This window comes from Dendropsophus ebraccatus, chromosome 2 (genome assembly GCF_027789765.1).
Source record: "Dendropsophus ebraccatus isolate aDenEbr1 chromosome 2, aDenEbr1.pat, whole genome shotgun sequence".
NCBI lineage: Eukaryota > Metazoa > Chordata > Amphibia > Anura > Hylidae > Dendropsophus > Dendropsophus ebraccatus.
Window position 1 is genome coordinate 156,021,464 of NC_091455.1, and position 72,089 is coordinate 156,093,552.

General features: G+C 46.0%; 1 protein-coding gene across 1 annotated transcript; it reads left to right on the forward strand.

The window, feature by feature from the left end:
- The first annotated feature begins 18,766 nt into the window (after positions 1–18,766).
- Positions 18,767–32,573, forward strand: LOC138784191 (uncharacterized). Its single transcript, XM_069959701.1, has 7 exons — positions 18,767–19,418; positions 28,645–28,716; positions 28,805–28,857; positions 30,607–30,750; positions 30,995–31,116; positions 31,348–31,494; positions 31,639–32,573. The coding sequence occupies exons 1-7, from the start codon at positions 18,767–18,769 to the stop codon at positions 32,525–32,527; spliced, it is 2,079 nt and encodes a 692-aa protein (XP_069815802.1). The 3' UTR covers positions 32,528–32,573.
- Positions 32,574–72,089: the final 39,516 nt, after the last annotated feature.

A 72,089-nucleotide genomic window follows, 5' to 3' on the forward strand; every position in this document is an offset into this window, starting at 1 on the left:
TGCACTGTATAGCTGGGATATGTAGTGCATCCTGCATAGAACTTACTTCACTGCTCATTGTATTGAGGTGACAAAGTGTGTACAGTTGTTGCCCATACCAGATAGCACCACCTAAACTCGTGTGTATAACACAGTATAGCTGGAAGTTGTAGCACCAATAGCACGGTCAAGCCCAGATTTAGCACAGATTGCACCGTCAAGCCCCCCCTAAACTAGTGTGTACTGCACTGTATAGCTGGGATATGTAGTGCATCCTGCATAGAACTTACTTCACTGCTCATTGTATTGGGGTGACAAAGTGTGTACAGTTGTTGCCCATACCAGATAGCACCACCTAAACTAGTGTGTATTGCACTATAGCTGGGAGTTGTAGTGCATCCTGCATAGAACTTACTTCACTGCTCATTGTATTGGGGTGACAGAAAGTTTGTACAGTTGTTGGCGATACCAGATAGCACCGTCAAGCCCCCCCCCCCCCCCCCCCCTAAACTAGTGTGTATTGCACTGTATAGCTGGGAGTTGTAGTGCATAGAACTTACTTCACTGCTCATTGTATTGGGGTGACAGAAAGTGTGTACAGTTGTTGCCCATACCAGATAGCACCACCTAAACTAGTGTGTACTGCACTGTATAGCTGGGAGTTATAGTGCATCCTTCATAGAACTTACTTCACTGCTCATTGTATTGGGGTGACAAAATGTGTACAGTTGTTGCCCATACCAGATAGCACCGTCAAGCCCCTCCCTAAATTATTGTGTACTGCACTGCATAGCTGGGATTTGTAGTGCATCCTACATAGAACTTACTTCACTGCTCATTGTATTGGGGTGACAGAAAGTGTGTACAGTTTTTTCCGATACCAGATAGCACCGTCAAGCCCCCCCGTAAACTAGTGTGTACTGCACTGTATAGCTGGGAGTTGTAGTGCATCCTGCATAGAACTTACTTCACTGCTCATTGTATTGGGGTGACAGAAAGTGTGTACAGTTGTTGCCCATACCAGATAGCACACATCAAGCCCCCCCTAAACTAGTGTGTACTGCACTATATAGCTGGGATATGTAGTGCATCCTGCATAGAACTTACTTCACTGCTCATTGTATTGGGGTGACAAAATGTGTACAGTTATTGTCTATACCAGATAGCACCGTCAAGCCCCCCCCTAAACTAGAGTGTACTGCACTATATAGCTGGGAGTTGTAGTGCATCCTGCATAGAACTTACTTCACTGCTCATTGTGTTGGGGTGACAGAAAGTGTGTACAGTTGTTGCCGATACCAGATAGCACCGTCAAGCCCCCCTCCCCCCCCCCCCCCCAAACTAGTGTGTACTGCACTGTATACCTGGGATTTGTAGTGCATCCTGCATAGAACTTACTTAACTGCTCATTGTATTGGGGTGACAAAATGTGTACAGTTGTTGCCCATACCAGATAGCACCGTCAAGCCCCCCCCCTAAACTAGTGTGTACTGCACTGTGTAGCTGGGATATGTACTGCATCCTGCATAGAACTTACTTCACTGCTCATTGTATTGGGGTGACAGAAAGTGTGTACAGTTGTTCCCATACCAGATAGCACCGTCAAGCCCCCCCTAAACTAGTGTGTACTGCACTGTATAGCTGGGAAATGTAGTGCATCCTGCTTAGAACTTACTTCACTGCTCATTGTATTGGGGTAACAATGTGTGTACAGTTGTTGCCCATACCAGATAGCACCGTCAAGCCCCCCCTAAACTAGTGTGTACTGCACTGTATAGCTAGGATTTGTAGTGCATCCTGCATAGAACTTATTTCACTGCTCATTGTATTGGGGTGACAATGTGTGTACAGTTGTTGCCTATACCAGATAGCACTGTCAAGCCCCCCCTAAACTAGTGTGTACTGCACCGTATAGCTGGGATTTGTAGTGCATCCTGCATAGAACTTACTTCACTGCTCATTGTATTGGGGTGACAGAAAGTGTGTACAGTTGTTGCCGAAACCAGATAGCACCGTCAAGCCCCCCCCCCCCCCCCCCCCCCAAACTAGTGTGTACTGCACTGTATAGCTGGGATTTGTAGTGCATCCTGCATAGAACTTACTTCACTGCTCATTGTATTGGGGTGACAAAATGTGTATAGTTGTTGCCCATACCAGATAGCACCGTCAAGCCCCCCCCCTAAACTAGTGTGTACTGCACTGTGTAGCTGGGATATGTACTGCATCCTGCATAGAACTTACTTCACTGCTCATTGTATTGGGGTGACAGAAAGTGTGTACAGTTGTTCCCATACCAGAGAGCACCGTCAAGCCCCCTCTAAACTAGTGTGTACTGCACTGTATAGCTGGGAAATGTAGTGCATCCTGCATAGAACTTACTTCACTGCTCATTGTATTGGGGTGATAAAATGTGTACAGTTGTTGCCCATACCAGATAGCACCGTCAAGCCCCCCCTAAACTAGTGTGTACTGCACTGTATAGCTAGGATTTGTAGTGCATCCTGCATAGAACTTATTTCCCTGCTCATTGTATTGGGGTGACAATGTTTGTACAGTTGTTGCCTATACCAGATAGCACTGTCAAGCCCCCCCTAAACTAGTGTGTACTGCACCGTATAGCTGGGATTTGTAGTGCATCCTGCATAGAACTTACTTCACTGCTCATTGTATTGGGGTGACAAAATGTGTACAGTTGTTGCCGATACCAGATAGCACTGTCAAGCCTCCCCTAAACTAGTATGTACTGCACTGTATAGCTGGGATATGTAGTGCATCCTGCATAGAACTTACTTCACTGCTCATTGTATTGGGGTGACAAAGTGTGTAGAGTTGTTGCCCATACCAGATAGCACCGTCAAGCCCCCCCTAAACTAGTGTGTACTGCACTGTATAGCTGGGATATGTAGTGCATCCTGCATAGAGCTTACTTCACTGCTCATTGTGTTGGGGTGACAAAGTGTGTAGAGTTGTTGCCCATACCAGATAGCACCGTCAAGCCCCCCTAAACTAGTGTGTACTGCACTGTATAGCTGGGATATGTAGTGCATCCTGCATAGAACTTACTTCACTGCTCATTGTATTGGCGTGACAAAGTGTGTACAGTTGTTGCCCATACCAGATAGCACCACCTAAACTAGTGTGTATTGCACTCTATAGCTGGGAGTTGTAGTGCATCCTGCATAGAACTTACTTCACTGCTCATTGTATTGGGGTGACAAAATGTGTACAGTTGTTGCCCATACCAGATAGCACCGTCAAGCCCCCCCTAAACTAGTGTGTACTGCACTGTATAGCTGGGATATGTAGTGCATCCTGCATAGAACTTACTTCACTGCTCATTGTATTGGGGTCACAGAAAGTGTGTAGAGTTGTTGCCCATACCAGATAGCACCGTCAAGCCCCCCCTAAACTAGTGTGTACTGCACTGTATAGCTGGGATTTGTAGTGCATCCTGCATAGAACTTACTTCTCTGCTCATTGTATTGGGGTGACAGAAAGTTTGTACAGTTGTTGCCCATACCAGATAGCACCGTCAAGCCCCCCCTAAACTAGTGTGTACTGCACTGTATAGCTGAGAAATGTAGTGCATCCTGCATAGAACTTACTTCACTGCTCATTGTATTGGGGTGACAAAATGTGTACAGTTGTTGTCTATACCAGATAGGAAGGGCACGGAGCGGGCGCAGTATAGCGGAGGCCCTGCATGACTGGGTTTAGCTGGGACTGGGAGGGGGTAATGAAAGGGTTAAGTGAGTGGTAGAGGAGAAGGTGTGAGGGGAAGGGGTCAAGCTAAGTTCAGGGATATTAGTAAAGAAGGGGATTGGTTGCAGTCCCTTACCAGAGGAGGAGCCCGGAGTTCTGAACAGGAAGAGGAGCACGTGATCTTCAGTTGCACGCCGGACCAGCTTCAGTGGAGAGAGGAGGCTGCGCTGTTCCATGGCTGACCAGGCGATTCTTCGTTACCTGAGGAGCATGGTGGAGGAGAGAGGGGCTGCGTGGCTGCAGGAGCGGGTTAGGCTTGCCATAGAGCCCCCGCTTTCCCCGCCGCTGATGGCATCGACGCCGGGCCCCTCGGCGGCTCAGTCCCTCCCCTGGCCCTAAAAGACGGCGGCGAGCAAGGAGCCCCTCCAGGGACCCTCCGGGCGGCTCTCGCGGGCGGGCTCTGGTGAGCGCGCCGGAAGGAATCCATCGGCTCGCGCGGGCCGGGGGTCTGGGTCTGGTGCCTCTTCTCTGCTCCCTGTGTCCTCTCCCGGTGGGGACGCTGCTCCCCGATCGACGAGGGCGTCCCGTCGCGCCGGGAGCCCCCAAGGGGACCCTCTGGAGGCTGCTGGTGGGCCTGCGGTGGCTACACGGGGTGGCCGGGCCAGGAGGAATCCCTCGGCGTGCTGGGACCGGGGTGAGGGGGAGGAGCTGTCTCTGCTAGCCTCTGCCTCTGCTCCCCCCTCACCCCCGGCTGCACGCAGGACCCGTGTGGCTGCATTGCCCGTCCTCCCCAGCGGCAGGGCAGCCCGGCGTTTGAGGGCTCACAGGAGTGAGCAGTGTCCTTCCCCTGCCGGGGTTGGGGCCGCTGCAGTGGCCGAAGCGGAACGTGGGGGGGCAGGAGCCCCGACATCTGTGACCGCCGGCACACGGGCGGGAGCCGGAACTCGTAGGCGACTCCGTGGAGTCGCGGCAACGGCTCCTCCTGATGACTACACGGGACCAGAGGCAGGAGAAGTTACTGGGGGCTGGCTAGTCTCAGGACGGTTGGTGGTGAGGTGACCGCCCGGCGCGCTTCCTTCTCGGGGTCCTCGGCATCTGCGGGTTCCGATTATGGATTGGGGGACGAAGGCCCGTCTCTTCGTGGATTCGGGTCTACGGCTGTTCCGGCTCCGGGCCAGAGGCAGCTAGGTGAGTCACAGCCTTCTATGTTGTCCGCTGCTGTGTCTTCTGTGGGGGGGGGGATATGCGGGCTGTCCTTCCTTCTACTATCTCTCATGCTGGTGTGTCAGTGTCGGATGCTTGGGTGGGGCAGTTGTTAGCGGGGGTCAGTACGTTCTTGGGTCGGTGGGGGGCAGGGCCGAGTGTGCCGCCTCCGGTTGGTGCATGGGTGGGACCGGCGGGGTCGGCGGCCTTGCAGGGGTCCCAGGGGTTAGTTGAGTCTCTGGCGCAGATGGGGGTGGCGGCGGGGGGCCCGGTGGGCGCCCCGTCGGCCCCCGCTCCGGTGCCGGCGGCCTCCGCTCCCCCGCTGGATTCCGTCCGTTTGGATGATGCAGCGAGGGGCGAGGTCTATGTGTGTTTTGATGGCCCCTTGGGGGCGCATTTAAAACAGGAAGTGAAGGAGAAGATCTGGAAGGACGAATACGTCGAGATTTTCTCCCTCCTTCCTTTGGAGAAATTTAATTTGGACAGGGTTAAAATCACGGAGTCTAAGAAGGAAGAGGAGGAACGGCGGCGGTATCGCCTCATTCCTCGTAACTTTGCCAATTGGTTGCAGGCTTTTGCCATATTGGCCAGCGTGATTGGGGAGAAGGCTCCTCAGAATTGTTCGGGCCTGTTTTGTTATTTGGATTCGGTGGGGGAAGCATATAGGGTGTATGGAGGGACGGCCTGGCTCCGGTATGATGAGCAGTTCCGTCAGCGGAAGGCGGTCCGTCCCTCCATACGCTGGGATCATAAGGACATCAGTCTGTGGATGCGCCTTATGGTTGCTGCTAGAGCGCCTCAGCAGCCGTTTCGGGGGGGGGGGGGGGGTCGGGGGTTCCGCTGATTCACAGGGGCCCTCGGCCTCACGGAGTCCCGGCTGCTGTTGGCAGTTTAACGAGGGGCAGTGCCGGTTTCCGGGCACCTGCCGCTTCAAACATGAATGTTCTCACTGCGGCGGTAACCACAGCGCAGCAAAGTGTTTCAAGAGGGCCAGAGGTGGTCAGCCCGACACTGCTGGTAAGAGGGGCGACACCGGTGAGGGTCGACGAGATGCTCCCCTATCTAAATAGGTATCCGGATGCGGAGGCGGCGCGGTTTTTGGAGGAGGGGTTTCGGTGGGGGTTTCGTATCCCGTTTGTGGCGGAGGCGCCGGTTTTTCGGCCGCGTAACCTGAAGTCGGCGAGGATGCACCCTGCCGTCGTGACGGACAAATTGCGTAAGGAAGTGGCATTGGGCCGGGTGGCCGCCCCTTTCGGGCTCCTCCTTGGCCTCACCTGAGGGTGTCCCCCTTGGGTGTGGTACCCAAGAAGGAGCCTAACAAATTTAGGTTGATTCACCACTTGTCTTACCCTGTGGGTTTGTCGGTAAACGACTGTATCGCCGACGAGTTGTGTTCGGTGTCGTATGTGTCCGTGGATAAGGCGGTGTCGTGGGTGCGTCGCCTCGGCCCAGGGGCCCTTATGGCCAAAACGGATATTGAGGCCGCATTTCGGTTATTGCCGGTTCATCCGGAGTGTTTTCACCTCTTGGGATGCATGTGGGACGGTTGTTTTTACGTGGACCGCTATCTCCCAATGGGTTGTTCGATTTCTTGTGCTTATTTTGAACGTTTCAGCACTTTTGTGGAATGGGTCGTGCGGGAGGAGGCGGGGGTCCGGTCGATTTTGCATTACTTGGACGATTTTTTGTGCATCGGCCCCCCGGGCTCCCGTTGTTGTGCGGTTTTGTTGAGTACTCTGGAGCAAGTGGCGAAGCGTTTTGGCATCCCGCTGGCCCCTGAGAAGACTGAAGGGCCTACTACCACGATCTGTTTTTTGGGGATCGAAATCGACTCTGTGGCTATGGAATGTAGGTAGCCACTCGACAAACTGGCGGACCTGCAGAATTCGGTGGGGGCGTTGGCGTCAGCGAATAAGGTTCGCTTGCGTCAATTGCAGTCCGTTCTGGGCAAACTGAACTTTGCCTGCCGGATTATCCCGATGGGTCGGATTTTTTCAAGGCGGCTGTCCTTGGCCACAGCTGGGGTTCGTAGCCCGTTGCATTTTGTTCGGTTAACGTGTGAGCTGAAGGAGGACCTGCATGTGTGGCTGCAATTTTTGGCGCGGTACAATGGGCGGTCTGTGTGGCAGGACGACTGGATGGGCAATAGTGCGCTGGATTTGTACACTGATGCGGCTGGTAGTGTGGGTTTTGGGGCGTACTTTCGTGGTCAGTGGATGGTGAGTGACTGGCCGCTTTCGTGGCAGGATGCTGGGTTTTTAAAGAATCTAGCATTGCTGGAGTTGTTTCCGATCATTGCGGCTGTGAAGGTTTGGGGGGAACAGCTGGCGAATAAACGGATCCGCTTGCATTGTGATAATCTGTCTGTGGTGAATGCTATCAATTCTTTGTCGGCGTCCTCTCCTCCGGTGGTGCGTTTGTTGCGGCGCTTGGTGTTGACTTGCTTGTCTTTGAACGCATGGGTGGTGGCGGAGCATGTGCCGGGAGTGTGTAATTCGATAGCTGATGCTCTTTCTCGGTTTCAGTGGGACAGGTTCCGGAGGTTGGCGCCGGAGGCGGAGCAACACGGGACCCCCTGTCCTCACGGTCTCTGGGAATTGGCGTTTCGGACAGCGTTAGATCTGGTGAGGAGGTCGGTGAGTTGTAGTACCTGGACTGCCTATAGTGCCGCTTGGAGGGATTGGTTGGGTCTTTGTGCAGAGGTGAGTTGTGATCCAGTTGCGGGTGATGTGTTGACGGCATTGTTGTTTTGGTTGGGTGATTCCTTTGCAAGGGGGGTCTCCAAGTCGAGAATGCGGGGTCGGTTGACGGGGTTGGCTTTTTGGTTTAAACTGTTTCAGGTGTATGACTGGACTAAGCATTTTTTAGTGCGACAGGCCCTGAAGGGGTATGGGTCTCGGGGGACTCCGCCGGATGGGAGGAGACCCGTGTCGTTCGCGCTGCTGCTGGATATTGTTGATAAATTGGGTGGTGTGTGTCGGGACGAGTATGAGCGCCGATTGTTTGTTGCAGCTTATGTGTTGGCGTTTTTCGGGGCGTTTCGGGTCAGTGAACTGGTGAGTGTTTCGTGCAAGGCAGGGGGCGGTTTGCAGTTCGGTGACGTGCATGTGGGGGAGGGGCAGGTGGTTTGTGTGTTGCGTAGTTCCAAGACGATGCGTGGGGGTAAGGGTGTGCGGATTGCTTTGCATAAGGTGGAGGGGTGTGTGGTTTGTCCGGTGGGGTGTTTGCTGAGTTTTTTAGAGGTCAGACCTGGGGTTGGCGGTTCGCTGCTGGTGCATGCGGATGGTAGATCTCTCTCTAGGTTTCAGTTTGTGGCGGTTTTCAGGAAGGTGTTGCAGTTTTTGCAGCTTCCGTTTGCTGAATTTAATTCACACTCCTTCTGTATTGGGGCCGCGACTGAGGCAGCGAGGTGGGATCTTCCGGAAGCAGTCATTAAGCGTATCGGGCGTTGGGAGTCTCGGAGGTACCGCCTGTACGTGAGGCCGCAGTTGCTGTGTGATTGATGACTTTCGGGGTTTTCCTGTGCTCTCTTTCTGTCTAGCCGTTTGGGGGGGGGGGGGCTGGCTGCTGCTTGGGTTACATTGTGTTTGGTTTCTGTTGTTTTGTTTTCCAGCTGCAGAGGCGTGTCTGGTTTGGATTGTAGGGCACTCCTATGTGCTCAGGGGGGCCAGGAGGGCAGGTGTTAGAGTCAACGGTCGGCAGTTGGGCTTCCCGAGAAGTGAGGCTCTAATTAAGTGGATTGGGGTCGGGGGCATGCTATGGAGCGGGCTGCTGCCTGAACTGCACTTCCACTCTAGACTGGATCGGGCTCCGGATGTGCTAGTAGTCCATGTTGGGGGGAATGACTTGGGAGTCCGGTCCTCAAGGGAGCTCATCCGTGACATCAAGTTTGATGTCCTTCGTTTATGGTCCTTGTTCCCTGGCATCATCTTGGTGTGGTCGGAAATTGTGGCCCGTTCACATTGGCGGCATGCTCGCTTGGTTGTCTGTATTAATAATGCCAGACGCAAGGTCAACCGGGCAGTGTCGCGTTTTGTTACCAGAAATGGGGGGATTGCGGTGCGTCACAGGGACCTTGAGGGCCCGGGCAGGGGGCAGGTGCTGGAGGACGGGGTTCACCTTAATGGGGTGAGCACTGACATTTGGTGTTTGGGCCTTCAGGACGGTATTGAGAGGGCATTGAGGGTGTGGCAGGGTTCGCATGCTTAAGGGGTCAAGCATGCTCTCCGTGGCATAGGGAGGTCTTGCAGGGCACTTAAAGTGGACCTGAAAATGGTGGACCCATCATAGGTATGGCTCTCCTTGTTTACAATTGTTACCTGGTGTTAGAAAAACGTGTGGAGTGGTGAGTTGTGGTGTTCCCTTTTGGGATAGGTCCCTGGGAACGGTGGAGTGAACTAGCAGTACCATTTGACTTATTGTCAGCTCCTGAGTCGGCGCGGCTAGGGGAAAATGTTAGTTTAGTTGGTACTGCTTTGCAGGCGCCCTGCCAGACCTCCCTACCTTTATTAGTCAGATAGTATTTCAGTTAATATTCGATAATATTTGATAATGTTTGATACTTGTTAATGGGTTATTTATTGTTCTGTTTAAGCACTTTAATAAAAGGAAGGCTGTTGTGGCCGTTTTTTTCCAACGCTAATCTGGTGTCGGTGAGAGTCTGTGTATTAAAGGTAAAAGGGGAAGATGGGTGGGGGCGCGTTGGGAGGATGGCCAGAGGAGGGGAGGAATTGGTTGGGGGGTAGCCAGAAGGAACTCAGCAATACCCTTAGTCAAGGAAGGGCACGGAGCGGGCGCAGTATAGTGGAGGCCCTGCATGACTGGGTTTAGCTGGGACTGGGAGGGGGTAATGAAAGGGTTAAGTGAGTGGTAGAGGAGAAGGTGTGAGGGGAAGGGGTCAAGCTAAGTTCAGGGATATTAGTAAAGAAGGGGATTGGTTGCAGTCCCTTACCAGAGGAGGAGCCCGGAGTTCTGAACAGGAAGAGGAGCACGTGATCTTCAATTGCACGCCGAACCAGCTTCAGCCCGCCCGCCCGCCCTTATGTAGCAAGCCAGATTTGCGATGGTGGGTTGGGTGTGGGTCTTTTTGTTCCTGATTGTCATGACAGCCTGGCATAGGGAGGTCTTGCAGGGCACTTAAAGTGGACCTGAAAATGGTGGACCCATCATAGGTATGGCTCTCCTTGTTTACAATTGTTACCTGGTGTTAGAAAAAAGTGTGGAGTGGTGAGTTGTGGTGTTCCCTTTTGGGATAGGTCCCTGGGAACGGTGGAGTGAACTAGCAGTACCATTTGACTTATTGTCAGCTCCTGAGTCGGCGCGGTGCGGCTAGGGGAAAATGTTAGTTTAGTTGGTACTGCTTTGCAGGAACCCTGCCAGACCTCCCTACCTTTATTAGTCAGATAGTATTTCAGTTAATATTTGATAATATTTGATAATGTTTGATACTTGTTAATGGGTTATTTATTGTTCTGTTTAAGCACTTTAATAAAAGGAAGGCTGTTGTGGCCGTTTTATTCCAACGCTAATCTGGTGTCGGTGAGAGTCTGTGTATTAAAGTTAAAAGGGGAAGATGGGTGGGGGCGCGTTGGGAGGATGGCCAGAGGAGGGGAGGAATTGGTTGGGGGGTAGCCAGAAGGAACTCAGCAATACCCTTAGTCAAGCACCGTCAAGCCCCCCCTAAACTAGTGTGTACTGCACTGTATAGTTGGGAGTTGTAGTGCATCCTGCATAGAACTTACTTCACTGCTCATTGTATTGGGGTGGCAGAAAGTGTGTACAGTTGTTGCCGATACCAGATAGCACCGTCAAGCCCCCCCTAAACTAGTGTGTACTGCACTGTGTAGCTGCGATTTGTAGTGCATCCTGCATAGAACTTACTTCACTGCTCATTGTCTTGGGGTGACAAAATGTGTACAGTTGTTGCCCATACCAGATAGCACCGTCAAGCCCCCCCTAAACTAGTGTGTACTGCACTGTATAGCTGCGATATGTAGTGCATCCTGCATAGAACTTACTTCTCTGCTCATTGTATTGGGGTGACAGAAAGTTTGTACAGTTGTTGCCCATATCAGATAGCACCGTCAAGCCCCCCCTAAACTAGTGTGTACTACACTGTATAGCTGAGAAATGTAGTGCATCCTGCATAGAACTTACTTCACTGCTCATTGTATTGGGGTGACAAAATGTGTACAGTTGTTGTCTATACCAGATAGCACCGTCAAGCCCCCCCTAAACTAGTGTGTACTGCACTGTATAGCTGGGAGTTGTAGTGCATCCTGCATAGAACTTACTTCACTGCTCATTGTATTGGGGTGACAGAAAGTGTGTACAGTTGTTGCCGATACCAGATAGCACCGTCAAGCCCCCCCTAAACTAGTGTGTACTGCACTGTTTAGCTGCGATTTGTAGTGCATCCTGCATAGAACTTACTTCACTGCTCATTGTCTTGGGGTGACAAAATGTGTACAGTTGTTGCCCATACCAGATAGCACCGTCAAGCCCCCCCTAAACTAGTGTGTACTGCACTGTATAGCTGGGAAATGTAGTGCATCCTGCATAGAACTTACTTCACTGCTCACTGTATTGGGGTGACAGAAAGTGTGTACAGTTGTTGCCGATACCAGATAGCACCGTCAAGCCCCCTAAACTAGTGTGTACTGCACTGTATAGCTGGGATTTGTAGTGCATCCTGCATAGAACTTACTTCACTGCTCATTGTATTGGGGTAACAAAATGTGTACAGTTGTTGCCCATACCAGATAGCACCGTCAAGCCCCCCCCCTAAACTAGTGGGCACTACACTGTATTGCTTCTGTATCACTTCTAATGGTTCTCTGTGTCCTCACTGCCATGCTTTGACGTCACACTACGCCTGCGGAGGATCGGGACTGGTTGCCGGGGGCCCACCGATCGCGCCCCCGCCAACCAGCCTGCTGTTTTATTTTATTGTTTTGGTCTAGCTGTGGCCGGGGCCTCACCACCCCTGGTCTAGAGGCATCAAGTGTACCCTTGATGGTGAGTGCTGACTGACAACTGGCCTAGCCAGTTAGCTCTCAGCACCCGGGTTCATGTCCACTACATATCCCAGCCCCTGGACTCACTCCAATTTTTGGGAGGCTCACTTGCTTCCTCACTGACTTGTAATGGTTATCTGTGTGTTCAAGGCCCTGCTGTGTCTGGCCTAATTTTTGGGAGGATCACTTGCTTTCTCACTGACTTGTAATGGTTCTCTGGGTGCTCAATGCCATGCTGCTTCTGCCCTAATTTTTGGGAGTCTCATATGCTTCCTCACTCACTTTTAAGGATTCTCTGGGTGCTCAATAACATGCTAGGTCTGGTATAATTTTTGGAAGGCTAACTGGCTACCCCTTCTACCTTGTTCGCTCTGTTCTCACCGCCATGTGGTGTCAGGCTGAATTTTTGCGTGAGTTATGATATGCTACCTCTGTTTTAATGGTTCCCCGTGTTCTCAAATTCCAGGGCCTCTTAAGAAGACTGTATTGTTCTATGTGTCCTCACTGCCTGACGTCACACTACGTCTGCAAAGGAGCGGGACTTGTTGCGGGGGGCCCGCCGATCGCGCCCCCGCCAACCAGCCAGCTGTTTTATTTAATTTTTTTAGTCTAGCCGTGGCCGGGGCCTCACCCCCCCCCCCCCCCCCCCCCCCCCGGTCGAGAGGCATCAAGTGTACTCTTGATGGTGAGTGGTGAGTGAGAGCAGGCCTAGACAGTTAGCTGTCAGCACCCGGGGTTCATGTCCACTACATATCCCAGCCCCTGGACTCACTCCAATTTTTGCGTGGGCTCACTTGATTCCTCACTCACTTGTAATGGCTCTCTGTGTGCTGAATGCCCTGCACTGTCTGACCTAGTTTTGGGGAGCCTCACTAGCTTCCTCACTCACTTGTAATGGCTCTCTGTGTGTTCAAGGCCCTGCAGTGTCTGGCCTAGTTTTGGGGAGCCTCACTAGGTTTGCCTGCCCTTGCCTCCTTTTTGCTGGCCCTTAACTGGCATCCATGTTGACTACTGCTGGGCCTTTAATGGCATCCATGTTGACTACTGCTGGGCCTTTACTGGCATCCATACTGGAAGGCTGACTGGCTACCGCTTCTAACTTGTTCACTCTGTCCTTACCGCTATGCTGTGTCAGGCTGAATTTTTGGGTGGTTCGTGATAAGCTACCTCTCTTTTAATGGTTCCCTGTATTCTCAATGCCATGCTGTGTCAGGCTGAGTTTTTGGGTGGTCCCTATGCCTACCTCTGTTTTAACCAGGCTGTTGCACAGAATTAGGCATAATGGTACCATTAGGCAGCCTCAGAGGCATGTATACATGCTGCCCCTGCTGTTTCCTGTCTATTTCCGTTGTGTTTCCACCAATTTCTGAGGTTGACAGGTTTTCACACGACCTTCCCTCTACCGAACTTGGGTCCCCTCAAAGAATGCTTGAGTCTCCAATTGACTTCAATGGGGTTCGTTACCCGAAACGAGCACTCGAGTATCGGGAAATGCTCGGCTCGAGTAACGAGCACCCAAGCATTTTAGTACTCGCTCATCACTAGTTATATTAATAAAACCACATGCATAATCACAAGAGTGATTATCAGTGCTGTATTTATTAATAGGAAATATTAATATTCGCCTTAGGATATTAATATTCATTTATGAATATTAATTATTAATATTAATTAGGAATATTGATATTCTAATATTCATAATCCTGTAACACTGTGATAAATCTCCCCCTATAGTGTTACTATTGTAGTGTAAAGATGTACAGTGTTAAGGCAGTGCTGCTGCTGTGTGTAATATAGAGAGAAGAGATGCTTCTTCATCTCATGTCAGTCACCATTATATCTATTTCTTGCTGAGGTAAACCTGCAGCAGAATGCTGCCTCATAGAAATCCCAACACCTGTAGGATGGCTACTGTAGTGTATGTGTAATCAAGGACTACAACTCCTATCATGTACAGGTGTGCTGGGGTTTGTAGTCCTACAACAGATAAAATACTGGAAAAACGCATTGATTTGATAATATAAGCAATTGCATACCTCCCAACCGTCCCGGATTCCGCGGGACAGTCTCGTTTTCGGGGTGCTGTCCCGCGGTCCCGGAACGGCACCCAGTGTCCCGCACCGAAAAAAACCAATAAACCAGTAACTCACCTGTCCGCCGGCCCCAGCAGCTCCTCTCCCGGCAGAGCGCGCACTCCCGTCATCCTCCGGGGCGGGCAGCGGGGTATACAGCCCCTGACTGTGCCGGAAGTGACCTGCAGCCTCCATCATGAATCACTTCCGGTACAGTCAGTGACTCTGTACCCCGCTGCCCGCCCCGGAGGATGACGGCAGTGCGCGCTCCGCCGGGAGAGGAGCTGCTGGGACCGGCAGACAGGTGAGTTACTGGTTTATTGTTTTTCTGGTCGGGCCACACAAATGGGAGGATTGGCTACTATGTGGGGCGCTATATGGGGGATTGGCTACTATATGGGGGGATTGGCTACTATGTTGGGCGCTAAATGGGGGGATTGGCTACTATGTGGGGCACTATATGGGGGCATTGGCTACTATGTGGGGCGCTATATGGGGGATTGGCTACTATGTGGGGCACTATATGGGGGCATTGGCTACTATGTGGGGCACTATTATCACAGAAAAAGTTAGTAAATTGCTACCAACCACAGGCCTTGGATACGTATAAATCAAAAACAAAATCACAGGGGCGTATCACACTTCTAAAACATCACATTTATTAATTCGGCTAAAAAATGCTAAAAACGCCACATAAACCACAATTATTTCCAAGTTTGCACCTTGGATCGGTGCATACTATATGGGAGTCGCCTGGATCAACCAATCCAAATAGTAAGGCGACAAACACCCAACTACTAACTGATATTTCCAAATTAATATAAATGTCGTAACAGTCACAAATCAACACGTTAACTGATACTACAAAACTCAAGACAAATTTAACCCAAATCAAAAAATTAGCTGATATTATTAAACACACAACATTAATAACCCGACGCGTTTCCCCGTGGTGTGTAGCCACGGATCATCAGGGGTTAAAGTGCACAGGTGCTGTGCTGGAATATATCCCACACTCACAGACCATTAACAGTTAAATCCATGATAGATAGATAAATACAACTCTCCTTTAGAATTGTGACGTATGTGCACTAGATACTCTGTATCGCCCAGTCAGCCAACAGAGAAAAACCAATAGTGGCTAAAACTAAGGAGACAATATGATAAATCAAAGATGGCTCAGCCGAGCCTCTTACTCCTTCCCCTTGGGTCGTGGTATCCAGCCTCCATTCGGGCTGCAGTGATATACCGCCGGGTGTTGAAGATACCTGCGTGCCGCCTGGCCATGAACTCCTTAAATGCCTCTCTCCACCCATCAGATGCCGGCTAATGCCGTGCGTGCGCTTCCGGTTTCAGTCACATGATCGCACGCGTTATTACATGGAGCGCCGAAGCGCTCCACCGTGCGTTCCACCCGCTGGGTCCGGCGCTGCGTTCCACCATCATACGATGGTTTCGCTTTGACTCTATCACATTAGTACCACTTTAATGTGGACTACGATACTGTACAGTGGCACTGGATGCTTAATCTTAACTACCTTCCTATCCAAACTACAATGATTAGGTTTTAAGGTGGTATGTACAACAATATCTTTGCTTAATAGCGATTCACAAGTTAAGATCTATTATAACCAAGGACAGGGAAGATAGTAAAGGTAGTCCCTGTCCCTTATATTGGACCCTCCCTATTATCCCCTGTTAATCCCTACCTATCTATAAGCAGAGCTACCGCCCTAGAAAGTGCCACTGTACAGTATCGTAGTCCACATTAAAGTGGTACTGATGTGATAGAGTCAAAGCGAAACCATCGTATGATGGTGGAACGCAGCGCCGGACCCAGCGGGTGGAACGCACGGCGCTCCACGTAATGACGCGTGCGATCATGTGACTGAAACCGGAAGCTCACGCACGGCATTAGCTGGCATCTGATGGGTGGAGAGAGGCATTTAAGGAGTTCATGGCCAGGCGGCACACAGGTATCTTCAACACCCGGCGGTATATCACTGCAGCCCGAATGGAGGCCGGATACCACGACCTAAGGGGAAGGAGTAAGAGGCTCGGCTGAGCCATCTTTGATTTATCATACTATCTCCTTAGTTTTAGCCACTATTGGCTTTTCTCTGTTGGCTGACTGGGCAATACAGAGTATCTAGTGCACATACATCACAATTCTAAAGGACAGTTGTATTTATCTATCTATCATGGATTTAACTGTTAATGGTCTGTGAGTGTGGGATATATTCCAGCACAGCACCTGTGCACTTTAACCCCTGATTATCCGTGGCTACACACCACGGGGAAACGCGTCGGGTTATTAATGTTGTGTGTTTAATAATATCAGCTAATTTTTTGATTTGGGTTCAATTTGTCTTGAGTTTTGTAGTATCAGTTAACGTGTTGATTTGTGACTGTTACGACATTTATATTAATTTGGAAATATCAGTTAGTAGTTGGGTGTTTGTCGCCTTACTATTTGGATTGGTTGATCCAGGCGACTCCCATATAGTATGCACCGATCCAAGGTGCAAACTTGGAAATAATTGTGGTTTATGTGGCGTTTTTAGCATTTTTTAGCCGAATTAATAAATGTGATGTTTTAGAAGTGTGATACGCCCCTGTGATTTTGTTTTTGATTTATACGTATCCAAGGCCTGTGGTTGGTAGCAATTTACTAACTTTTTCTGTGATAAGAGTATTCATTTTTGAGTATGGCCGATTTCCTGACTGGAACCATTGACACTGTGACTTTAACTAATGAAGCAAGGGAAGTGTTTTCGGAAACTGAACTTGTGAATCCTGCTGCTTCTCACATTTCCATAAAAACAGCATTCAGAGATATTAGCCGAGGTTATAAGAACAATATAAAATCCTGGTGGGAACTTCAGTCCCTCGAGAGCTATATTAAACATCGGATAGTCCCGAAGGGACTGAGAGTTCAGATCCAACCAGCAGAGAGGTCATGCTCAACAACCCTAATCACTGAATGGGAACGTGAGTCATTGGATAGTTCTTTGAGATTCATGCAATTGCTTGTGGACGAGGAAAAAATAATTTTTGAGTCCACTTCAACTAGACTAAAGGAATTGACAGACGAGGTACTGAAGTTTAAACCAGACCCTGAATTCGAAAAACGTGAAACAACACTTAAAACAGAGGTTGAAAAATTTCAGACTCAGTTGAAGGAGCGTAAGCATAATCAGTTTGTCAAAGACCTGAATGAATTCAAAGAGAAGAAGGCATTCAGGTTTGACCAGAGAGAAAGTGTGACTATAACTGAGTCTGAACAATCATCCTCCGACCTCGACCCATCTGACTCAGAACAAACATCTCAATACTTCCCCAACAATAAAACCAGAGGTAAAAGATCAAGAGGGAGGGGAAGAGGAAAAGATAAGGGTCAAGTAAGAGGAAGAGGTAGGGGTAACAGTAGAGGCAGAGGATGGTCATCAAACTCAGGAAGAGGAAGGGGAGGGAACATAGTAACACGGTCAGTGTACAGATCCTCCTCCTCATTACCTTCAGCTGCCTCAGATGGTACACATCAACCTTTTTTAGAGAGGGGGCCCACTTACCAGACACGGGGCAAATAGGACTCCCGACGGGCCCAATACCAACAGAAAAAGACGAAGGTTTACAAGTAATTAATCTGTCACAGAAACAACTGTCCACACATGAACTAAGTGTGTTGAAGAAGGGTCTTACATTTGTACCAGTCACGAGATTTGATCCCTTTACATGGGTAAAGGATCTTAATCTGTTTTCACGCAGGTTGAAATGGCACAAATTTTTTAAGCATGCAAACAGACGGACGTGTACTGAATTGGGCATCTCTGAAGAGGTTTTGCCAGATGTACAACTACTGGCCGATCTTTTTGAATCGGGTGAGAGGGGTTTGGGGGAAGGTCCCTTCACTGACCTTAAACAGAGAAGTACAAAAATGCCTCCTATTGGAGATTGTGGTAACATTGATACATTTTTGACAATAGTTACACATGAAATTGAATCCTTATGCGAGATGCAAGGACAGTCTTCCCGCCAAAATATGACGAAAGAAGAACTTCAGGCCTTACTGTCATTGGAATGAGATGATTCAATAATAATAAAACCCTCAGATAAGGGGGGTAATCTTGTTGTATTGGATCATCCCAAGTACAGGGATATGTGTTTGAGAATCCTGAGGGATAAAAGCTGCTACCAAATACTTGGTGCTGACCCTACTACACGTTTCATTGGTGAATTACGTATCATCCTCGATTAGGGACTATCCCAAAAGTTGATTAGTAAAAATGAATTTGAATTCATGTTACCTAGGACACCTCAAGTGGCTACTTTTTATAGCCTGCCCAAAATTCATAAGGGGTTAAACCCCCTTAAGGGGCGCCCGATTGTGTCGGGTGTTGATTTGATTACTCAAAATACCAGTATCTACATTGATCGGATCTTAAGGGAGTTTGTAACGAGTCTCCCCTCATATACGAGGGATAGTTCCGATTTTCTATGTAAGATTGGAGACCTTGATGTTGGATCTGACACCTTGCTTATTAGCATCGACGTTGAATCTCTTTATAGTTCAATACCCCATGATGCAGGGTTGGCAGCGGTGAGATATTTTTTAAGATCAAGAGGTAATCACTGCGTCAACCACAATGAATTCGTAGTAAGACTGAGTTTGTTCTACATCATAATTACTTTCTGTTTGACCATGAGTATTACCACCAACTCAGGGGGACGGCCATGGGTAGCCCATGTGCACCCAGTTACGCAAACGTCCTCCTGGGTTGGTGGGAGGACACCATGGTCTTCCCAGGGGAACCTAGAATGTGGACTGACAAGATCCTGTTCTGGACCCGCTACATAGACGATATTTTTCTGCTATGGGCGGGTTCCAGAGAGGATTTTCGCGAATTCATGGAGATTCTCAACTCCCAAAACACTGTCGGACTAAGATTCACATATGAATTGGGAGATGGAGAACTACCCTTCTTAGACCTGTTGGTGAAAAAGGAGGGTGATAAGCTGGCAACCACTATTTTTAGGAAAGCCACAGCGACAAACAGCCTCCTACACTGGAGTAGCTATCACCCCTACCCCCTGAGGAGAGGAATCCCAAAGGGTCAATACCTCAGGGTACGGAGGAACTGCTCCTCTGAACAGGAATTCCATAGACAGGCAGCAACCCTCAAGAGGAGGTTTGCTGCAAGAGGGTACCCTGAGGAACCCCTACGTGAGGCATATCAATATGCCCAGGGCCAGGATCGACGCCACCTTGTGTCGTCTATTAGACCACGGCAGACCGAGGAGAAAGTTGCGCGTATTGTGGGCACATTTGACGATAGGGCGCCTGAGATTAGAAAAATTCTGCAGACATACTGGCCGATACTGACTGTGGATGAAGACCTCACTGACATTCTCCCTCTTACACCCAGTATAACGTTTCGGAAGGGACGTAATTTGAGGGATAGATTAGTACATAGCCACTACACACGGCCGAGTGCAAATCCCATGTGGTTGAATGTTAAATCCACAGGTATGTTCAAATGTGGGAGGTGCAAAGCATGCAATTTCGTGAGGACCACTAAACGAGTGGAAAGTGCAGCAACGGGGGAGACTTTTGAAATCAGGGATTTCCTTAACTGTAGATCAGATGGAGTTGTATATATCTGCAAATGGGATTGCCCCAAGGACTATGTGGGTAAAACATTTAGGGAATTTAGAAGACGCGTATGTGAACACATAAAGGATGTGGAACATAGGAGGGACACCCCAATAGCACGTCATGTCTGGGAGACTCATCGGGGTGATCCCAGATGTCTCTCCTTTATGGCAATTGAGAAAATCAGATCTTCCCCTAGGCAGGGTGACTGGAACAAGAGGATTCTTTGTAAGGAAGCAGCTTGGATATATAGATTTAAGTCACAGGCCCCTGTAGGCCTGAATGAAATGCAAAATTATACGTGTTTCTTATAAGTTAACTTTCCCTTCTTTATTTTTCGATGTAATATTGTCACATGGAATGTCATTTTAGGCTGATCAGTCAGTGTTGGCAACTGAGCAGGAGTGCTCATGCCATGGTAAAAAGGTATTCATCATCCCCCTCCCACATCATGCAAACTGTGAGAAAGTGTGATAATGGGATGATGGGTCGGGGGATGGTAGACTCAGGAGGAGTGAGATGGTGACATTAGTCACTATCTATTAGACGGCCTTGGGGCTTTATATATAGGTTCCTGTGATGCTGCCTTGGGCAGATGTGCCTGTGATGCCTCTCTCCCTCACTTAACCCCAATTCTATAAAAATCATTCCCTCCCCCCCCCTTTTCTTGATCATGCACCCTGCCTTACCCTTCCTTCCCTTATTGTATTAGATTGGTCCCTTTAGAATATCAATATATACTAGGGCGTATAAGGGAAAGGTTCCAGCGCGGGGTCGCCCTTTCTAGGGCGGTAGCTCTGCTTATAGATAGGTAGGGGTTAACAGGGGATAATAGGGAGGGTCCAATATAAGGGACAGGGACTACCTTTACTGTCTTCCCTGTCCTTGGTTATAATAGATCTAAACTTGTGAATCGCTATTAAGCAAAGATATTGGGGTACATACCACCTTAAAACCTAATCATTGTAGTTTGGATAGGAAGGTAGTTAAGATTAAGCCTCCAGTGCCACTGTACAGTATCGTAGTCCACATTAACCCAGTGGTACTGATGTGATAGAGTCAAAGCGAAACCATCGTATGATGGTGGAACGCAGCGCCGGACCCAGCGGGTGGAACGCACGGTGGAGCGCATCGGCGCTCCACGTAATGACGCGTGCGATCATGTGACTGAAACCGCCAGGCGGCACACAGGTATCTTCAACACCCGGCGGTATATCACTGCAGCCCGAATGGAGGCCGGATACCACGACCTAAGGGGAAGGAGTAAGAGGCTCGGCTGAGCCATCTTTGATTCATCATACTGTCTCCTTAGTTTTAGCCACTATTGGCTTTTCTCTGTTGGCTGACTGGGTGATACAGAGTATCTAGTGCACATACGTCACAATTCTAAAGGAGAGTTGTATTTATCTATCTATCATGGATTTAACTGTTAATGGTCTGTGAGTGTGGGATATATTCCAGCACAGCACCTGTGCACTTTAACCCCTGATGATCCGTGGCTACACACCACGGGGAAACGCGTCGGGTTATTAATGTTGTGTGTTTAATAATATCAGCTAATTTTTTTTATTTGGGTTCAATTTGTCTTGAGTTTTGTAGTATCAGTTAACGTGTTGATTTGTGACTGTTACGACATTTATATTAATTTGGAAATATCAGTTAGTAGTTGGGTGTTTGTCGTCTTACTATTTGGATTGGTTGATCCAGGCGACTCCCATATAGTATGCACCGATCCAAAGTGCAAACTTGGAAATAATTGTGGTTTATGTGGAGTTTTTAGCATTTTTTAGCCGAATTAATAAATGTGATGTTTTAGAAGTGTGATACGCCCCTGTGATTTTGTTTATGTGGGGCACTATATGGGGGTATTGGATACTATGTGGGGCACTATATGGGGCATTGGCTACTATGTGAGGCACTATATAAGGGATTGGCTACTATGTGGGGCATATATGGGGGCATTGGCTACTATGTGGGCACTATATGGGGGATTGGCTACTATGTGGGGCACTATATGGGGGCATTGGCTTCTTTGTGGGGCACTATATCGGGGCATTGGCTACTATGTGGGGCACTATATGGGGGCATTGGATACTATGTGGGGCACTATATGGGGGGATTGGCTACTATGTGGGGCACTATATGGGGATTGGCTACTATGTGGGGCACTATATGAGGCATTGGCTACTATGTGGGCCACTATATGGGGGCATTGGCTACTATGTGGGGCACTATATGGGGATTGGCTACTATATGGGGCACTATATGGGGGGATTGGCTACTATGTGGGGCACTATATGGGGGCATTGGCTACTATGTGGGGCACTATATGGGGTCATTGGCTACTATGTGGGGCACTATATGGGGGCATTGGCTACTATGTGGGGCACTATATGGGGTCATTGGCTACTATGTGGGGCACTATATGGGGGCATTGGCTACTATGTGGGGCACAGGCTACTATGTGGGGCACTATATGGGGCATTGGCTACTATGTGGGGCACTATATGGGGCATTGGATACAATGTGGGGCATTATATGCAGTGGCGGTCTTTGGCACCAAGCACCCCAAGCGATCGCTTGGGGCCCCCAGCATCCAGGGGGGCCCCCACGCCCTGCTCTTGTGCTCAAGACCGCTGGACAGGGCCGCTGCCCCGCTCGCTGCTGCCATCTGAACTGTAACTATGAGCACTCATAATGAGCGCTCACAGTTACATGCAGCAGCACTGAAAGGGCGGGAGACATTGGCCCCCTTCCTGTCAGTCACTCTTGTGGCCTCAGGAAGGGTTTTCCCTTCGGTCACAAGTGGCAGCTTTGTCCTTGTGGTGCCGGCGCTCCAGTGACATCACTGGAGCATCGGCGCCAGGACAAGGGGAGTGCGGCCTCTTGTGATCGCAGGGGAAACCCTTCCTGCGGCCACAAGAGTGAAGAGAAGAGGAGACGCCTGGACCCAGGTGAGTATAAGTGTTTGTTTTATTGTGTTATATACTATATGGGAGGGGGAGCACACAGGGGTCTGTTTAACTGGGGGAGCGCACATCGGGGGTCTATATAAATGGGGGGAGCACACAGGGGGGCTATATAACAGGGGGAGCACACAGGGGGGCTATAGACTACTGGGGCTTCACAGAGGGGTCTATATACTACTGGGGGCAGCACACAGGGGGTCTACATACTACTTGGGGCAGCAGAATGCGGTCTATATACAACTTGGAGAGCACACAGGAGGTCTATATCCAAGTGGGGGAGCACACAGGGGGGCTATGTACTACTGGGGCAGCACACAGGGGTCTATATACTACTGGTGGGGCACACTAGGGGGTCTATATACTACTGGGGAAATATACAGGGGGTCTATATACTACTTGTGAGGCACACAGGTGGTCTATATATAACTGGGGGAGCACACAGAGGTCTGTATACTACTGGGGCAGCACACAAGGGGTCTATATAATACTGGTGGGGCATACAGGGGGTCTATATACTACTGGGGGAACCACACAGGGGGTTTATATACTACTGGAGGAGCGCACAGGGGGTATATAAAACTGGGGGCAGCACACAGGGGGTCTATATACAACTGGTGCAGCACACAGGAGGTCTATATACTTCTGGGGGAGCACACGGGGGCTATATATAACTGGGGGAACACACAGGGGTCTATATACTACTGGGGGAAGCAAACAAGGGGTATATACTACTGGGGGCAGGACACAAGGGGTATATACTATTTGGGGCAGCACACAAGGAGTATATATTACTGGTGGTAGCGCACAAGGGGTATACTACTACTGGGGGCAACACACAGCGATCTATTCTTTTGAAACGCATGTGGAGGGGGGGCCCCAGACATAACTTTGCTTGGGGCCCCAGAAATGCCAAGACCGCCCCTAATTATATGGGGGCATTGGATACTATGTGGGGCACTATGTGGGGGATTGGATACTATGTGGGGCACTATATGGGGGATTGGATACTATGTGGGACACTATAATGGGGGATTGGATACTATATAGGGCATTTTGGGGGGGATTGGATACTGTATAGGGCACTATTCAGTCAGCAGCATGTGGTGACTGTAGGGGAGTGGCTATGGAGGGTTGCTATGGGGGCGTGGCTATGGAGGGTCGCTATGGGGGCGTGGCTATGGAGGGTCACTATGGGGGCGTGGCTATGGGGACCACGGCGCACATGTCCCTCTTTGCTCTTTGCAAAAGTTGGGAGGTATGAGTAATTGGCAGACACTGAGCCACCATGCTGAACAAAAGACACTTGTAGTAATACAGACATTTCCTGCCTATGTGTAAAGTGGGCGGAGCTAGATTCAGAGAGGAGCGGGTGGAGCTACAGGCTTGCAGAGCTGTGGTGTCACTGCTGACCCCTGTGACCTGGAAGTTCTTTATGTAAACAAACACAAATCCAAAAAGCAGCAACAAAGGAGGCTGCCCAGGGACATAGAGGAATAAAAGGTATGAGAAAACCACTAAGAGAAAGGGACAGATTACATATTATTCACATTTCCAATAAGAAAAAAAATGTTGGACAACCTCACATTCACATTCAAATTCACAAATTTTATAAATATGACATGTGTCACTTTATTCATTAATAACTTGGGAATGCTTTTACCTATCCGGCTGATTCTGAGACTGTTTTCTCGTGACATATGGTACTTTATATTTTTGGTAAAATGGAGTCGATACTTATAACGAATCTTTATGAAAAAAAACAAAATAAGGTGAAAAATTGTGAAACTGCACCCCCCAAACTCTGCAAAAGCACATCCAGGAAGTTTTTTAACTCTTTATGGGAGTCACAGAAATAAAAGCTAAGTTTAAAATTTTCTTGTAATTCAATATCTTTCATAATTGTAAACCTATTACCAGAGAAATGCACCCCAATATTGACTGCCCCGTTTCTGCAGTTTATAGAAATACCCCATATGTGGCCCTAATGCCCTATTTCACGCAACCACAAGAGTGCTACTTATAATGGTAAAAATCATTGTTCGGTTACCATGACAATCTTACTCATGTCAGTGAGACAAAATCGTTAAGGACCTTCCATCTTCTACATCTTTTATTGACCAATAGTGGACATATGACTGTGGGGATGTTGTGAGGCAGTGACTGACAAGACCTTAGAATTTCTATTGGCTGCTATATTTCAGCTATTTGCATATGTGCTGTGATTGGCTGTTAGCGTTTAGAGTGTGGCCATTATTTCCAATAGACCATTATTTTCTATGGAAAATTATGGGTCTTTAAACGTAAATTTCTTAAAAACAACAAATCCGATCGGAACCAAAAATAGCACACCTGTAACCGCTGAGGGCTTCGAAACACAGTTTGAATGGAGTCTGTACACAAAGCGGTTCGGGCTTTATTATTCGCAGAAAAATGGCTGGAAGAGGAAGAAGAGCCGAAGAAGAATACGAATTACAATATAGTGCTTTTTCAAGCACTATAATACAAATTTTTAAAGGGGTTGGCAACTTTATAGTAAGATAGGTCAGTGTATAGTAATTGTACCTTACTGTATATACTGTATATACTTACTTTTACCTTCACTGTATATAATGACAGCCGCTCCCTGTGTACATCATAGAGCAGGGGTGTCAAACTCAAATACACAGTGGGCCAAAATTAGAAAATTGGACAAAGTTGCGGGCCAACCATGATATTTAAAGAAGATTGCATGCAGCGTTTCTGGCACTGTCAGAGCAGCGTGCGGCGTTCCTGGGACTGCCTATCCTAATCCAAATAGTGCCCCACATAGTAGCCAACCCTCCCAATAGTGTCTTATATAGTAGCCAGTCCTCCCAATATTGTCTTATACAGTAGTTAGCCCTCAAAATAGTCTCTTATAAAATAGCCAGCCATCCCAATAGTTTCTTATATAGTAGCCAGCCTTCCCTAATAGTCTCTTATGTAGAAGCCAGCCCTCCCCAATAGTGTCTTATATAGAAGCCAGCCCTCCCCCATAGTCTTATATAGTAGCCAGCCCTCCCCAACAGTCTCTTATGTAGAAGCCAGTCCTCAAAATAGTCTCTAAAATAGAAACCAGCCCCTACTGTAGTTGTTCATGATTGCCCCTGCTGCAACGTCAGGTGGGCCAAATTTAACACAACAATGGAAAAGCATGACGGGACAAAAATAATGGCACAGCGGGCCAGAGTTTGACAGGACTGTGATAGAGCTAATATCAGACTCCCCTCCTCCAAGCTGGGCTGCCCTGCTCTCTTTTGTTTCTGTCCATAAGATGGCCGACATGGAAGAGCATGTGACCATACAACGCCTACTGTGTCCTCTATAGGCATATACAGGCTCAGTGGTGGACACTGGGGGGGGCCTTATCACATGCTCCTCCATGTCGGCCATTTTATGGACAGGAACACCAAAGAGCAGGGCAGTACAGCCTCAAGGAGGGGAACCTAATTTTACCTGTATGAGGTACACAGGGTGCTGCTGTCAGTTAAGACCGCGAGTACACTCACTAATACTGTACACCTATTTTACTATAAAATGGCCAACCCCTTGAAGAAAAGAAAAAAAAAATTAACTCTGCATTTGGCGTTGCCTTGCCAGCATTGCCTGCATTTCTGCAAGCTCAAGTTGCAGGCCTGTCAGCAGGTGACTAGCTGCATAAAGGCAGGTGGGGACCTCATTCTGGGGTATGTAATATGCTGGGGACCTCATACCGGGGTGTGTAATAAAACATTTTCTGACATGTGTGTACTGATTTATTTTGTAGAGCAAAGCCAACAACGCAGGCAGCATCCAAGAAAGGCGGATCCTCTGCCCACACCTTCTAGTAAGTGTAAAGATATGTATATTTAACCCCTAATGACTAGTAGTAAAATGGCCTTAAAGGAGTGTTTTCCTCCATTCTCTCCCCACATGAAAATTGCTTCATACTATAGAAAGCCCCAGATGCAATAAAAAAAATAAAAATAAACCCTAGACTACATTATATAACCCATATAAGATATATATATATATATATATATATATATATATATATATATATATATAAACACACACACTCACACTAGGGCCGTTTCTACAGGCGGGCGGGCAGAACGACCGCACTGGGCTCCAACAGCTAGGGGGCACTGGTGGCATCGCCCGGACTCCACTTAGCTGTGCGCACCCCCGCCCATCACCTGCCCCTGTGCCCCTCTGCCCCATAACCTGGCAAGACTGTCTGCCGACGGCCCGCCTGTCCACAGCTACGCCCCCCCCCCCCCGGATTGTGTCGACCCTGCCAAGTACTTTGCAATTGGCAGGCCGCCGCAGGCATCTTCTCCCTCCAACAGGCGCAATGACGTCATATCACTGCGCCTGCTGGAGAGAGGAGATGTGAGCGGGGGTGTCGGTGGCCTGCTTCTCACAGGCTGGAGGAGAAGAGAAGAGAGGGACCTGCCGTATGCCAGAATAAGGTGAGTATAATGGGGTTTTTTTGTGTGTGTGTGTGTGTGTGTTTAGCAATGCAGGGGGGAGCAGAGCACGGGGGGATATTCCTATGGGGGGAGCAGAGCACAGGGGGGAATATTACTATAGGGGGAGCAGAGCACAAGAGGGATTATTACTATGGGGGGAGCAGAGCACAGGGGGGAATATTACTATGAGGGAGAGCAGAGCACGGGGGGAATATTACTATGGGGGAGCACAGGAGGGATTATTACTATGGGGAGTTCAGGGGTGTTTATTACTATGGGGTTGCAGAACAGGGGAGATTATTACTATGGGGGATCAGAGCACAGGGGAGAATATTACTTTGGGGGAGCGCGGGGGTTTATTACTATGGGGGAACACAGGGGGAATATTACTTTGGGAGGAGCTCAGGGGGGATTATTACTATGGGGGGAGCAGAGCACAGGGGGGAATATTACTATGGGGGAGCACAGGGGGGATTATTACTATGGAGACAGCACGGGTGGATTAATACTATGGGGACATCACAGGGGGCATTTCTACTATTGGGAACAGCACGGGGCGGATTATTACTATGGGGCATAGCACAGGGGGATTATTACCATTGGGGCACAGGCAATTATATTATATGGAGGCAAAGCAGTTGGCATAATTACTTTATTAGGGTAGAGCAGGGGGCATTATTACTATATGGGGTACAACAGTAGACATTATTACTATATGGTGGGCACAGCAGGAGGCATTATTACTATATGGAGGCACAGTAGGGGATATTACTATATGGTGGGCACAGTATGGGGACATTATTACTATATGGAGGCACAGCAGGAGACATTCTTTCTATATGGAGGCACAGCAGGAGACATTATTACTATATGGGGCACAGCAGGAGACATTATTACTATATGGGGGTACAGCAGGGGATCCTACATACAGTGGGCAACCCACATACCTATCAACTGCATATGACACTATGACAGTGGAAGTTGTTGTAAAAGTGTGGAGCCTGAGATGTTTGTCTGGCAGTTTCAAAAGAGATGAATTGTGGCTTTAAGAAATCACTGTGAGTCACTGAATGACTTTTTTTTAATAACCATGCTCTATGCCATAATACACACACTGCTTCTCCCTAGCAACAAGTAAAAATTACCAAGACATGGCCCTGACACACACACAATTTTTTTTAACAGTATTTAATTGTATTTTCGCATGCAGCTGTGACACAATGTCTCCTTCTATATCTCAGAATCAGTGATACAGTAGAGCAGAAATGGAATAGGAATAGGATTTCATCCCAAATTATTTACCATCAGCAGTGCTAAGGGTGATTACAGATAAATGTAATTTTTTTTTTTTGGATAGGTGCTGCACCACAGAGGAGACAACATCTCCAGCAAGGAGCCCAGACTCTCCCACACCACCTCAAGTGATAAACGTAGACCATAATGGTAGGTATCTTATTACAGGTGGGCAAGAACATAATAGGGACCAAACCTGCTCTGGGACACTGACCAATGTGCTACAGATGGAACTTCCTTCTACAATATACAGTATATGCTAATTTGTTCTGTTTGATTTTTCAGCTCGAACCGTTATGGAGTCTCCAGGGGAATTTTCACCTGGGCCATTCCAAGATCAGCCATTATCAGTGTCCGGTATGAACAAACCCCTAATTCTACAAACTTATATATGTTCAATCACTAGGGATCATTGACAAATTAATTTATGTGCTCCTACTTTTAGAGTATATTCACACGGACGGGCTCGCAGCGAGATTCTCGTTGCGAGCCCGGCAGGTCCTGGCAGTTCCCATACACTACATACTTGCTGCGGTATAAACGACCGCAGCGAGTATGTGATTATACCGCCCTTAACCCCTTCTGCTCCCCCGCTGTAAGCATACTTTACCTGTCCTCGCTGCACGGGTCCGGCGTCCTGCTCTCCCGCCCGGCCAATCAGTGGCTGCGGCTGGGCAACACACTGATTGGCCGGACAGGAGAGCAGGACGCCGGGACCCCGTGCAGCGAGGACAGGTAATGTATGCTTACAGCGGGGGAGCAGAAGGGGTTAAGGGCGGTATAATTACATACTCGCTGCGGTCGTTTACACCGCAGCAAGTATGTAGTGTATGGGAACTGCCAGGACCTGCCGGGCTCGCAACGAGAATCTCGCTGCGAGCCCGCCCGTGTGAATATACCCTTAACGGACATTCTAAGCTGAAGGTGTCTGCCCTCATCAGATCGCATACTGCCATGTGGCTTAAAGGGGTACCCCAGGGCGGCGGTTATTTTTAAGGAATGGCCATCGCTGGGTTCCGAATCGTGTTGCCCCGGTCTCCCGTCCGGCCGCCGCTTCCTGGTCTGAGCTGTGGCTTAAGACGTCACATTTTAAGGCAGCTCAGCCATACAGCGGTCAGAGCGGAGTGCCGTCTCAAGCTGCAGCTCAGACCAGGAAGCGGCAGCTGGGAAACAGGCCAGCGCAATCCGGGACACGGCAATGGAACCGGGGAGGTAAGTGAACGACAGCCTCTATTTCCACCCCTTCCCCAGCCATATCCTAAAAATAACACCCGCCCGGAGTACCCCTTTAGCACCCGACAAGTACCAGTATGGGAGACTGACTGGGAAGTCCAGCTGTTTACTTTTTTTCTTAACAGTAGGAAGAGGGAGATTGTGATTACGCTGTATAGAGCTCTAGACCAAAAACAAAATGCCAAAAATATATAGTCCTTAACGCACAACAAGATACAAATCAAACAAAAAAGAATCCACAAAGGGATACAAGGAATGCAGGACAATCAAAAATAAATATTATTGTAATCTTTATTTAAATAATTATTACTTAATAATAAAATTCATTAACACAATGAAAAAAGATGAAACAGAACCATACAATAAAGAAATTGGTGAGGGGACATACATATATACTTTATGGAATAATATATTGCACATGCATAGAGAATGCTCATAGAAAACAGTATAGATGTTGTAAGGCAGGCAGCCTCTACTAGATGGCGAACAAATACAAATGCAGGAAGAAAGACATAGAATGGCAAGAGAAAAATAGTTTTTTCTTCAAACAGGCAAAAACCAATAAAGTGCCAAGGGTACTGGATAGGTACCAAACAACAGGTGAAGTCACCCAATCATATTACATGTATACTAACCCAGGAGGATGTGTGTATTCAGCCAAGTCCCTCTCACCCACTTACCCTACGTACGTTTCGCTTAGCTTTATCAAGGAATGAAAATTTTGTACAATTTTTATACACTCTTAGGCCGGTTTCACACGTAGTAAAAGTGCGGCCGTAAAAATGTCTGTCCCGTACATCTCCGGGTGGTCTTGCGGCTGTATTTGAAAAGCACTTACGGTCTTATCGTAAGAGTCCGGCCGTAGTGTCATGATGTTTCTTGGCTTGTTTGGCCCCGCTCGAAAGCATGTATTTTATTCATGAATCTGCCCCCGGGCCAAATAAGCACACCCACATCCCTATAAAATCTCCGCCCACTCGCGAAGTACGCCCATATGCTTGTATTGTTTTGAAGCAAACAAACCAATCGCCCAAGATGTGTGATGCCGCTAATAATGCGCCCTATGGTCCAGCACGGCGTATGAGGCTGCGCCGCAAGCACCAGCTCGTGGTGCTTTCTATCCTGTGGAAGATGCGTAATTATTACCTGGGTTTGTGTGTAAGTATAATTTTTTTTTTTTTTTTTTTTTTTTTTTTTAAAGCTTTATGTAGCTTTTTTCGAACTAGCCTTACAAACTGTTTCGGCTTATAATCCGTAAACCATTGATTTAAATGTATTGTTTATGCAAGCTCCCTTAAGTACTGTTGACCCAAGGTCCTTAAATGCAACAGTGTAAATAATTTAGTGACTAATTGAGATGTCTTCCAAATTATTAATGTAATTTTTAAAAAATTCTTCTCAGAGGCAAAAAGACGCAGAGCAGCGCCGTCTGCAGGAGGTGGGACGGCGATATTGGGTCCACCCCATCAATCTGCGGAGGGAGACACGGGGCCACATTGGTTGCCTGTATGATGATTTGCGACGGTATGTCGATTTTAATACATCAAAGTTGGCTAATCTTTGAATGTAATATGCAAATGTAAAGGTTACTGTCCCCAAATGTGTAGGCCAAAGTCCATTATGTTATATTTTAGTTTTGGTTTATCCTTACAACGTTTGATGTTAATTTCAACATTTGTAAAACGTATGACATCTTCCTATGATGTGTGTTTCTGTGTAATATTTGTGATCAATATTTTTCTTCATTTGTTGCAGACATCCTGACAAGTTCCAGGACTTCGTCAGGCTGCCTATGGAGGCGTTTGACAATTTACTTGCCATTTTGAGCCCACATCTCCAGAGACAGGACACCTACATGCGGAAATCCATCCCTCCTGTGGCCCGTCTGCTCATAACGTTAAGGTGAAGAGGCTTTCTTTGAATTTAAACTATTTGTTCATGTATTTGTAGTTAAATCTAATATAGTGTTAAAATATGTAATAATGTAATATTTAGTTGAATGTGAAATCGAATACTAAAAATTTTTTTTTTTTTTTTTTTTTATAGATTCTTGGCGACAGGGGAGAGTTATGCATCGTTGCACCTCCAATTCCGGGTTGGTACGTCCACCATCTCTGGAATTGTGAGGTGCACGTGCGGCGTGATCTGGGACCATTTGCAGCCCATCGTGATGCCCAGTCCGACCCGGGAGATTTGGTTGCAGTCAGCAGCAGGCTTTCAGTCTGTGGCCAATTTCCCCAACTGTATAGGGGCGGTTGATGGTAAGCACATACGTGTGCGTCAACCACCGCGATCAGGATCACAGTATTTCAATTATAAGAAATTTTTTTCTGTGGTCCTGATCGCGGTTGTTGATTCCACGTATCGTTTCCTTGCCATCGACGTCGGCTCCTATGGCAGTACTGGGGACTCCCGGGCGCTACTGAGATCAGAGTTTGGGAGGCGAATTCTGTTAGATCACGTGACTCTACCTCCTCCCACTCCTCTTCCGGGTACCACGCATCCCGCTCCATTCGTCATGGTAGGGGATCAAGCCTTCCCTTTACTGAACAACCTGCTGCGCCCTTACCCACGGAGAGGGCTGGATGAACGGGGGAGAGTATTTAACCGGAGGCTGAGCCGGGCACGTAACTTCGTGGAGTGCGCCTTCGGAATCATGACTAGTCAGTGGAGAGTGTTTACCACTGCCCTGCAGTTGAACTTGGGCACAGTTGACATGGTCATTAAAGCTGCCTGTGTTCTCCACAACTACCTTCGGGACTATGCTCCCACCCCGGAGGTGAACGTGGAGACACTGCCAGCTTTTAGTGCCCCTGTCAACTATGGCCAAGGGAGACAACTCAACCGCGGGATAGTGGTCAGGAACCTCTTTGCTGACTACTTCATGACTCCTGAAGGCGCCGTGCCCGTGCCCCTTTCACAGCCTCCGTTATGAGCCACGGCCACAGGACTGATGTTTTTCCGCATGTATGTCACCTGTCTCTGGGATTTAATTTTTTTATTAAATGTAGTTTTATTTGAGCCAGATGTATTGGTTTATATTTAATTTGCCTTATCTTTTTAATTAAACAAAAAATATATTTTGTTATTACACTAAACAAAGTGTCTGCCTTTTCAATGTATGTAAACCATGTTGTGTGTTCCCACATAGTAGTGTTCCAAAATACACATAACCTCACTACATATACTACATACTACTGGCCAGTAATTATCGAGCATGGTCACATCCTGCTAATGTTAATTGTATAGTCTTTTGAACCTAGTGTGCTGAAACATTGATGTGATCAAAACATGTGCATTTCCTATGGAGTGACCAGCAGGGTGCGCACTATATAACAATCACTATTAACACACCACATATATCCCTCCACACATCACCCAGGTGCGCCAGCTTGATGTGGTCTACTTAGGTTGCGGTTCCCAAAAAATCGTTATCCTCACATTTTTTAAAGTTAAACACAGAAGAGTGTATTAAAAGCTGAGAAATCTCGCTCTTTACTTTATCACCTGTTCCTTTTCTACAGTCATCTCCTGGATTTCTTATCAAAAATCCATCACATCAATCGGCCTGTGTAAACGCTACATTATGTCGTTTATTGTCTCTACGTTGATATATCCTCCACTTTGTACATAATGACCACATGCTAAATGTCCTGCAGGAGGCGATTTCTACTCCCATCGGACATCCAGCTCTATGTGGAAATGATAGTGTCATGATAATAAACATTAATGTCCCAAAATATGTTAGTGATCATCACAAGCCTCTCCTGCTCTGCCCACAGATGTCAGCATAGAGCAGGCTCAGACCTGAAACACAAGTAATCGCAGCATTCACTACATCTTCGCTAGTGGCTTCACAATACGTGTATTTCACTCAGTATAGCTAACAAAAACAGGAGTGGATTCAAAACACCCAAAGGATCTCTTGACACAATGTTGTAATGTTGTGGATGTGCGCCATTAAAACACTAAATAAGGACATTTCCAAATAACATCCCTTCTTAAAAAAAACAGTGCAATATTTCACTTTAAATGGCGCACATCCACTCTATTTCAACATTGTGTGAACAGAGACTTTGTGTTTTTAATCCACTACTGGTTTTGTTAACAATACTGACCAAAATATCCGGACTCAAATACACGTATTGTGAACCTACTACGAACATGTAGTGAATGTTGCGATTCTTTGTTTTTCATGTATGACAGTGCTCTCTGCTGACATCTGTGGCCAAGGCAGGAAGTGGGCAGAGCAGGAGAGTCTTGGCCTGATAAATGAAATACTTAACTACATTAATATTTCCTATCATGACACATAAATTTTAACACATACAGCAATGTCTCAGATATGATTACAAATATCCTCCTGAAGGACATCCAGCATGTGTTAATTTTATACTAAGGTAAAGCATACAAGTAAATTTACTAACACACAATAGCAACATTCAATACATCTTTCTATGCAAAAAAAGGGCAAGAAGTGTTTTTAAGCGTATTTCGTAGTTCCTTAGTGCCAGTCAATAATCATTTTGGTTTGTAACCCTTAAACACTAAAACATAACCAAGTCAAAAATAATAATTATGGAAACAACAAGATATGTCGAGATGGATTTATTACATGTCTAAAAAAATTCACATTCACATGATAGTGTGTGTGGGTGGATGTGGGCGAGGGTGTGTGGAGACTACTTTGGACCATGTTGACAGAAGTTACAATAGTCTGCAGAGGCAATAGTCTGGCCAATATGTGAAGGCCACAGCCAGCCTGACTGTATTCTGGCAAAACAAAACTAAAAGGGACATCCCAATCCCCCCAAGCTGTTATAGTCATCCCTAGCTAATGTGATGGCAGACCTTGTAAACAGTGTGTTATTGATGTGGTCCTGGTGCGCACACATTTTAGGAAAATATTAATGCTAGTAAGCCGCGGTTGGCACAAAGGCCCTACAGTGTAGCAGACAAGGGGTGGTGTTGGTGTAGCTGAGGAGAGGGAGTGCGGAACAAACACAAATGTTGTTGGACGGTCAAGGCACATGTCACTCTCTCTCGGCAGGCTCCACAGGACCCTCTTGCCATCTTGGTGGTGGAGTCCTGGCCAACCCCTGTGCCAGATTAGGTTCTTCATTCGCTTCATCCGATGAGGCCTCTGCTGGTTGCTGAACTACTTGTGGTCTGAGGAGAAAACAACACTGGTCACTATCTAAGATGGCACATTTGTTTAAGGACATATTTAGCCATCTAACTAAAATGGAGGCATCCAATGCAGGATTACACTCTGCCTGCTTTCACACTATTTTCTATGTAGGAGGTGGCACACTAGAACTTTTTACACAATATTCACACACTCTTGACCCAAAATGTGGGTCTTCACAAGGCCCCCCGAGTGGAACATTATTTTACTCTCTGGACACATTGCGTCCATTGTTTAAACATTATGAATACAGTCCACGCTATTGGCATAACTGGCATTTCATGTTCTGGCTTAGATCCTGGAGGGATCAAAAGCTGTTCCCAAAGCGGTTAGGCCAGGCTGCATTTGTTAGTTATCTTGTGTCCAGCAGGGGGCGCCTCATCTTACCGAACTAGAGATTACTCTAAAGTGTTCACTAAATATACTGCTCCCCCTGCTGGAGCCTCAAAGTATATAATCTATATAAATATAACACATGTCTATGTCTGCACACATAAGACACTGAGCTACTTCCGTCATCATGTGATCCTACCATGGACACATGCAATTAACACACACACTTACCTGCGGCGTCTGGTGGAATTCAAAATGAAACGCAGCATTGGGGCAAAACGCAAAGCGGCCAGTTCTTCTTGTGAGGCCCCACGCCTGATCAGCTGCCGTCGCTGCCTGATGAATCTGTCCCTCACACTGGACCACCTGGTCTCCACATAGTTAGCTTAAACCAAAAGCATCCACACATTAGGAATATATCTGCGTCAGGTGACCATAACACTCGAGTTTATGGTTTGCCACAGTGGCTAAACAACTTACCAATTCTCCATTGCTGTAATCTAGTATGCTGGCCCCAATCTGGGTATACAATCCGGGCAACCTCCCTCCATGCGGCACTCCGCGTTAGCCGGCTTCTGTACCCAGGCGCAGGGCCGTCCCATAGCAGTGGCCGAGCATGGACCTGAAAATAACATAAAATCACAGTAACGTCTTACAAATTATTAGGCAATAAGGTCATAGCTCCTACACCCATTTCACATGCTACACGCCATGTTTGATTTTCAATAGTACGTCACTTATGTGGGTGGGGTATCCAGCTTCACCTGCAGCTAACTCCCTCCCTCCATGATGTTTGCTGGCGGACATATCATATACACAGTACACTACTACTCACGTCATGTCCTCATAGTATTTGTAGAAAATATATGTGCTTACTACTAGGGAATGGAAGGCCACAATCCGGCGCGGGGGTCTGGGATCGGATAGCGACACGGGGGGGACACGCCTCCTCTCTGTAGTATCGCCACCTCAGCACTGTGCGTAGCGGGGGTGGGGGTGGGTGTAACAATTGTGTGTCGTGTGCTCGGCTAATTGCTATGTGACACCATGTAACGCTGCTCAGCTTACCCATTTGTGTCCGGCCTTGTCACGTCGTAAGCCGCTGCACTACAAGTGCCATAATGGGCGCACACGCCTCTTTGAACGTGGCTGCTGCGTATTGTGTGTGCTTCCGACGTTACAACGCGTGACAAAGTACACAGCAGAGCAGCGCTAAAAGGCAAAATACTCATTAGCCGAGCAGTGAACATAATTAGCACAGCACACCAAACACTCCGGCTAAACAACCACCCCGCTACGCACACTGATGACGTGCATGTACTACAGAGAGGGGGCGTGTCCACGCTGTGTCGCTAGCCTATAGCATCATCAGCCGGCGCCGGATCTTGTGCGTGATTTGCGTACTATTAAAGCGACCTCATTATGATGACACTATCAGAACATTATATGGGAGGATTTCTACTATGTATGTGCCGCCAACAACCATCATGGAGGGAGGAGGGAGGAGGGAGGAGGGAGGAGGGAGGAGGGAGGAGGGAGAGAGTTCGCTGCACGGCCATCTCGCTAAAAGCAAACATAAGTCACGCCCTGGTTGCCCACCAACATGTGCTATTACAAGGACAATTCCTCGACTAGGCATTACTTACAAATCTCGCCAAAAATATGATGTGTGGTACATGGTCCGAAAGAGCTAACACCTTCACGGATTTGGAGGAGACACACACATATGAAAAGACAAATGCAGTCATTGCTCGATTTCAAGCGCCCCCTGATGGCAAACACATAGGAATTACACACAATCGTACTTACATCAACTACTCGGAGCGATGTATCGTGGCACTAAATGACTATGGACAATCGTACACATAAAAGAAATATTATCTTGCATCTAGTGATGATTACATAATCGATTTTTTTGACCGAAATTAGTTATCACTTAAACAGGATGCAATAACAGATGTGACTTTTGGACATCCAAAAACCCGCTATAAAAGGCAAGAATTCTAAATTACATGTATGTAAATGTGAGTCACACAACAAATGACAATCATACATTAAGTCACGGCCACACAACTATCTTCTCCGATGCCAAAGGAGGATCGAAATGTGTCTATCGACGATCTTATCTATGTAAAAACCACTCCCAACACCTCCATAAAATACTTACTTCACTGATAAGCTGTGCGACGTCTATAACCGACCGATCAAGATCCATCTCTGGTTGCATCGATCACTCAGGCTTTGTTGTCCAAAAAACTGCTTCTTACAGCGACGGGTTTAGAAGTGCAGATCTTACAATGCAGACACATCCTAAATAACCTTGGCTTCTACCCATAGGAACTCAAAATGATACATTTGTTATCTCCATCCAGTCACCGACACGGGCTAGGTGAAGCCTGGGCACAAGCAGTTGTTACATTCATCCCTGTATTTTGTGTTATATTTAAAAATATACAAGGACAATTCCAAAATAAGACCGTGAGAAATGTGTGGAAAACAATCTTTCTCTCATGGCTAAGCTTCACATAAATAATTATTTTCTTCTATCATCCTATGTCAAGGCCAACTGCCAATCCTGCTCTCATCACACAGGTGCAACTAGCCACAGTGCAGGGTGGCACTCAGATACATGCACTAACAATGGTATATAATATTTGGCCACTTCTCCAAGAAATGGACCACAAACACAGCATTCCTTTCCCTTCCGGCCCAAAAGGCACCTGCAAAGGTCCAGGACACAAGTCCACTCTCTGACAAGGCCGAGAGCACACCTGTACCAACGATACCTCATACCCAGCCCTCAGGCCAGGCACTCACTGGTCGTCAGTTAACTGCAAACTAAGGTGTAATCTCCAGAAGGAGAAAACTGGTGCGCAGCCATGAAATGACCACAGAACAGGTTTGGTATTCCTAGATTCATTCCTTACACCCCTTGGTTTGCACCATGTCGTAGCTGCTTGCCGCTTGGGCCCCACGATTTCTGTGATCCGTTCTATATTGAAGCTACCGAACCTGTGGATCAGCCTAGCCACTATGTCCATATGTGAGCGAACACACTCATTTACATATGCAAATAACCAGCCCTTGGCGGCAAAGCCCACTGTTGACTAGTAATCTACGTTAGTTTTCAGTTTGTTTACTGACAGGGTTAAGAAATTGTGATTTACCATATGAAATAGAGGCTTGGTATTCAGACTGATAAAGTTTTGCCATCTGTATACATGGCTAATCGGCCTGTCGCATTAATGCAAATGATTACGCTAAACAAAGTGCACAACCAGCTAAGCTTTTTCTGGGAGAGGTGAAAAAATGAGAGATTATATAAATACACAAGGAATTGTATTCCAATACATTGTCAGACTTGCCAAGCAATATGATGTCACAACAGTAAAGTCAAAGTTAGATTAGGACAGAGGGGGAAGGGCGCATGAAGCTGCAGCTTACTGCAGACAGATCATTGCATTCTGCTACAGGCTCCCAAAGGCCAATCTCGTGGCCCAGTCTAGGAGCAGACTATCAGATATTCATCCAACACACACTGAGTCAATGATTAGCGTAGTGACACAACATGTTAATAAAAGCCTGAGACTTGGGGGAAATGTTACATATATCTCGTCAACACATCCATCAACTGCACTATGTGCTAAGCCAAAACCAACACAACCATAAGAATCGACCCTTTTTTTTATGTTGGAATTGAAAACATGTTAATATATCCTTGATGTATCCTTGGAAAGGCTTTAGGCCTCTCCATGTTCAAAATGGGGAGTTTATTATAGGATACACTACATTGTGTAAGCGCGCGGTACTTTAGTAACCTTGAGGCAAAGGCCTACATTCCAACGGCCAATCGAGAGACAACAACGCAGATGTGTGTGGAAGAATGTCAACTATTCGACTTTCACACACACAATGTAGCATTGTTTGCTCCAGTCCAAATCTAGTTTTGATGTTATTGTTGATCATTAAAAGACTTCTAATGTGTAATTAAATATTCTATAGAAAAGAATGTTACTGCAAACTCAGCATGTTCAGTATGAAATATCACATGAACCAGATTATTGTGTATAAATGTTACCAAAAAAGGATACATTTGACACATAAACCTTCTGTGCAAGATGCTGAGTCAAACATATACAACAAAAGTCATGAATGGATGTAAAAACAGGACACATCAGACACTTGCATTTATGAACTCATCTATTTGTATGACAGTCCATTTTTGACCTTCTTGACGTTAAAAAAAATTTAGTGACATATTGTTTCTGCTAACAAGGTCCCCTACACACAAGAACCATTCGCCCTGGAGATAGCAAAAGGAAAGACATTATGATTTTAGTTTTTTCTATTGATTTTTTTTAATGAGGATCTTAGCAAACTGTTTGTTTAAACAGAGTGTACCATGTCACCACGGTAAGGTGTCCTCAGGGACATGGACCCTACTCTACCCTAACACAAAATGACCTCTCTGGGCCTGAAAAAGGAGACCACTTGCCATAAACCAAAGCAAAAAAAAAAAAAATAAATAAAAAAAAATTATAAATAGAAAGAAATTAAAGTAATTAAAACAATAAATTATGATGTATTGCCTCATACATCACATAGTAGAAATCATAAACGTCGTGAGTAACGAGATGGCCGAGAGCGCCGTCCACACCGTGGCGGGCGCCTAGGAACGGCCCTAGTACCCTCAGATGGAGGGGGCATGGCACCAGGTGGCTCTGGGGACAATGCTGGGGGGACAAGGGGGGAGAGAGGTGGGGGCACAGGTGGGGGCGCAGTGGTCTCGGGGAAAACAAAGCCCTCCGGCGGGATATGTGGCCTCCGTGAGTGTAACCCATACACAGATTGTAGGAGGGCGCCCACATAGCAAGGGTCGGGGAAAGTATCGGGGTCAACCTGCTCGTGACACGACAGCAACAATTCTGTAACGATCCGCGCACTACGTGCCAGATTAGTAGGGAGATTCCGTAAACGGACTCCCAGATAGTAGCAGAAGAAATCATTCTGATCATCTCCTCCATCAAACCGCCTGACAAAGTTGATAACAGAATGATCCAACTCACTCAATGCTAAATGAGCTTCTTCTTGATCCCGACGCCTCCTGGTGGTGGTAGTAGTGGGCCTCGTGAGTGGCTGACGTGGCCGAGCTGCCAGGGGCACACCACTAGGACCTGCACCAGATGTTGATGGTGCTGCAGCCTCCTCCTCTTCGGCCATGGAAGTAGAGCCAGAAGGTCCTGGCATCTGCTCCGTGCCCTCAGAAAGAGTCGGACTGCCAGGCTCCTGTGATGGCGGTGGCGTCGCACTCTCCCCCTCCTGCTGTGATGCTGCAACATCAGAACCACCAGCATCCTGACCTCCCGGTGGGTCTGAGAAATTGCCACTGGTTCTGTGGAGAGACAGAAAGGAAAGGTTAGCTAATATGGACACATTCATAAAGGTACTTCATATATCGAATGGTTTAGTTTTGATAACATACACTATGTAGCAATGTGTGCTTTGTTACCACGAATACATGATGTAGTACTATGAGCATCCTATGTTAGGACATACTAATATTTTTATTAACTCATTCACATTAGTGTTTTCAACAAAAAAAAAAAAAAAAATTAGTGTCGAAAAATGTTCCCCTTTCTGAGTGTGGAAACAATGCTCTCATCTTCATGGCATGTTGTGGGCATGTAAGCATTCTGCTCACAACACAACAACCAGTGTTTTTTAATGTCGCACAGCAGGGAGAGGGGCCTGAGTTAGTCATGTGACCAGATACACAAGCGGCCAGTAAGAGGCCTGTGTACCTGTCATAGATCCCCGCAGGCCACACTGAGACAGTGACAGAGCAGCAGGCCGCCCAGCATTAAGTATAAAGGAAGTGAATAGTGTGGGCCGGAGAACAGCTCTCGGACTGCTTAGTACTGTAGGACACAAAATATAAAACATTATCCGCTGCATAGAAACAGCCATTTCATTCACCATGCTTACTGGCTCTGCCACATACAGCACACGCTAAACAACTGAGGGAGTGACCGTGATCTGCAAAAATCCGGAGATGTTGGTCTAGCGCCATGACAGAAAGTAACATATTTTATAGAAATGACAGGATGTTGAAGCACGAGTCAGAGTGGTGTGTAAGCATTTGGTTGAGTGTGAGCAAAGGGGACTATTGTGATTGGTCAGGATACATTAACCCTCTATGGACAGTCACATACACCAGCATGAAGGCTAAGAAACATGACACAACTAGGGCCTTATAAAGAATGCCAATAGTGTATGTTGTCAAATGATCGTGATACATTTAAGATAATTGTCTGGCCATTCATATAAAACATAGTCATAAAGAGGAATATTTGTGAAATAGGATGATATTATCTGCTAGTGAGTATCGACCAGGTTCAGCTGAACAACCAAAGGCAGAATTTAAAGTCATTACTCCCATATAACATTTTATCTCATGTATTACATATTGTACACTATATGATACTATATACATTATGTAATAATAAAAAGATGCTTACAGCCGTTGACTGCGGCTCGGGAGAAAATCCAACAAAGGCGCATAGCGCATGGAGGTCGGCTCCCCACCCCTCTCCTCCGTGCGTATCGCCCGTTGGTACTGGTCCCGGACACTAGACCAGCGTGTCTCCACTGCTCGTACTGACAAAAGCAAATATTGATTATAAATAGATAGATAATTATCATTTATATATATTTCGAGGGCTTGGTAGAAATATCGGCCATTATTCTCACGATTTTATGTCATACATTATTTGACAACACGACATACCCATCCGCAGCTGCTCAGCGTCTGTCACATCGCCCCACTGTGGGACTACCAGAGCCGCTATACTCTCCCACGTCTCGCGACGCAGGACGCGGTCGTGGTAGCCACGCACAGTCAAGTCCCACAAATGGGGACGGGACCGCACCTGAAAAATAATATATAAACACAGAAATCAATAGACATCTCCATCTGACTTCACCTCTCTGTGTGTCTACATCGATTAGAAGAATAACATGTTTTCACTAATGACATTCCAACACAGCACCTGTGTAATCTAAGGAACACAGCCTAATAACCACTGAGCCAAGACTCACTAAACCAAGGAATGGCAGAACTCTTTGAACACACTTCTGAAAACATACCAAGATTGGTGTCTAATGATTAAATTTAGGAAAGGCTTTGTATCTTAACTAGCACTAATTAGTAGGCCACAAGACCAGCTCAATGGCAGCTTTGCATTCACACCTGATGACAACGAAAATCCACATTGTTTAGAAAATACATGAACACATGTGCAAACGAGTGAAGGTAACTATTTCACTACTGCGGTGTTTGTTCTGGTGTGTGTGTGGTGTTTTGTTATCTTAGTGTGTGGAGAAAACATGTCACAACGACTATGGTTAGAGATCTCGACATTTTGTTATAACTATGGTCAACATTTATGTATTAAACAGTCGCTGATATATAGTTAAAAATATATATATTGATAATTAAATACATGTAAGGTTAGGTATTGCATTAGGTCGAACATTCTAGGAGGGGCACACAATAACATGAAACTACGTGCCAAATGCAGCTACATGAAAAACGCATCAAAAACGCAACCTTGGTCGACTCGATTTGGGAAACATTCCACAAACATTACTTGACTATACTGTGTAGTGCGCACGCTTACTCAGATTCACATGCACTATATCACACAAAAAACGCATCAAAAACGCAACCTTGGTCGACGACTCGATTTGGGAAACATTCCACAAACATTACTTGACTATACTGTGTAGTGCGCACGCTTACTCAGATTCACATGCACTATATCACACAAAAAACGCATCAAAAACGCACTATACAGATTTTGGGCGAAAAAAGTTCTTAATTTTTACACATGTCACTGTTCTTACAAATATATATACATGGAAGAAATACAACAACCCGACACTCAATAGGGATACTAAATTCGACATATGTAAGTAGTTCTTTAATATGGGAACTGCACTCGAAATTAATACTATAGCAGATAAGGAAACACATGACGATACTTTGTGGGTTTTTTTGTGGCCACATTCCCACGCCCGTGTCGCATGACTAAAACGCAGATATTTAATACCAATAACAGTCTTCACATTCATATGTGTGTTACATGTGGCTTAGGTGCGTTTTTGTTGGCCGAGACGACCATGTGCATTTCTAAGTCCAAGTAAAACATTTTAACACATCACATAAATCTATAAACAGAGATATGTATTTTGGCTCGCATACATTACAGATTATTAGACATATATTTAGATAGATATATAGATAGAGAGAGAGGGATAAATAGATACACAGAAAGAGACTACACATCCTATTTTCAAAGTCAAATCATTCGAGAAAGATTAGTCTAATTCTTCGATAAAACTTACCTCTGCGATCAGGCGTGGAACATCAATGTCCCGCTGCCAGGAACCACGTCGCCCACGACCAGCACCACCATGCTCCACTCGCCGTGCCATAGCTCGAGCTCGGGACATCTCAAAGGATGGTCACCTATTGAAGCCCATTCACTTGGGCCTTTTAAACTGAAGGGGCGTTACGCATTGATGAATTATTCTAATGAGAATCCGAATTGATCCGGCTGTAATCAGAGGTTCCGTCAGGCCCGAATGTTACTTCCTACGGTCGACTTGGACATTTTCGGGCCGGAAATAATGGTCTTGCTCATTTTTTACGGACCCGGATACAATCAGGGCCGAAACTCATACGGAGTGTGCACTGTGCAGCCGCATATCCTATACTTCCCAGCATACACACGAAACATCAAATATACCGCCGCACAATTACAGCCGCACATACAGCCGCACTTTTAATACGTGTGAATCGAGCCTTATATTGTTGGGTACAATATTCACTGATTGCTAATATATTTCCCTTTTTTCTTTTATATATATATATATATATTTTATATATATATATTTTTTTATTTTTATTTTTTTTTATTTACATGTGTATATACACATATTTCCAATACAGTATCACAATAACTGTTTTTGATGTCATGAATGATGTTTTCGTACTAATTGTTTTTATTCATAATATTTATTATCTTTTGCTTACATTACCAGCGGAGATTTGATGCCGATCCTGACTTCACAATCTTGGCGCCTTGGAGGACGTGAGCTTTAATCCTCATCCTGACATCTTCTTCCCAGCTTGCGTCTGTCCAGGCGGCATGATCCTGAGGTTCCTCTACGGTCCATCTTTGGTCCGGATCCCGCTTCTTTAGCCATATTGCTCCGTCTCAGCCTCGCGCTTGGTATTGATATATCTGCCTAGTTTATTTTCATACCTGGGGAACAGCCACTTGACGTAGGCTCCTCCTTTTCTGTTCAGTGCTTGGACATAGGCCCCTCCCCTTTTGTACAGCGCGATGTCGCTATGGGGATTCTCTTTCGGAATGCTCCCGTGATGTACGCAACTAACGTACGCAACTATCATACATGAATAGCTCTAACGACCGTTGTCAGCACTGAAGCCGCGCTGTAGCCGAACTTCTCTTCATGTTGATTCAATGTATTGAATGATGAATTGGACTTTTCTGAAGACCACGGTATTCTTTGTGCGCTGCTATTTTACAAATGTGTTACACTATTATTATTGTTGAGATTATGTTCATGTGTCCTCTTATGTCCCTCCCCCTTCTCCCCCTCACCTTGGGAAAAGGGCTTTTTCCTTTTTAAACCACACTGTTACTGGACTATATGTGATGCACTGTTCTGACGAAGGGAGATTACCCAACTCCTGGAACGCGTAAACCTTGTGCTTTTACAATAAATTTTCTTCGTACTACATTGGTGTAGCCTTGGATATTTTTGGGACAGCGCTGTTTGCAAGTATCAAAGTTTTTTGTTTGTTTTTTTCTTTTCTTTTGATAATTTTAGACACCTGATGACTATGTTGGCTGTATGTGGACACAAAGGGGATCCTCTCTGGGGTAGCACTTTTGCTAACTGTCCTATGTGTGTAGGTCTGTACCTTGTGTACACTTCTAGTTATTAGTTTTTTAGGGTACCCCCTCTCTGAAAACTTCTGTCCCATCTCGACTATCCTGTCCTGGAGAATAGTTGGATTATCCTCGATCCTTTTAACGCGTAACAATTGACTAAATGGTAGAGATTCCACCATTTTTCTGGGGTGTAAACTATCATATCTCAAGAGATTATTTTTATCCGTAGGTTTAAGATAGATGTCCGTGTGTAGTTAAGCGCCCCCCACCGACACTCATGTGTCCAGAAATTGGATAACCTCTTGTGAATAGTTCATGGTGAACTTGATATCAGAGAGGGGGTACCCTAAAAATCTAATAACTAGAAGTGTACACAAGGTACAGACCTACACACATAGGACAGTTAGCAAAAGTGCCACCCCAGAGAGGATCCCCTTTGTGTCCACATACAGCCAACATAGTCATCAGGTGTCTAAAATTATCAAAAAACACTGGAGTATAGTAGCCAATTATTATCCGCAGATACCCATCTTCAAATCTCCTCCATTGTTTTCATACAGGAGAGCCCCAAGCCTTCGAGACAAATTGGTCCATGCTGATTGCCATTGGAAGAATTTAGATTTAGCTTCTATACTCAAGCCAGGCAGTTTTCCCGGTCTGGGTTGTGATAATTGCTCCTTGATGCTAAAGGGTGATACTTTCACCCACCCGGTGACAAAAAAGCAGTTCAAGTTAAAATACCACCTAAACTGTAAGTCTGATTATGTAATTTATGTTTTACAGTACAGTGCCCATGCCCCCGCCTATACGTAGGGGAGACCACCACAGAATGCAGAACCAGACTCAATAATCCTAAATCTTCTATACGTACAGAGAAGTGTGAACTGCCGGTTTCCCGCCATTTTAAGGAATGTGGTCACACCACGAACCAGTTAAGATTTTGTATTATTGACCATATACCGACCCCTAGACGAGGAGGTGATCGTCAGAGGCAGCTAAAACAGAGAGAGGCACAATGGATATCAAAATTGAATACACTATATCCAAACGGTCTGAATGTTGATTTTTCCCTGAGATCGTTTATGTAATCCTTGCCCAAGCCCCCCCTGGGTTGTTTGACATGATCAGTAGAAATAGGCTTTGTGATTAAAAGATTGTATATAAAAATTGTATATAAAAACTGTATATATGTATTGTAAGGAATATGGACAGCCCTGTCCTTATTCATGAATATGTAAAGTGGTTTTAGGTGTGGTGTGGTTTATATGTATTCGTGTAATGGATATTTTATAGATTGTGATTGATATTTTATAGATGTAGTCTAATAGCAATAACCCATAGCTGACGCAAGTTAATCATATGGACTTATTGATTAGCTTGGAGTCAGGCCGTCTGATTACCCTGTGTAAAAGACCAAAAGTCTCTCGGCATGGGGCAATAAGCGTGGAGCTGCAAAGGAGATGGTGGAGTAGATTGTGACTAGAGTGTTGACTTCACACCTCTGAGGCAGGCTCACTGACTCCATGCCAGCAGGGGGTGGATGCTCTTTAAGAAAAGGAATATGAAATCTTTCATACCTTTGTCAAAATAAAAAATAGAGCCACGGAAGCCATACCATTGTGTTGGGTATGATGAGGACATCGCAGGGAGTCCAAACATGGCCTGTCTACCTGTCCTCATCATGCCATAAGGGGTATCTCACCTTCTGAGTGTCCGAGGCATATGATGTTTGATATGCCAGGAATCAGAACGGCGAGATATGAGTTATGAACAAGGGCTGGGACCCGTACCATTGATATGGTGCCTGGGAAAGTATCTTTTTTGATATGTCCAAGTGTGTTCCCTTGAGGGCTGAGGCGGGCAGCTGAAGCTCTGCCTAAAGGGGCTGAGTTACAGATGTCAGGAGACGCCCTCAGCCCAACCCTTTCAGGTCTTACATAAAAGTGAGACCTAGGGAACATGTAATTGTCACAAAGTTGGGGATCCAATCGAATTGGTTTGTGCACCACTTTCTAAGCCCAAATCCCCTGGGAAGGAAGAACCCATACGTCGCATCCTGTGCTAAGTATTAGAACTTTCTTATTTTATCCTTTTGTTTTATTGGTTTGCAGTGTCTGTATGTCTTTTTGTAACCATCTTTTTGTAACCAAGTACTGTCCATTTTAATGCATTAAACCTAAAAGTTTGATTCCCTTGTCTTGTCCTTCTCTCCCACCCCTTTTGGTCCTTGTTTTAGATCCTTTCCGCCTGGTGTGGTTAGGACTCCCCTCCCCCTTGTCAGGGCCGGCGCAGGTTGGCGCGCGTGGTCGTGCCAATTCGGTGGCAGCGGTGGGATTGTTCCTGACAAATTGGTTAGCAGCGGTTGGATATCACTTTTTTGTGTGATTAGGCTTTAGTGTCTGGTTTACGGAATTATTCCTAACACTAAAGGCTGGTAGATACCTTGCGAGGTGGACCAGCATACAAGACAAACACAGTACTTGATTTTTGTTCTGTAGACATACGTGCAAACAATTCCCCTCCCCTATCTTGTTTTTCTTTTCTATCTTTTTATTTGTAAACCATGAGGATCATAGATATCTGCCTGCGAAAGTACCTGCGGAATCTAAGTATATATGAGCCCCTGATACGCCTGAAATATGTCCAACCCGAGATAGAAGCTATGAGAGAATTCCAGAGGAAGTTGGCACAACTGCTTGGGAGCCGTGTGGGGGCAATGCTGTATGGGCCCGATCCTGACTATTTGCCCATCATGGAGACAGATGAGGACCTACACACCCTGGGGCCTCTGTTTGAAGAGATTTGTCTACCATTCTATGTGCCGGCGGAAAAATGGGCACGCAACTTCATCTGCTGCCTTAAGGGAAACCTGCTGGAAACTTTGGTTTGCTTACCTGTGGAGGCTTACCAGGACTATAACACCATTAAACGTGCACTCATCCAAGAGTGTGGAAAAAGGAGTGCCAAGATGCTAAACCCCAAGGACACTATTATTACAAGGACTGTGCCAGAACAAGAGGTGGCTACTAGTGTGTGGCTGGGAACCAATGTGGAGCCGAGGACACTCCAGTATGTGGAGACACCAGTTATGGAAAACACAGCAGCACCTGAGGAGGAGATCAGCAGAACCAGCCAGGTACTGTGTGATACCGATGGCAAGGACTGTAATATTACAACATGTGGGCCTGTGGGAAATGGTGGAGGATTGTTGGACTGTTCCAAGGACCTGGGAAGTGCTGCAACCACTAGCATCTGGTGTAACCCCTCCCTGGAGACATCACTTTATCTAAATGGACTGTCGAAGGAGGATATTGCTTGTGAACCCACTGATGCTGAGGTGGTGGGTACCCAAGAGGCTGACTGTCCTTTTGAGATGTTTTGCATGGTGGAGGTGGTGCAAGGAACCCTGATGTCTGTAACAGGAGATGGGGTGGTCAGCCCGGAAGCCCCCATAAGTTTGAAAATGGACTGTGTTCCTGCCACTATGGATTCTGTGTCTCAGCAGTGTGAAGAGTCCAAATCTGTGCAAGGGACAGCCTCCCACCCTGGGATTAGGGAGCTGTCCCCAAAAAGCTGTGTGGAGTCGGAGGACTCCAATGTCCAGGAACCTGGTGGAGGTATGGACATTAGTGTGGAGTATCCCATTGATAAAGCAGATACTGATGTGGGAGACTGTGATATATGTAAAGGGCCCTGTGATGCCGGGGCTGAAGATTTTTCTTGTGTTGCCATACAGGAGGGACATCCTGCAGCGGAGGCTGTTGTCCATAAGCCAACTGAGGAAGGCATGGACGGTGTTCCTATAGCTAAATGCAGCCTGAAGTACAAGAACATTTCTAAAGAGTTCCCAGATGCAGAGACTAGGAACTGTGTGGAGGAAACCAGGGAGGTGATGGGAACCGTTGGAGTCCTTATTAAAATGGACTATCCAAATGGATTACAAGGTGGAAAAAGTTCAGTGGATCCATCTGGATCATTGGGGTCCTTGGTCAATGAACTTGTTGTCTCTCTAACTACGAGAGGAGTCAAAGATGAGAGGCCCTTCAACATCAAAACTGACCCCCCAGATATCAACAGTTTGTGGGTGGCCAGGACAAGACCTCTTCATGAGATGCCTTGGGATTCTAGGAAGGTAGAGGACTTTCTTAAGATTGGAGGATGTTTCCTGTACCATTGCTATGTAAACTCTGTAATTGTGGCCACCAGTGGTTATGATATACTTGATATCTGTGTGAGAGGTCGGCTGACCTCCACTCATAATTCTGGAACTTGGTCAGAAAGAATGTGCTTCCCCCTGCTAATGGCTTGTCCCATCAGAGAAAAGGAGCATGGAGATGGCCGGGAGATGATCTGTGAATCGATCTCCCTTGCCATCTCATAAAAGGGGGAGGTGTAAGGAATATGGACAGCCCTGTCCTTATTCATGAATATGTAAAGTGGTTTTAGGTGTGGTGTGGTTTATATGTATTCGTGCAGTGGATATTTTATAGATTGTGATTGATATTTTATAGATGTAGTCTAATAGCAATAACCCATAGCTGACGCAAGTTAATCATATGGACTTATTGATTAGCTTGGAGTCAGGCCGTCTGATTACCCTATGTAAAAGACCAAAAGTCTCTCGGCATGGGGCAATAAGCGTGGAGCTGCAAAGGAGATGGTGGAGTAGATTGTGACTAGAGTGTTGACTTCACACCTCTGAGGCAGGCTCACTGACTCCATGCCAGCAGGGGGTGGATGCTCTTTAAGAAAAGGAATATGAAATCTTTCATACCTTTGTCAAAATAAAAAATAGAGCCACGGAAGCCATACCATTGTGTTGGGTATGATGAGGACATCGCAGGGAGTCCAAACATGGCCTGTCTACCTGTCCTCATCATGCCATAAGGGGTATCTCACCTTCTGAGTGTCCGAGGCATATGATGTTTGATATGCCAGGAATCAGAACGGCGAGATATGAGTTATGAACAAGGGCTGGGACCCGTACCATTGATATGGTGCCTGGGAAAGTATCTTTTTTGATATGTCCAAGTGTGTTCCCTTGAGGGCTGAGGCGGGCAGCTGAAGCTCTGCCTAAAGGGGCTGAGTTACAGATGTCAGGTGACGCCCTCAGCCCAACCCTTTCAGGTCTTACATAAAAGTGAGACCTAGGGAACATGTAATTGTCACAAAGTTGGGGATCCAATCGAATTGGTTTGTGCACCACTTTCTAAGCCCAAATCCCCTGGGAAGGAAGAACCCATACGTCGCATCCTGTGCTAAGTATTAGAACTTTCTTATTTTATCCTTTTGTTTTATTGGTTTGCAGTGTGATAAGGCCAGCGATACGATTTTACCTACCTGCACCGTACCTATATGACTACACCTATATATATTGCCCTCTTAAGAGACTGGAGATGATCAGAGCGTGATGAGAGCGTGATCAGAGGGTGACAGAGAGATGTTCTGGATAAAGAAGAGGAATGCTGGAAGCACGTCACTGAGAACAACTCCTGGAAAGTTATCATTTGTAGACACAATCCCCAAGGACCCAGAGACACTTATCTATAAACAATTTATGGAAAACAAATACATTGTGCTCTTGGATTCATGAAAAAGTATCTTTGCACAGAATGTATTGTTCTACCCTTTTTGACCTTTTTGAATAATAATAATGAATACTAATATAGATGCCATTGCGCATGACTGAATATCTAAATCACTAGCACCGCCTCATCTATGTCTTATTAGCATTTGTTACCACCCTATATTTTATCTGTCTATAAAATGTGATTACCATAATAAAACTTGGGCCATTTTCTCCAGGCTTATAATCATGATACATTGTCTTATCTGTGTCAGTGACGTATAAGTAACGAGCTGGTAATACTGCAGGATTCCAACTCTAGATATAATTCAAAAACCATCCTTTACCTGGGTTTTTGGCTTCTCTCCATAGAGAGAGGTCAACATATAAATTTAACCTTAACATTTGGCGCCCTTGGCAGGGACTCAGCCTCTTGCAAACTAGAACGCAGACAGACGGGATGCGGTGATTTATCCGTCATCGGACGCGCAGATATAACTGGCCAGGTAAGAAAGACTTTCCTTTCTTACGTACTATCTGCGCCTCAGGGGAACGGATCTAATCAGATTCCCGTCACACCTGCGTTCTCTATATATGTTTGTAAAGCTGAGTCTATTTGTTAGACAAAGAACTCTGTAACCCAGGATAGGACAAGGTTAAAGTGCTGCATTGCCGTCGCAAACTGTGGTGTGATTGAGATAAGCTGTTGCTGTATTTATGCTGAATTAAGGAAAGGGATTGCCGAACTTATTCACTTCTGCGTCCTTACGGGGAGGCTGTGATTAATTCTTAACCCTTGTAATACAGCATGGCATCGAGAACAGCTGCGAGGTCACAGACAGTAGGCATATAACTTTTGGAGTGAACGGGTTCCTGATAAGTGATATCTGTCTCGAGCAGCGGGAACAATACTTGTATTGATCCCATTATTTGTGCTTGTACTGTGGTAGAGAGCAGGTCAGAAGATCTGTGACTTACCCCCTTGCCCCCTAGGAGGAATTAGCAACGAGGGACAGTAGGTTGCTGTAGTGCGTCGCCATAGTGTGTCACTGTGACGGCTGGGCCTATAGCGGCTGTGCTTGTTAAAACCTAAGGTTTAGGTTTCGTTCCCCAATACGCTACCTAGGGATTAGCTGAGCAAGGATGAGACAGTTATTCTCTAAAAGAAGGGATCCCCAGTCTCCACAAGAAGTTTATGTGAAGCTGATGTGAAGCTAAGGAAGATATAGTTAGCGATGGGCATGAGAAGATGCAGTGCAAGATCTAGAACAGATCTTTAGGAGGTTTGATATGAAGGCAGATGCATGCCTTAGCCCCACCAACCTCTGGCTCTCTGACCAACACCTGGGAAACCCCTTACACTCCTGTGCACACTTATTTTTGCCTTGTGGGTAGGTAACCAGACCTACATGTAACATGCAGGGCAAATGGGTCCTTGGAATTTCCAGGAACCTTAGGGGTTAATCTAAGTACTATCCCTAAGGGGGAATCAAGGATTAGAGTTCTAAGAGGGGAGGGTGTGGAGTAGATTTATGAGAGCCAGAGGGTCAGACAGAAGGAAAACATTCAGGATAATGGGTGGGAAGCACAGGTCCAGCTGGGTGGACATGTCATGTGCCGGTGACCAACAATATCTAGATAAGACAGAATATTGTAGTGTGTGTGGCAGACCCAAGCCACATCATTATGTTACACCATTGTACCCAGTTTATATCTGTATACAAACCCCAGATCCTGCGAAAAGCCAACCTACGTCCAATGGTGGCGTATAGACCCTTTGTTCTGCAGGAATCTTCCCCTTGGTCGGCTGTTGAAGTAGTTACCTTGATTTAAAGTGCCCCTTACCTGATAGTAAGACCAATGCCTTTGTGGAGGTGGGCAGCCTAACCTCAAATAGTGTATATTGCCATGTAAGTGTCTAAGTACAATGCCACGTACTCAGACAAGGAGAACAGTCCAGCTCATTGCTAGATACAGTACTGAGAGAGCTGAAGAGGTTAATTAATGCTGCGTAGTGAAGCAGCATACAAAGTTTTTTTTGTGTCTTATTTGTTATGTTTTGTACAAGGCCATCAACCAGCTCTGAGGGCTGCAGATCACATGCAAGCAGCATTAGGAAAAAAAAAAAGAATCAGAGCTGTTAGTGTAATGTAATGTACTCTCCTACATTATACTGTATTTCAGCCAGTTTTACTAAGCTGGTGTTCCCCTTTAGAAGTATGTTACGTGTTAAAAAAAATGTTGATCATTTTCTGTTGTCCCGACCGTGGAACATTTGCTTATTTAGCTACGCCACTTTTCTGTAATCAGCCCTCAAAGATGGCGACGGAAAGCCAACCACTCCCCATATCATCTACGTCTGTATTATAATTGTGACGTCTCAAAACCATGCCCTAAGCCAACACCCTTATATCCGGTTATCTAGTCCGGTGGCCATTTTAACTCCTGGCATTTCTGTCCTCCGCCCATATTGCTTAGTGTCACTGAGGGGGCGGGCACAGGACTCTCCGATAGAGTCTAACAACTGTTTTGCACATTTATTAATGAATATTATTACCTGATGGTGAGGAAAGTTAGACAAAGGTTTGTTGAAAGGAAAAGTATAGAGACTGTTTGAAGGAGCCGGGTCTAGTAGACCTATTATTGTATAAGATTGTTATACGGAAGTGTCAGTAGGAGTCAGAGAGAAAAAGTACGTTTTATTAGGAATGTCAAGAGAAAGTGATAATTGGTAAAGATCAAACGCATAATTTTGTGCACTTATTAAGAACCCAATGGTATAAGGAGCCTGTAGTAACTTATTACTGTAACTTATACATTTGTATTTAAAAAGTATGTTGTAGGTATATATATGTATCCCAATATATATTGTAAGCAGATTTTCTTTAAGTGTGTGTCCCCAACGTATGATATTTCTAAGAAGAAGTAGTTTACTACAGTAAAATATATATATTTCTATGTAACTTTATTTAACAAGTCTTTATATATATGTGTATATATGTGTACACATCTATCCTAATAAGTTCTATGCAAATTGTTTTTTTTTCCTACTAAGTTATAAGTATGTGTGTCACTGTCCAAGGTTACAGTCTGGTGTATAGGAGCACATCTGATATCTTCTGTAACTTCAAGGATGTTAGAAAAAAAAAAAAAAAAAAATCCAAGAAGTTTTAACTCTTGTATCTATGATTTTACTGCTCACTGCTCAAGGTTAGAAGTGAGGCACAGAGCGTTCTGTTTACTGATAAGAGCAGCGTATTGAAGGAATATTCATTTCAGCGGATTTATTTAATTTTTTTTATGTTTTTACTTTTAGGGTTAACAGTTTTGTGATGATTATGGCAGACTAGCTCATGAATATATATGTATTTTTATCCCTAGTAAAAAACAAACCCATATCCATGGCTCCAGTCTGCACTCCTTATGCCCCCAATATATATTTTTTTGCTAAGTGCATTGAATCCAGCATCTCTGTTGCCTCTTGATGTAGATTCAAATGGGGGAGGGGATAGAGGTGAATGGAAATGGGAGCAGCCCATTTTGATGGAGTAGCCAATTTTGATGTTTTAAATTTTTTTTAAAACACCGTACAAATTTTTTATTTTTGAATAAGGATGTTTTTATTACTTATTGTGTTTGATATTTTAAATTGTGAAAGATGAAAATGTAATTGAAAGCCCAAATATTAATGAAAGTTTAAAAGTTTTCATTGTAGATTATCCCAGACTTTTCAAAGATGGATGACACAAGACGCAAGGATATATGGTGACCGCCATGCAGTGTGACGTTCCACTGCAGAAACCGCTCCTGCCATAAGCTGGAGGTGAGGACAATCACTGAGACATGTAAGATGGTTGAAGGTAACTGTGCAGATGTCTATATGAAGCCCACCATTATGGGTTAATTGGCAAATTAGAGATTTGTTTGGTCCCTGGGCTTACCAAAAAGCTGCCATAGAGCGGCTGACGCAACGTTCACGCAGACAAACCCTGATGCCAAAAAGGGTGATGGATGATGGATAAAGCTGGTGATGCTGTGGTTTCTGTGCTCTTCCCAAGGTAACTGTACAAAGCGTACAAGGGAACGGGGAGATGTTTCCGGTCTCTTCCTGAGGTAACCGTACATAGTGTACAGGTGGAGGGGGAGATGTGGATCTGTTTGTTTTTAAGTCTTTTCCAGAGACAATCAGCAACAAGCTGTGAGACCAGCGGATGGAGAAGAGGTACAGGGTAAAGATGGCATCCAATAACTATTTGCCGACAGCCTTGTATCCCACTGTAAGTTATCTGACAAAACCAGCAGAAGGAAGCCATGTGCAATGTGATGTAGTATCCTCACATTGGGCGGCCCAGGGGACAACAAATATAGCAGAGAGGGTTGTGTACGGCTGTATTATCTACACCTGTCATAACCTACTGTAAGTAACACCATAAAGTGCCTGTCTGCATAGTCTGTCATCTTCCTGCCTGTTTCAGGGAATGTAAGTGGACGTCATCCACCTGCCACAGGTGGCCTATATAGGTATGTCCTTGTCTGTATTGGTGTCTACTTTACAGGTCAAGCCAAAACTATGGGAGACGACAAAGCCAATGTCTGAGGTGATACTAGTGGCCTTAAAAGAAGTGATATAACTGAGGCCAAGAATCCAAGTGTCTGTAAAGAGGCCTGTCAGTCAAAAGATGGGTTTAAGGATAAAGGATCCATACCAATGCTACTATTACAAAAAGGATCATATGATATATTATTCTCATAAAAAGGCTTTGAAACTTTAGGTGATGTATGGTTTACACTTTGCTTTTATTTCTATGGTGGTTATTTTATGTATAATATGTGATGATCTCAGTGAGACAAGAGACAATTCAGTAGGATCAAAATATTATATCGGTAATAAGCGCCCAGTTACTTCATATTATTGGTGTATGTATTATACTATATGATTATGTACAGGAAGAGATGTGACCATGTGACCAGTCATTAGACCTGTGGGATCTAATCATAAAGACGTTTTCTAGGTACAAAATGAAGTAAAAAGACTAAAAAGAAGTGGAAATTTTGAGAATCCCTTACTGAAGATTGTGAATTCACTAATTGGTTATTATAAGTGAATCTAGTGGTTACATAGTAGGTCACATTGTGGAGATTTATTGCATTTATCTGTTGTGCTGTTTTTGGTTTATGTATCAATCAACTTTTCATTTTGCTTTTGCCATGAGAAGATTTGCTCACATCAAAACTTTTTCTTTTCAAAAACTTTTTAAAGTTAGTTTTTGTGATTTTCCAATACCCACATGATACCAAAGTGGTAGAGTCCTTGTGATAGAGTCACGTCTGTTATATACAGTGAAGAACTTATTGTCTGATCACTCAGTGTCACAGGGAGACGTAGGAGTGACAGGAGACTAGTTAGGTTCGGGACGGAGGATTGTCTTACCTTTAAAGCAGTCCTACGGTAAAGGGACCTAGAGAAGGGGGCTACATCTGTAGTCAAGATTAGGGACAAATCTTAGGGACAGGAGTGATGAGACAATAATGTTTGGTTATTTTGATAAAATCCAGAGAGGTATTTGTCACATACATATATTAGTTTGGGTATTGATAATAAGCTTTTATTTGTTTTGTTGTAACTAAGCTGTATATTGATGTATACTGTACAGACTCACCCATTGTTTAGTATTTTCTTTCGGTTATTGCAGATCTTACTACCACATCTGCTGTAAGTTTGTTCCGTTATCTTTAACTTTCAATAAAACGTATGGTACTATTTTTGTCTATCCTATGGTGATGCCCATAAACTAATGGGAGTCCTTCAGGGTCTCTTCCAAGTGGTCTTATGCATAATACTGATCTGTTTTTCAGTAAAAGTGTTCATGTGTATTTTCTTTCGTATAAAACCTCAACAAACAGGAAGAAGCTTCACCCTCATATAAGAGACTAACGTTACTATGCTTTCTTTCTCTTATCGGTTCTCTTGAATCTGTGCCGCCTGGACATTTCTGGAGGTTGGATGCTGTACTAGTACTTGGAGGATGTTTTCACCTGTGGTCCCTTGATCAACCTGCGACTGAGGGTAGAGTCCTTAAAACCTCCGGCTACGACCCAACCACCAGTGATGAACCATATCCATGCTCCACGGATGTCAAATGGGGGAATGATAAGGCCAGCGATACGATTTTACCTACCTGCACCGTACCTATATGACTACACCTATATATATTGCCCTCTTAAGAGACTGGAGATGATCAGAGCGTGATGAGAGCGTGATCAGAGGGTGACAGAGAGATGTTCTGGATAAAGAAGAGGAATGCTGGAAGCACGTCACTGAGAACAACTCCTGGAAAGTTATCATTTGTAGACACAATCCCCAAGGACCCAGAGACACTTATCTATAAACAATTTATGGAAAACAAATACATTGTGCTCTTGGATTCATGAAAAAGTATCTTTGCACAGAATGTATTGTTCTACCCTTTTTGACCTTTTTGAATAATAATAATGAATACTAATATAGATGCCATTGCGCATGACTGAATATCTAAATCACTAGCACCGCCTCATCTATGTCTTATTAGCATTTGTTACCACCCTATATTTTATCTGTCTATAAAATGTGATTACCATAATAAAACTTGGGCCATTTTCTCCAGGCTTATAATCATGATACATTGTCTTATCTGTGTCAGTGACGTATAAGTAACGAGCTGGTAATACTGCAGGATTCCAACTCTAGATATAATTCAAAAACCATCCTTTACCTGGGTTTTTGGCTTCTCTCCATAGAGAGAGGTCAACATATAAATTTAACCTTAACAAGTGTCTGTATGTCTTTTTGTAACCATCTTTTTGTAACCAAGTACTGTCCATTTTAATGCATTAAACCTAAAAGTTTGATGGTTTGTCTTGTAGCCTAAACGAACCTAGTTAGCTCCAGGAAGAGTGCATGTGCGGTGTGTGACCGTATAGTGTATGACCGGGTGGCTTACTCTACCGTGTGGGTGTGTCTGCTTGCGAGTGGAACACTCTTGGGGTTCCCTGTCTCCCCAGTAAGGTAATAGATAGGGTGGTGGCAGCAAAGTTGTGTATGTATGTTGTGTTTGGGTGTCTGGCAGCGGCTGGAAGGTTACGTGTATGACGACAGCCGGTGGGTCCCAACATAGCAAGGTTCGGTGTGCGTGCTTCGTGGATGTGTGTCTGGCTGCGGTCAGTGGGTCACGTGTATGACAGCGACTGGTGGGTCCAGATACAGCGAAGTGTCGTGTTTGTGTTGGCCAACGAGCAGGCAGTGTTCGTGGCCAAGTGGGTGTCTGGTGTCGGGGTGTGCGGAAGGCGGCAGGTGGCGATTTACGCTCGAGTTACGGCCCGGGAGCAGGGCGTAAAGCGTGAGTGCGTGAGGTGAATCGACCTGTAGGGCTAGAGCAACCCAGGGGAGTCCAGAGCCCCAAGTTCCTTTGATTCCCTTGTCTTGTCCTTCTCTCCCACCCCTTTTGGTCCTTGTTTTAGATCCTTTCCGCCTGGTGTGGTTAGGACTCCCCTCCCCCTTGTCAGGGCCGGCGCAGGTTGGCGCGCGTGGTCGTGACAAATTGGTGGCAGCGGTGGGATTGTTCCTGACATGTATATTCACACTTTTCACACCTAATTTTACACATTATGTCCGCTCCTAATAGAGGCTGTGTTATGTATATCGCTTATACTTATTGGATGTTTTGATTTGTTTCAGATCTGCATTGATGGATGGAGTCCAAACACTCGCCTATAATATAGATCTATCCCGTTTTTATTTATGGACAGAGTTTGGATGGGTGCCATAATATGGAACTGAAATTCTTTGGTCACTGTTCACATTACTTGATGGAAATGCCGTCCTAGTCTAGTGGAGTGGGGAAGACCCTGGTCTAGGTAACTTTGATTGCCGGAATGATCAGGGATCAACCAGTCCTGAGGTCCCGAGTGCGACACCTACAGAGGGCGGGGACCAGAATTGGACATGTCCGCCTCACGACAGGATGATTCCTATTATTATTATTATTAATCTTCAGTTTCAGTGTATGGGCAATACTGACCCTATCAAAGATGGCCTCTGTGGACGCCTAGCGCTTACAGCGCATGCGCAATCTCCAAAAACTGCTTAGGAGTGAGGGCAGTCACTCCGTGTGGAGAGTGCACGCGCAGTTCCTTGACACTGGTTGTGTCTAATGACGCCCATCCTTACGAGTCCTTTGATTGCACCCCTCCGCGCATGAGCAGTTCCTTTGTTTACAAACTTGGATCGGCAAGGAACAACACGTGGAGGAGCAGCTGTTTATTTAAGATACCGAGTGAGAGACGGCCTCTCTCCATTAACCCCTAGTATACAGGAGATGAACCTGATATGAATTATGTGGACTACATCGCATTGAGATAGGATCGGACTTTACCTTTATGAAGAGTCACTAACACTGTATATGATATTTTGTGTAAAGGGGGATGTATACACTGTAATCACTGTTTAACCCCTTAAGGACAGAGCCTGAAATGGCCTTAAGGACAGAGACAAATTTTATGAATATGACCAGTGTCACTTTATTCATTAATAACTTCGGGATGCTTTTACCTATCCGGACGATTCTGAGATTGTTTTCTCGTGACATATTGTACTTTACATTTCTGGTAAAATGGAGTCGATACTCATAACGAATCTTTATGAAAAACACCAAAATAACGTGAAAAATTGTTAAAAAATGCATTTTTCAAACTTTGAAACCTTTCTGCTTATACAGAAAATGGTTATGCCACATAATATATATATATTGAGCAGCATTAGCAACATGTGTACTTTATGTTGGCGGCATTTATTAAACTATATTTCATTTTTTTTAGACAATAGGAAGCTTAAAACATTAGCAGCAATTTTCCAAATTTTCTGTAAAATTTCAAAATCAGATATTTTTAGGGACCTGTTCAGGTTCAAAGTGTATTTGAGGGGCCTGTATGTTAGAAAGCCCCACAAAGCACCCCATTTCAGAAACTGCACCCCCCAAACTCTGCACAAGCACATCCAGAAAGTTTTTTAACCCTTTAGGGGAGTCACAGAAATAAATGCGAAGTGTGTAAGAAATTTGAAAATTTTTATTTTCTGTGCAGAGATTTTATTGTAATCCAATATCTTTCATAATGATAAACCTATTACCAGAGAAATGCACCGCAATATTGATTGCCCCGTTTCTGCAGTTTATAGAAATACCCCATATGTGGCCCTATTGCGCTATTTGACGCAACCACAAGCCTCAGATACAAAGGAGCGCCTAGTGAATTTCAATGGCTCCATTATATTTGATCATTTCTGACTGTACCACTTCAGGTTGGCAGAGGTTCTGGGGTGCCAAAACCTAAAAAACACCCCTAAAGGGACACCATTTAGAAAACTGCACCCCTCAAGGAATGTAACAAGGGGTGCGGTGAGCATTTGTACCCCACAGGTGCTTCACAGATTTTCAGAACAATGTGGTGTAAAAAAGGAAAAATTCTATTTTTTACACTAAAATGTTGTTCTAGCCTTCATTTTTCATTTTTACAAGGGGATAAAAGAAAAAAAAAAACACCAAACATGTAGCGCAGTTTCTCCCGAGTACGGAAATACCCCACATGTGGACATAAAGTGCCAAGCGGGCGCAAGACGAGCCTCCAAAGGGAAGGAGTGCCAATTGGCCTTTGCAAGCTGGATTTTACTCGAATGGATTTCAAGGGTCACATTCACAGAGCCCTCGTGCTGCCAAAACACTGGAAACCCCCCACAAGTGACCCCATTCTGGAAACTACACCCCCCAAGGAATCTAACAAAGGGTTCAGTGAGCATATGGACCCCACTGGTGACGGGCATAAATGTGGAACAATGTGACGTGAAAGGGAAAAATTTCATTTTTTCACTTTCACGACACAAATGTGGCCGTCATCAAGGGGTCCATATCCTCACTGCACCCCTTGTTAGATCCCTTGAGGGGTGTAGTTTCCAGAATGGGGTCACTTGTGGGGGGTTTCCAGTGTTTTGGCAGCACGAGGGCTCTGTAAATGCGACATGGCGTTCATCATCCATTCTGGCCAAATCCAGCCTTCAAAATCCAAATGGCGCTCCTTCCCTTCGGAGGTTTGCCCTGCACCCACATGGCGCTTTATGTCCACATGTGGGGTATTTACGGACTCAGGGGGAATTGCTCTACACATTTTGTGTGTTTTTTTCTCTTTTCACCCCTTGTGAAAGTACTAAATTTAGCTTGAAATTTGTATTTCCTTGAGTCCGAGGCAGCACACAAATGGGTTAATGGATTCTCATTGACCCAGAGCAGAAGGGTTAATCTAGCAATAGAAACATAAAGATTAATGCATTGCACCTGGTGATCCCCTATAAGAGGCCTAAGGAAGACACAGACCCTTGTATTGTATGCAGCAATAAATTTATTGGGGGGGTAAGTTGTGCTGCCTCGGACTCAAGGAAATACAAATTTCAAGGTAAATTTAGTACTTCCTAATCGTCCTCGGCAGCACACAAATGGGACATTTAAAGCAATGACAAAAATAATGTGAGGGACAGTTAGGTAATAGCTCCTTGAAGTACGCTCAAACCAAAGGCTGACCCCTCGGATGCTGAAAGATCCAGGCGATAATGCTTCACAAATGTGGATGCAGAAGACCAGGTTGCAGCTTTGCAGATTTGATCCAGGGGCACATGGTATCTCTCAGCCCATGAGGTAGCAGTGGATCTTGTAGAGTGGGCTCTCACAGAGATTGGTGACTGCAGACCTTCCGCAGAATAGCAATATTGGATAAGATCTTTAATCCATCTGGCCAATGTTGACTTGCTGGCTTTATTTCCCTTATTGGGACCCTGGAACTGTAGAAATAGCGCTTCAGATTTTCTGATCCCGGCTGTTGTTTCGAGGTAAGCAGAAATTGCCCTTTTAATATCCAGAACGTGTAGAGCTGGATCTTGCGATTCATCCACCACAGGAAGGATGATTTCTTGATTTAAGTTCACTGTGGATGGCACTTTTGGCATGAAACCTGGCATTGTCCTGAGAACGACTTTGTCTGGAAGCAATCTTAAATAAGGCTCTTTACAGGAGAGAGCATGGAGCTCACTCACTCTCCTGGCGGAGGTAATAGCTATCAGAAACAAGGTTTTCCATGATAACCATTTCAGATCAGATGTTATTGGCTCGAAAAAGCTTTCAGAGAGGCATTTTAGGATGATTGACAGATCCCATGACGGCACAGGACTATGGAAGGTAGGTCTTAGCTTGGAGACTGCCCTGAAGAATCTAGAGATCAACGGTACTCTATTGAAGATGCCATTTAGATGGGCGTTGATGGCAGTCAGATGAACTTTAACCCCTTAACGACATCGGGCGTAAATTTACGCCCTGATGCCGGTAAGGGAGTTCAGAGCGGGGCCGCGCGGCGGCCCCGCTCTGAACCGCGCCGGTCCCGGGTGCCGCGTGTAGCCCGGGACCGTAGGTATTAGCGGGCACGGTCCGATCGCCGTGCCCGCTAATACAGTAATCGGATGCAGCTGTCAAAGTTGACACCTGCATCCGATTACCGGACGCAGCGTCATCCCTGGTGTCTAGTGGGGAGATCGCTCCTCCGGGATGTTATCCCGGAGGAGCGATCTCCGCAAATGAAGCCGGCCGGGGACCGCTCCAAGATGGCGCCGTCCCCGACTCGGCACTCGTAAACGAGTGCCTATCTCATGGATCTCTGCAGCATATCTATGCTGCAGAGATCTCAATGAGAGATCAAAGCACTTATACTAGAAGTCCCCCAGGGGGGCTTCTAGTATAAGTGTAAAAGTAAAAAAAAAAGTGTTGTTAATAGTAAAAAGCCCCCTCCCCTAATAAAAGTCTGAATCACCCCCCTTTTCCCAGGTTATAAATAAAAGTAAATAAATAAATACATAAACAAACATGTTTGCTATCGCCGCGTGCGTAATCGCCCGAACTATTAATTAATCACATTCCTGATCTCGCACGTTAAATGGCGTCAGCGCAAAAAAATCCCAAAGTGCAAAATTGCGCATTTTTGGTCGCATCAAATCCAGAAAAATTGTAATAAAAAGCGATCAAAAAGTCGTATATGCGCAATCAAGGTACCGATAGAAAGAACACATCATGGCGCAAAAAATGACACCTCGCACAGCCCCATAGACCAAAGGATAAAAGCGCTATAAGCCTGGGAATGGAGCGATTTTAAGTGTTGTATATTTGTTGACAATGGTTTAAATTTTTTACAGGCCATCCGATACAATATAAGTTATACATGTTACATATCGTTTTAATCGTAACGACTTGAGGAACATATATAATAAGTCAGTTTTACCCCAGGGCGAATGGCGTAAAAACACATTTCCCCCAAATAAACAAAATGCGTTTTTTTTTTCAATTTCACCACACTTTGAATTTTTTTCTGGTTTCGCAGTGTACTTTATGGAAAAATTCAGCCTGTCATTGCAAAGTACAATTAGTGACGCAAAAAATAAGGGCTCATGTGGGTCTTTAGGTGGAAAAATGCAAGTGCTATGGCCTTTTATGCACAAGGAGGAAAAACCGAAAACGCAAAAATCGAAATTTGCTCTGTCCTTAAAGGGTTAAGTGTATTAAGCTTCAATCCCTTTTGGAAGCCCTCCTGGAGGAACTGAAGGACAGATGGAACTTGTTTCATATCCATATTATTTCGCTCGCACCAGGAGCTGTATATGTTCCATACTCTAGAATAGACCTTGAGAGTGGAGGGTTTTCTGGAAGCTAATAGAGTCTGAATGACCTCTGCAGACAAACCTTGACCTTCTAGAAATTGTTGTTCAAATTCCATGCTGTTAGATGTAAATTCAGTAGATTGGGATGATATATTTCTCCTTGGTGTAGGAGATCCGGGTCTAGGGGAAGTTTCCAGAAGTCCCCGTTCGATAAGCTGGACACGAGTGGAAACCAAGCCCTGCGGGGCCAGTACGGGAGCACCACAATTGCTCTCACTTTCTCGTCCCGGATTTTCTTCAGAACCCTCGGGATTAGAGGGATTGGAGGGAAGGCATACACAAATGTCTCCTTCCAAGATTGAGAGGCCGTCTACTGCTGTCGGATGCTCTGACTTGGTGAGTGAACAGAAATTCTTGAGTTTGGTGTTGCGGCGAGTAGCCATCACATCCAGCTCTGGCTGACCCCATTTGTTCACTAGCTGATTGAAGATGGATTGTTTCAGTTCCCATTCCCCTGGGTGAACTGATTTCCTGCTCAGCCAATCGGCCTTGGTGTTCAGGGTACCTTTGATGTGTACTGCTGTTAAGGAGAGTAAGTTGTCTTCTGCCCATCTCATTAGACGACCGCATTCTTTCTCTAGGACTGGACTCCGAGTCCCGCCCTGTTTGTTTATATAAAATACTGATGTTAGATTGTCCGACTGAACTTGGACTGCTGTTGATCGGAGGAGGTGGGCAAAGTGTAGTAGGGCCAACCGAACTGCTTTCAACTCCTTCATATTGGAAGAAAGATGGCGATCTGTTAGAGACCATTTCTTCTGGACCCAGTGCTCTTGAACATGAGCACCCCAACCGGAGTTTGAGGCATCCGTGGTGAGGATATTCGTCTGAGGAGGGATTAGACTCCTTCCCCTCCGAAGACTAAATGGAGTAAGCCACCACTTTAGGTCTATCTTGAGCTGATGACATATTGGCATGGATGATTCCAGCTGCTTTGGTGACTTGTTCCAATGTTTCAAGATTTGGCTCTGGAGAACTCTGATATGAGCTTTGGCCCACAGGACAGCTTCTATGGAAGAGGTCAGTATTCCCAGGACCCTCATGGCATATCGGATAGAACATATGCGTTTGGAGATTAAGGAGGACACTGCTTCCCTGATGTTTGATACTCTCTCTTCTGTCAGAGAAAGACGCATCTTCTGAGAGTCTATGATAAAGCCTAGGTAAGTGATTTTTGTGGAAGGCTGTAGTTTGGACTTCTTTTGGTTTATGATAAACCCATGAGTCTCCAGAGCTTGGACTGTCACATTCAGATGTTGAAGAAGGAGAGTCTCTGATGGAGCGGAGATTAGCCAGTCGTCTAAGTACGGGGTTATACATATCCCTTGTAGTCTGAGATAGGCCGTGAGGGTAACTGCGATCTTCGTAAATACACGAGGTGCCGATGTTATCCCGAAGGGAAGACATGTGAACTGGAGATGACGTACTTCGTGATGATGTGCAACTGCCAGTCGGAGATATTTGCGGTGAGCATCTCTGATGGGAACATGGAGGTACGCATCTTGGAGATCTATTGTAGCCATGTAGTCTCCTTTTTGAATATTCAGGATGGCTGATTGTATTGTCTCCATTTTGAATTTTCTTTTCACGAAGAATCGGTTGAGATAAGTTAAATCGATGATAAGTCTCCAGCCTCCCCCTGCCTTGGGTACTGGGAAAACGGGTGAGTATACCCCTGTGCCTCTTTCTTGCTCTGGAACATTTTCTAGAGCACTCTTGTCGATGAATTCTTGGAGGAGAAGATAAATGACCTGATCTTTGTTTTTGTTTAAAACAAATCGGTCCGGGGGATGTTCTCTTAGTTCCATAGAGTAGCCTCTTAGAATTGTGGAGGTGACCCAGGCGTCCGAGGATGTCTGTGACCAGATAGTGGCAAAATTTTTGAGCCTTGCCCCCACCTGAGGAGGATGAGACCTGGCGTCATGCCCGATCTTCTTTGGAATCGGGTTTCTTTCTGGTGTTGGAGCGGGATTGTTGCTTGTTTACCCTGTATTGTACTCGTCCTCCTGAGGAACGAAAATTATAACGCCTTTTGGGTGACCTTCGGTTCTTATAAGACTTGTAAGGATATTTTTTCAAACCGGACCCTTGCTTCCATTTAATTTATTTAGAATCTCATCTAATTTTGGACCAAATAATGAAGATGGATCAAATGGCAGAGACACAAAATGGTTTTTGGAAGGAACATCACCGCTCCATTGCTTCATCTATAACGTGCGACGGGCAGCATTGGATAGAGCCATAGCCTTAGAGGTAAACCTGAGGTTGTCTAGAGGGCTATCACACAGAAAATCTGCGGCAGACTTCATGATTTCCATGTTGTCAAGCAGGTCTTCTCTTCTGACACCAAAAGGACGCTGGTTGACCTCAGGGAGATCAACCAAAACACCGCAGAGACACCATCACGTGTCTCAACGTCAGTGTATTCTAGAACATTGCCCCCTGGGAAATCGAATATGCAAAAGTACACTGCAGAGACACCATCACATGTCTCGACGTCAGTGAACTAGCCAGACCTTCCCTCCGGGAAGGAACAACCAAGCCAAAGCGTTCTCCAGTCAAGGAAACCACCTCAGCAAGGTATCCATCCACAGACAGCCGTTTCGGGGTTTTTGCCCCTCATCAGTGTGGAGTAGGTTTCTGGCTAGTGGGAGCAATGACTAGTAAGTGCATGCAAAAGGACGCTGGTTGACCTCAGGGAGATCAACCAAAACACCGCAGAGGACACCATCACGTGTCTCAACGTCAGTGTATTCTAGAACATTGCCCCCTGGGAAATCGAATATGCAAAAGTACACTGCAGAGACACCATCACATGTCTCGACGTCAGTGAACTAGCCAGACCTTCCCTCCGGGAAGGAACAACCAAGCCAAAGCGTTCTCCAGTCAAGGAAACCACCTCAGCAAGGTATCCATCCACAGACAGCCGTTTCGGGGTTTTTGCCCCTCATCAGTGTGGAGTAGGTTTCTGGCTAGTGGGAGCAATGACTAGTAAGTGCATGCAAAAGGACGCTGGTTGACCTCAGGGAGATCAACCAAAACACCGCAGAGACACCATCACGTGTCTCAACGTCAGTGTATTCTAGAACATTGCCCCCTGGGAAATCGAATATGCAAAAGTACACCTACACTGACGTTGAGACACGTGATGGTGTCTCTGCGGTGTTTTGGTTGATCTCCCTGAGGTCAACCAGCGTCCTTTTGCATGCACTTACTAGTCATTGCTCCCACTAGCCAGAAACCTACTCCACACTGATGAGGGGCAAAAACCCCGAAATGGCTGTCTGTGGATGGATACCTTGCTGAGGTGGTTTCCTTGACTGGAGAACGCTTTGGCTTGGTTGTTCCTTCCCGGAGGGAAGGTCTGGCTAGTTCACTGACGTCGAGACATGTGATGGTGTCTCTGCAGTGTACTTTTGCATATTCGATTTCCCAGGGGGCAATGTTCTAGAATACACTGACGTTGAGACACGTGATGGTGTCTCTGCGGTGTTTTGGTTGATCTCCCTGAGGTCAACCAGCGTCCTTTTGCATGCACTTACTAGTCATTGCTCCCACTAGCCAGAAACCTACTCCACACTGATGAGGGGCAAAAACCCCGAAACGGCTGTCTGTGGATGGATACCTTGCTGAGGTGGTTTCCTTGACTGGAGAACGCTTTGGCTTGGTTGTTCCTTCCCGGAGGGAAGGTCTGGCTAGTTCACTGATGTCGAGACATATGATGGTGTCTCTGCAGTGTACTTTTGCATATTCGATTTCCCAGGGGGCAATGTTCTAGAATACACTGACGTTGAGACACGTGATGGTGTCTCTGCGGTGTTTTGGTTGATCTCCCTGAGGTCAACCAGCGTCCTTTTGCATGCACTTACTAGTCATTGCTCCCACTAGCCAGAAACCTACTCCACACTGATGAGGGGCAAAAACCCCGAAACGGCTGTCTGTGGATGGATACCTTGCTGAGGTGGTTTCCTTGACTGGAGAACGCTTTGGCTTGGTTGTTCCTTCCCGGAGGGAAGGTCTGGCTAGTTCACTGACGTCGAGACATGTGATGGTGTCTCTGCAGTGTACTTTTGCATATTCGATTTCCCAGGGGGCAATGTTCTAGAATACACTGACGTTGAGACACGTGATGGTGTCTCTGCGGTGTTTTGGTTGATCTCCCTGAGGTCAACCAGCGTCCTTTTGCATGCACTTACTAGTCATTGCTCCCACTAGCCAGAAACCTACTCCACACTGATGAGGGGCAAAAACCCCGAAACGGCTGTCTGTGGATGGATACCTTGCTGAGGTGGTTTCCTTGACTGGAGAACGCTTTGGCTTGGTTGTTCCTTCCCGGAGGGAAGGTCTGGTTAGTTCACTGATGTCGAGACATATGATGGTGTCTCTGCAGTGTACTTTTGCATATTCGATTTCCCAGGGGGCAATGTTCTAGAATACACTGACGTTGAGACACGTGATGGTGTCTCTGCGGTGTTTTGGTTGATCTCCCTGAGGTCAACCAGCGTCCTTTTGCATGCACTTACTAGTCATTGCTCCCACTAGCCAGAAACCTACTCCACACTGATGAGGGGCAAAAACCCCGAAACGGCTGTCTGTGGATGGATACCTTGCTGAGGTGGTTTCCTTGACTGGAGAACGCTTTGGCTTGGTTGTTCCTTCCCGGAGGGAAGGTCTGGCTAGTTCACTGACGTCGAGACATGTGATGGTGTCTCTGCAGTGTAGTTTCTCTTCTGACACCATCCTCAATTTCATGATGCAACTGGTGAAGCCACAGACGCAGAGCTCTGGCCACAGGGATAGTAAACATACTGATCTTGGAGGAGGAGGCTGCAGCGGTATACACTTTTTTACACAGGGAATCCGCCCTCCTTTCCATGGGCCAACAAAACACAGCAATCGCTGAACTCAGGGAGACCAGCGACAAAAAGAAAATCAGATGGAGTACTCACTAAAGAGTCTCCACTGATGCATTGCCCCCTATAAATTTAAATATGCAAAAGAAGGGTCCGTGGAGTCTCAGTTACGAGTCTCAAAACACGGGAATAGCCAGATATCCCTCCAGGGGAGGGAAGCCTATTGCCAAGGGGGTACCTCCCAGTGGGGAGATCACCAAACCACCCTGATACGTAGCCCCTTAAGTCCCACTCGGTTGCGAGTATTGGAACACAAATAGGGAAATACCAGGGTGGTCCCTTATACGTCAAAGTCTAACTCTGTGGAGAGTATTGCAACATGACAAGGGTTTACCAAGGCAGGCATCCATCCACAGACGATCGTTTCGGGGTAGTTGCCCCTCGTCAGTGTGGAGTAGGGTTCTGGCTAACAGGGGCAATGAAAAATAGACCAACAAAACACAGCAATCGCTGAACTCAGGGAGACCAGCGACAAAAAAAAAATCAGATGGAGTACTCACTAAAGAGTCTCCACTGATGTATTGCCCCCTATAAATTTAAATATGCAAAAGAAGGGTCCGTGGAGTCTCAGTTACGAGTCTCAAAACACGGGAATAGCCAGATATCCCTCCAGGGGAGGGAAGCCTATTGCCAAGGGGGTACCTCCCAGTGGGGAGATCACCAAACCACCCTGATACGTAGCCCCTTAAGTCCCACTCGGTTGCGAGTATTGGAACACAAATAGGGAAATACCAGGGTGGTCCCTTATACGTCAAAGTCTAACTCTGTGGAGAGTATTGCGACATGACAAGGGTTTACCAAGGCAGGCATCCATCCACAGACGATCGTTTCGGGGTAGTTGCCCCTCGTCAGTGTGGAGTAGGATTCTGGCTAACAGGGGCAATGAAAAATAGACCAACAAAACACAGCAATCGCTGAACTCAGGGAGACCAGCGACAAAAAAAAAATCAGATGGAGTACTCACTAAAGAGTCTCCACTGATGCATTGCCCCCTATAAATTTAAATATGCAAAAGAAGGGTCCGTGGAGTCTCAGTTACGAGTCTCAAAACACGGGAATAGCCAGATATCCCTCCAGGGGAGGGAAGCATATTGCCAAGGGGGTACCTCCCAGTGGGGAGATCACCAAACCACCCTGATACGTAGCCCCTTAAGTCCCACTCGGTTGCGAGTATTGGAACACAAATAGGGAAATACCAGGGTGGTCCCTTATACGTCAAAGTCTAACTCTGTGGAGAGTATTGCGACATGACAAGGGTTTACCAAGGCAGGCATCCATCCACAGACGATCGTTTCGGGGTAGTTGCCCCTCGTCAGTGTGGAGTAGGATTCTGGCTAACAGGGGCAATGAAAAATAGACCAACAAAACACAGCAATCGCTGAACTCAGGGAGACCAGCGACAAAAAAAAAAATCAGATGGAGTACTCACTAAAGAGTCTCCACTGATGCATTGCCCCCTATAAATTTAAATATGCAAAAGAAGGGTCCGTGGAGTCTCAGTTACGAGTCTCAAAACACGGGAATAGCCAGATATCCCTCCACTGGGAGGTACCCCCTTGGCAATAGGCTTCCCTCCCCTGGAGGGATATCTGGCTATTCCCGTGTTTTGAGACTCGTAACTGAGACTCCACGGACCCTTCTTTTGCATATTTAAATTTATAGGGGGCAATGCATCAGTGGAGACTCTTTAGTGAGTACTCCATCTGATTTTTTTTTTTGTCGCTGGTCTCCCTGAGTTCAGCGATTGCTGTGTTTTGTTGGTCTATTTTTCATTGCCCCTGTTAGCCAGAATCCTACTCCACACTGACGAGGGGCAACTACCCCGAAATGATCGTCTGTGGATGGATGCCTGCCTTGGTAAACCCTTGTCATGTCGCAATACTCTCCACAGAGTTAGACTTTGACGTATAAGGGACCACCCTGGTATTTCCCTATTTGTGTTCCAATACTCGCAACCGAGTGGGACTTAAGGGGCTACGTATCAGGGTGGTTTGGTGATCTCCCCACTGGGAGGTACCCCCTTGGCAATAGGCTTCCCTCCCCTGGAGGGATATCTGGCTATTCCCGTGTTTTGAGACTCGTAACTGAGACTCCACGGACCCTTCTTTTGCATATTTAAATTTATAGGGGGCAATGCATCAGTGGAGACTCTTTAGTGAGTACTCCATCTGATTTTTTTTTGTCGCTGGTCTCCCTGAGTTCAGCGATTGCTGTGTTTTGTTGGTCTATTTTTCATTGCCCCTGTTAGCCAGAATCCTACTCCACACTGACGAGGGGCAACTACCCCGAAACGGTCGTCTGTGGATGGATGCCTGCCTTGGTAAACCCTTGTCATGTCGCAATACTCTCCACAGAGTTAGACTTTGACGTATAAGGGACTACCCTGGTATTTCCCTATTTGTGTTCCAATACTCGCAACCGAGTGGGACTTAAGGGGCTACGTATCAGGGTGGTTTTGTGATCTCCCCACTGGGAGGTACCCCCTTGGCAATAGGCTTCCCTCCCCTGGAGGGATATCTGGCTATTCCCGTGTTTTGAGACTCGTAACTGAGACTCCACGGACCCTTCTTTTGCTCCTTTCCATGGGATCAGAAAGGAGGGAGGATTCCTCAGAAGGAAAGAAAGATTTCTTTGATAACTGAGCAGCAGGCAAATCAACTATAGGAGGAACAGACCAGGCTTTAGTAGTGTCATTGTCAAGCCTATATGTGGACTTAAACTTAGAGCCAGAAGCTGACTTTTCTGACTTAGGCCAGGAGTTCTCAAACCAGTCTTTTATCAGCGGATGTGAGGGAAAGACTTTATTTTTATTGGGAGGAAAGTAGAACAATTGGTCCTTTTTAGGCTTATAAGACACATCTCTGGTGGTTTTTAATGTCTCTTTTACTGCAGAAAGAAGTTTGGAGACTGATTCCTTCTGAAGTAGAAACATATTCTCATCTGCATCTAAATCAGAGTCCTCAGAACAGCTGATCTCAGAGGGTGGATACACATCAGAGGCAGAGGAGGTTGAAGGCTTTGGGGCAGACCTCTTGCGACTCTTTTTGTTAGGAGGTTGAGAAGTCATTGCAGCTTTCACTTCCTGAAAGGTATCTGTTAATTGGTCCTTAAACCATTTCAGAAAATCATTGGGACGCATCTGTTCAGTAGAGCTTGATGACATGCATATAGAACAGGTGGAATGTTCCCATGAGTCAGGTAATGGCTGCTGACACTTTGAACAGACATTATGTCTGGACTTTCTCCTCCTTTTTTCCCCAGAGTCAGACATTCTGCAAAACATACAAGGTATATGTGTGAGGCAGCAGGACTTAAATAAACACAAGGTGGGAGATCTCCAGGTTATAACAATACCTTCCACAGCAAAGGGATCCACTGCCCTGGCAGAGCGTGGTCCCCGACTGAGGCCGGCGGCTTTTATGGGAAAAAGCCCGCGAAATCCTGCCTCCACGCCCCCACCCCGCCCACCACCGCGACGGAGCGCGAGCGCACGCGCAGATAATCCCGGGAACGCCGCCGCCATTACACAGACTGGCAGCGGACCCGGAACCGGAAATGACGGAGAACGCCACTCCGCGCGCCCGCCACGCCCCCCCGCCGCAGCGAGCGGAGACGCAGGCGCAGAGGACCTGAAGGACACCGCCGCCATCTTGGAGACTGGCGCCGGCCGAGATCTACACCATGACAGGGTAACATGGGGAAAAAATAAAGTTAAGACACTTGGGTGAGA

Excerpts from the sequence above, each read along its gene's own strand:
- LOC138784191 (XM_069959701.1), top strand. The coding sequence starts at position 18,767 with ATGGTCTTCCCAGGGGAACCTAGAATGTGGACTGACAAGATCCTGTTC. Across the intron at positions 19,419-28,644 it reads TATAACGTTTCGGAAGGGAC|CTCGAACCGTTATGGAGTCT; the intron begins GTAATTTGAGGG and ends TTGATTTTTCAG. Across the intron at positions 31,117-31,347 it reads CTGTATGATGATTTGCGACG|ACATCCTGACAAGTTCCAGG; the intron begins GTATGTCGATTT and ends CATTTGTTGCAG.